The sequence below is a fragment of the Terrapene carolina genome, unplaced genomic scaffold (genome assembly GCF_002925995.2).
Source record: "Terrapene carolina triunguis isolate 2854851 unplaced genomic scaffold, T_m_triunguis-2.0 Scaffold18, whole genome shotgun sequence".
NCBI classification, from domain to species: Eukaryota; Metazoa; Chordata; order Testudines; family Emydidae; genus Terrapene; species Terrapene triunguis.
This window is the reverse complement of record NW_020664369.1, coordinates 1770096-1842184: the sequence shown is the minus strand read 5'-3', so window position 1 is coordinate 1842184 and position 72089 is coordinate 1770096. Positions and strand designations below refer to the sequence as shown.

General features: G+C 42.5%; 1 long non-coding RNA gene across 1 annotated transcript; it reads left to right on the top strand.

The window, feature by feature from the left end:
- The first annotated feature begins 31959 nt into the window (after positions 1 to 31959).
- LOC113406451 lies at positions 31960 to 64655 on the top strand. Its single transcript, XR_003369773.1, has 3 exons — positions 31960 to 32056; positions 45992 to 46135; positions 64352 to 64655. It is a non-coding gene; the product is annotated as an uncharacterized LOC113406451 (long non-coding RNA).
- Positions 64656 to 72089: the final 7434 nt, after the last annotated feature.

Genomic DNA, 72089 nt, shown 5'->3' with positions numbered 1-72089 from the left:
GCTCGTCATGCAGGCACCGATCCTCACACTCGTCTCACCGGTCACCGACCAGGGTCAGTCAGCAGACTCAGGCCTCAACGGCTCCACCCTGGTCACCAGAAGGGCAATGGTCCGAGTCAGACTGGGAGTTCAGCCTTTCACCAAGGAGGGGTGATTTGCTGCGGACCCGCGATACCAGTATGGCAGTGACATAGTACTTCTTTTCCACCTTGGCAATCTTAAGGACCCATGGGTGCCTCTACCCACAAGTCAGGAACCCTGTTCCTCCATGAGACCTGAATCATATGCTGTTGTGGCTCATGGGACCCCCCCTTTTGAACTTCTGGCTTCCTGCTCTCTCCTTCTCCTTTCTTGGAAGGTCACATTCTTGGTTGCAATAACATCTGCTCGCCGGGTCTCTGAGATTAGGGTGCTTACCTCGGAACCGCCCTATATGGTCTTTTACAAAGACAAAGTACAGCTGCGGCCACACCTGGCTTTCCTGCCCAAGGTGGTCTCTGTGTCATACAGGCCAGGACATTTACTTATGCGTCTTTGGAAAAAAGACAGGTAAGTCGGAGGAGGGGACTGTAGGTTGCATTCCCTAGACATGAGGAGGGCACTAGCCTTCTACATTGAAAGGACCAAGCCATTCCGCAAGTCAACGCAGTTGTTCGTCATGGTGGCCGATAGGATGAAAGGTCGTCCAGTGTCCGCTCAAAGAATTTCTTCTTGGATCACTGCCTGCATTCGCTGCTGCTACGATCAGGCAAAGGTGCCCCCTCCGGCGATTGTAACAGCCCACTCAACCAGGGCACAAGCCTCTTTGGCAGCTTTCCTAGCCCAAGTGCCTATCCAGGACATCTGTAGGGGGACCGCCTGGTTGTCCATCCACACGTTCACATCCCATTACGTGCTTACCCTGCAGGCCTGAGACAATGCTGGCTTCAGTAGAGCAGTACTGCAAGCCGCTACACTGTGAACTCCCAGCCCACCTCCAGGGAGTCACCTAGAACGGAATCCACATGAGCACGCACTGAAAAAGAAAAAACGGTTACCTACCTTTTCGTAATTGTTGTTCTTTGAGATGTATTGCTCATGTCCATTCCATTACCCCTCTGTCCTTCCCCTCTGTCGGAGTTTCCGGCAAGAAGGAACTGAGAGGTCATAGGGTCAGCGGCGCCTAATATACCAGCTCATGAGCGCAGCACTCAAGGGGGCGCCACAGCCAACCCTACGGATACCGTTAAGGCAAAAATCTCCAATGACTGTGCACATGAGCGTGCACACCTAGAATGGAATGGACATGAGCAACACATCTCGAAGAACAACAGTTACGAAAAGGTATGTAACCATTTTTATAGAACTGGGATACTCCTTTCAGTTTCATACCATCCCAATTCCCTGTCCCATTTCAGGACCCCTCTTTGAGAAATATGCACATAAAAGAGAGATGAAGGGCAGCTCCGCTGAACTCAGTACACACCTTTTTACTCAGCATTACTCCTTTGTAGGAGCACTGTGTTCTTAGGTTTCTTTTGGCATTTGTCTTAGTCCTTACTTAGACTCCTAGCACCAACCTCCATCACTGCTTGTGAGTCACCATCAGCAGAATGTACATGGGCAAGCACTTGAAGAAGAAACTATTATTTACTTTACAGTAACTGTGGTTCTGCACAATGTGTTATCAAGATACATTCCATGACCCATCCTCCTTCCCTGCTGCTGTGTAGAGTAGGAACTGAGGGGTGGTTGTGGTTGCCCCACCTTTTATACATTCATTCAAGAGCATGAGGACTCTCAAGGTGCAGGCACAGCCCCAGTGGACAATGCTGGCCAAAAGAATCTGAACTTGAGTGCACAGGCTACAAGAACACCATCAGTGGGATGTGCATGAACAACATGTATCTTGAAAAATCCCAGTTACTGTAAGGTAAGTAACTATTTATTGTCTTACTTAAACTTAGCCTTCCTTGCCAGTTGGAGTAGTTCCCACTTGATCTAGACAAAGACTAACTTCATATTATTTCCAGCAAAAGGCCTCAGAACCTCCTAAGAAAAGAACCAGAGAGGGAGAGGTTTGTCTTACTCTACTGGTATTGACTCTCTCAACATTTGGCCTGAGATGGCAAGTTTGACACCATGGTTTAGAGACCTGAATTGATCTACAAGAGACTACATCCTTTCCTTCCACCTTTTGGCAACTGCCCTCTTTTTGGTTGCTTGGACTTGAATAACCATGGACTGCTGGAGCCTCAAAATTACCCACAAAAGCTGTGGGGTCCAATTTCAGTCCTTGCCAACTCCTCATCCTCCAGAGTTGTTCCTCTTCAGAGCCCTGGTCTCAAGAGATAATGCTGACATAAGAGGCAGACTCGTTCTACAGCTTGTTGAAGTGGAGAAGGGACCCCACAAAATTGTCAACGGGGGGGGTTTATTCTCATTACTTCCTTTTCCAAAAAAAGAAAGAAGGATAGTATTCTGATCTAGACCTCTGGCAACTCAACACATTCATCTGTTGCTTCAGATTCCGCATGGTCACTCTAACTTGCATAATTTCCTCCCTAGATCAGTTTGCAACTCATGACTTACAGAATACTTATTTCCACGTGTCCATCTAGCCAGCCCACAGAAAATACTTCTGTTTCATAGTAGCAGACATGCATTATCAGTTCAAGGTACTACCATTCCATCTTTCCACAGCACCATTACCAAATGCCTGTCAACTATGGCAGCTCTTTTGTGAAGACAAGTGATTCTACATTTATCTTCATCTCAGTGATTGGTTGATTCAAGGCAAATCCCCACAACAGGTCACCAACAGAGTGCAAATAGTTCTCCACTGCTTCTCCTTGATAGGTCTCAGAATCAATTAGGACAACTCAAACCCTTGGTGTTCAGACCCCCAGTTCTCCCTTTGGGATGTCTGGGATTGTCCCAGAAAGTAGAAATAGCAAAAACTTACCTGTAGCTTATCTTTTCCTTGCTGAAGTCCAGTCAGCCATTGCATATGAGTGGACTAAGTAGTTTTAATCTTTGCCTTAAGAGTGTGCATTTTTCCAATTGTAAAATCCAGATTTGATACAAACCATATCAGCCCCCATTACACCAGCATTGCCAGGGTGTGCATACATCCAACAAGGAAAACAAAAGGCCTTATCAGCTTTAACAGAGATGGTACTCTCAACCCCGTTACCTGTCAATCTAGTAGTTCCCCATGACTCAGCAGTAGCATCACAGCCCCTAAACAGTCCATCTAAGTTTTCTTCTGGACTCTAGAGTAGCATTCTAGCTCTTATCAGCCCATTCACACACACTCATGCGCTCCAAAAAGAGCTTTCTCCTGTTTGAAAGGAACTCTCTCCTCCTGGTAGGCAGAATCTGGTGGTGATTGTCACAGAAACTCTAGCGCGGAACCCTCTGTTCCCACTTTGCTACTTTGAATACTTTGTCAGCCTTCCAGCAGAGGCCTCTCTGCAGACACTTTCTTACCAGGGTTACGCATCTTTTATTATAGCAGCAACATAATGCAGTTGCTACACTTCACTTAGCTGAAACAGGTCCATAACACATATCCATCCCCAACTGCCTGATAACTACTGGAAATGAGACTACTTTTCTGTGGCTTTAGGACTGCAATCACTCATCTGAGGAAACTCAGACTAAAAAACTGGGGCTGGTGGGGGTGGGACTCAAACACATTTTATTTCTATGGGGGGAGGGGGCACAATTTCCAGGGTAAGCAGTGCCTGCTTATCTCCCCCCCCCCACCCCCCCTTAGCTGTGGGACTGCATAGGACTAAAGGAAACAAAACAGAGATGGAGAGGGGAAGCAGAGATGTTTCCTTCAGCAACATGGCTCAAGAGAACCCTGGCTTTAGCCAGTCTGAACTATCTTAACCTTTGCTTCTCTATGTTAAACTAAGGACTTTCAGATTCTGTATGCCAGGTGATTAATACATTATCTTGTTTTTGAAAAGACGGCTTGGTGTCACTGCAAATGCTTACTGAGACTATTATGCCCTGAAGGGTACAGTACAAGCCTTCTGCAGGAGTCTGTCTTGGCTAGATTTGCAGGGAGCCACAGAGAGAGACAGGGATCACTGGTGCCCGAAGGCCCAATTTTGGAGCTGTGGAGGCGGCAGGCCTATCCTTACGGAACTGTGTGGACCCTTGGGGTTTGACACATTAAAGGATCATTCCTAAGGGACTGGTTACATATTAGGGCATAAACCAGACCTGTGAATCTGTGATGGGGGGCACAAGGGCTCCAATGTGCAGTTACAATCCCAACGAACACTGAGGCCAAAAGAATCCGAACTCTCTCACATTGGGTGCATTTGCACCTATAGTGGAATCCATGTAGGTAAAACATTTTTAAGAACTGCAGTTACTGTAAGTAACTTTTTTCTTGTACTGATGGGTGATGTAGATTTATGTCTAGGAGAATTCTTATCACTAGTGTACTTCAGATAGCAGTATCACAGGCACACAGAAGAAGTTGAAGAACTGGAAAATATACCTTTTGCTCTCGGGCCAGGTCTACACTAAAAACTTTTGCCGGTATCATCAGGGGGGTAATTTTTTGTGTGCGACATTTCTATATTGTCGAAAGCCTATTATAGATGCTGTTACACTGGTATACAAGTACTTTTCCTCATATAACTTATTTTGCTCACTGAACCAATGTAAGTTATACTGGCAAAAGCATTCTTTCACTGGTATAAGCTGCAGCTACACTAGGAGGGTTCGCCAGCATAGCTACTTTTCTAGAGTAGACAAGATGTCAGTATAGTTGTAAAAACAGGAGCCAACCACAGCAGTCAGAGGGTCCCCAACTCTGCCTCCCTCCCTGCTGCCTTGGATCGCTGTTACAAACATTTGGCACAGAGCAGATGCTCCTTGACTCTCAGAAGTAGTAGGAGACTGGGTTCAGAGCAGGGCCGGCTCCAGGCACCAGCTGAGCAAGCAGGTGCTTGGGGCGGACAAGGGGAAGGGGTGGCACGTCGGGCTCTTCGGCGGCAATTCGGCGAAGGGTCCCTGTCCCTCTCGGAGGGAAGGACCTGCCGCCAAATTGCCGCCGAAGAAGAAAGCGGCACGGTGGAGCTGCCGCCGATCGCGCTCGCAGCTTTTTTTTTTTTTGCCGTTTGGGGCGGCAAAAACCCTGGAGCTGGTCCTGGTTCAGAGCACTGTCAAGTTGTCTGAGTGTCCCCATCTGGCCTGATCTAGTTCATGTTATCTGCCCCTCTTAGCATAAGAACTATTGTTTCCTGCTTCTCTTTTCAACAAAAGAAATATCATCTTGTTTCAACCTTAACTATAGCGTATGTGCAATACATGTTATGGAGTGGTGTAAAAGTTTCACTGGTATGAAGCAAAGTTGTGAGAGAATTTTCACAGGGTTATCCCAAATGCCTGTTTAAAAAAACAAACAAACAAACAAACAAAAAAACACCTTCGTATTACACCTAGTCATAATGTATTTTGTTTATCCACAGATTAGAGGGAAATTCATACAAATGCTTTAGAAAAGAGGTGTCAAACACCTGGCCTGCTTGATGTATTAATTCAACCCCTATGATACAGTAAGATCCCACAGAATTTATACTTTCACTTTTAAAAAGTATCTAGCCTGTATGGTTGCAAATAGAATTATTCAAACATTAACAGATGTAGTATTTTCCTGATCCTGGAGGCAGACTGGAATAGTTCTGAGAAGCATAAACTGACTTATTCATCTCAATGACATCTGAAACTTACTGCCAAATGATGTGTCCACATTCTGGCTTTTCCTTGTGGCATGAGTTCATTTTAGCAGAAACAGCTGATGTTACCAGTTTTTGATAGTAGTAGCAGATTTAGTACCTGCAGCAGACTGCACTGCTGCTCTACTGCTCTATGTTTCACTGTCATGGCCTGACCTCTCATTGAGCTCTTGAGAGAGGAAAAGGAAAGGTAACAGTGATCCAGGAAGAGAAACCATCCACCAGTTGGCATTCCTGCCCTTTGCTTCTTGGCCATATGCATAAGATTGAGTAGTAAGAAAAATATATATATCTATATCTATATATATTAGGCCTACATTTGTATAGCACCTTTCAATCAGAAAGAACCTCATGATTTTCTAACTATACATATGGGAATCATTTCATCCTGTGCTGTAATCCCAACTCGGATACTAATTGTTGTTGTAGCCTTTGGGAAGCCACTTAATCTCTGTTTTCTCAATTGGAAAAAGGGATTTAATTAATTTCATGCACTTTTCGGGTGGTGGTGAAGGTTGCTAAAGCACTTCTAAGATGCAAAGCAACATGCAAGTGGCAAATTTAACTGTTTTTAATTTACGCTTTTGTGTAAGTGTTTACAGTACTAAAATCTGAGTCATAAAAAACTGACCTTTTCAATGACAGAGATTGATCAACACCACTGTGTTCAAATCAAACTACTTTCAGCCTTTCAAAAAGAGCTACTATGGATAGAGTCAATTAGTAGGGATTTGTACATACTACTTTTCAATATGCAAATTGAAAACATGAGACTTTTAGGTTGGTAAAGCGTGCAACCTCATGACAGTGGAGAAGGTGAGTCTCTTTACAATAAAATGAGACAAACTGTCCTTTAAATAGCAATGGTAAACCAGTTGGGAAAACCATCACACCTTTAATTTGGCAGCATTTTAATGATCCTCCTACTTGTACTTAACATCTTCAGAAAAACACATTTCAGAAGACTTAAGTATCAGTGAGTCTGTGTTTATTATCAGCATGATGCAGTTGCAGCATCTGTCCAAATGCAATCTTTGATAAAGTATTGCTAATTAAATCCTTGGAGGATTTATCTTCAAATCCTGTGAAATTGAATCATACAAATATAGTCCATTAAATTGTTCCAGATTAGCATATCTGTATCAGGAGTGAAATGTAGTCTTAAAATCTTTGAGTTCTCCCCATATTCTATTAGAAATAAAAAGAAACATAAAGCATCCTTTTCCATTGTACTGAAAAACAATTTTCAGAGCGGTATGAGGAGAAAAAGCACAGCTCAGCTATGTTGCTATGTGTTGGAATGAGTTGCAGTTTAGTGGGGTATTTTAAATGTATGCCTAAACTGCATTCTTATTCTATGCAGTAGTTTTTTAAAACTGTGTGTTTATTACTCTTTCCTTTTTCTAGTCATATTAATTTATACAAAGGTAAAATGATGAAAAGGAGTTAGGGTGCAGATCTGAAGATTTATCAGCACAAGTATTTTTTCAGTACAAGTGATATTGCTCCATGATTTAACAAGCTGCTTTCCACGGAAGGTGCTAGTTTGGAGAGCTGTATCAAGGGCAGCACTAACAAAATGACATTCCACATTTAACCATTTACTTAATTGAGAATACCCTTTTATTACAAACGTAAAACTATATTTCATTTTCCCATTACCGTTTGCCTTTCTTTATACTCCTGCCCATGCCATACTCCCCTCGTTACCAATAAATCTCCAAGTCTTGGGCACTTACAATTGCAGGGTCTTCCATATGAAAGAACCTCTGCTTATATATATATTAATATGACATCCAAAAGGTAGGTACCATTTATTTTTTTTATATAAGAAATTGTTCCTACCTTTTGGATGTCATATTAATGTACTGTAACTATTAGGAAGGCTTTTTAATACATATGATAGTTACTTTTCTAGAAGTGACTTTGTAAATCAGATGGTGCAATGTTAGCATCGGCGTGAGTATGCTAGTATGTGTTTCTGAGCATGCCCAGTATGAACTATATTTTTCCAGAAGCCAGAGCATGTTGAGAGTGAATTGAGTATTTATTTGTGTATTTAGTAAAGTGATGTCTTCTCTCTTGATGAACCCGAGTAGTTATTAAACATGGCACTTCTGGAATGCTTTCTCTTTTTCATTTGACTTTATGTACTGCAGCTAAACCTACACAACACCATAAAATCAGTCACTGTGTAGTCTGTGCCCACAATGAGAGTGGTGTGATTGGTGAGCAGTTACCATAATTGAAACAAGGAGTCTGTCTTTTGTCAAAATGTAGACTGGAGTCTTAGCACTATTTGGTTTTATTATTTTGCTCTTATAATTTAGGAAATGCAGCCATTTTCCATTACATACAGTGCTTCACATTTATAGATGTGCACAGTGTAACTAGTGGAGAAAATTCATATACTGCAATTACTTAAGTGTACAATTTATTAAAATATAGAACTTGGCAAAGTCAAATATAGGGTATGATAAAGGGATTGAAAGGCAGAGGAAAATAGCTTCTCGGGTATTTTTCCCTTCTATTTATACAGTAAAACACAGGATTTATAAGTACAAGGAAATAAGATTTGTGGAGATTGCTTTAGAAGCAGGTGGTTGATCTAAGGAAGGATGCATTCCTTGCATCTAAATTGGTAAAGCAGATTAATTGGTACTATTTCCCTTCTAAAATATCTACATTTTCAAATGTTGGATGCAGGATATTTGTAGCTATGTTGGTCCCAGGATATCAAAGAGACAAGGCGGGTGAGGTATAATATCTTTTATTGGACCTACTTCTGTTGGGAGAGAACTTGGCAAAGCTTCTCTCTCAACAACAGAAGTTGGATCCAATAAAAGATATTACCTCACCTACCTTGTGGGTCTACATTTTCAAATGTCTATCAGATGCTGAAAATGTGGATATGAAGTGGATATAGGGAAGTGTAACTATTCTTTTTTGTTTTCAAAACTGTATGTAAGAAATAAGGTTTTGCCAAATTTAGGCCTTCTCTGCTCATAGTTATTTTACTCCTGGGGGAGTTCTGTGCCAAAAAATTAAAAATTCTGCCCACAATATTTTGAAATTCTGCAAAATTCAGCATATTTTGTGTGTCAAAATAACGCAGTATATTCACGCTGGTTTTAGTTATTTAGCTAAGTTATTCAAACTACAATATGATGGATGGAAAATGGGTGTGGGGAGCTTTGGAGGAAATCCCCAAGCCCCTTTGCCTAATAGTAAGGTAGCTAGGTTTGACCCTTTAATTCTAGTTATTAGTCAACAAATACATGCATCCATATGCTCAGTGTTATATTGGCTACTAACCATCTCCAGAAAGGTCAGTAGCAAACAGTTCATGAAGTAGATTTTGATGGGAAATTTTTTCAGTCCAAAAATTTAGACCAGTTATATTAATTAAAGCACCATAAGGATTTATAAAGCCATACTGTCCTTTACACCACTCTGGCCATGTAAAGGAGCCATAAAACTTTTACACCTGTTTTATGCTTCTGGGGGAATTCACAAAGACAATGGGAACAATTCATTAAGTAGGCAGGCTGCTACGTTCTGCTCTGCCTGCGGGGACAGCCTGTGCCACATCTACTTCCTCGGACACACCCCGAAACCCTGCCCCTCCATGCCGAGCATGCCGCAATAGTGAGCGAGAGGGACAGAGTATTTGTCTGTGTGTGTGTGTGTGTCTCTCTTGCTCTCTCTTGCTCATATGCACAACTGCCCACCCCTTCACACACTCCTGGTGGTGATTTACATCTTTATTGGCTGCTCCGGGTGCCAGAACCGACCTGCCTATGCTGCTGGGGAGGGGCGCCTGACTACTCTTGCAGCTCCCCTGACAAGTCATTTTTCTGCAGGGAAGCAAAGAAATCTGCAGGGGACATTAATTCTGCACACGTGCAGTGATGCACAACTCCCCCAGGAGTATTATTTGGTATAAATGTATAGACGTTTGAAAATAAAATAAATATTCTGTACGATGGATGCAATATAACCTGTGTCCTCTACTTCAGGGTTTCTCAAGCCGTGGGTCTGGACCCAAAATTGGATTGCCAGAATGTTTCAAAGGGTCACATGGCAGCGCCTGTGGCTCCTGTCTCACGGGGCTGGCTTCACTTGCCTCCCTACTCCAGGCAGTGCAACTTCTGGGATCCCAGCGTCACTCAGGTTTAGCTCAGCAGTCATGATGATGTAGGTAGGCCAAATTTGTCTGAGTGGCACTGCAACCCTGTGAGCCAGGTCACAAGTCCACTCACACAAATTTGGAGGTTGCAATGCCTGCAGTAGAAAGCCAACCCCATCCAGCCCCACAGCACAGGAGCTGCCAATGTGGGGTGAGTGCCGGACAGGACATGACAAAACCACCCCAGGGCTTCCACCCTTAGACGATTTACTGGGTTGCAACAGGCCATAAACATTTACAAAAGGGTCCTGAGCCCAAAAGGGTTGAGAACCACTGCTCTACTTAGTATCATTATACTTGTGTTTTCAAAACAAAAATGAGAGGTTATATCTGCTAAAGTCACAAATAAAACTTCCCTTTAGGCTGATAGGAATCTTGTAGTTGTGTTAATTGGACCTATGCATGTAAATCTTCTGCATGTAAATGGCAAATTTTACCCCTCAGGCTTGAGCCATAGTATAAGGTTCCTATTTCCTTGATATTTAAGGGCTGATAATACAGTGTATTTCTCCAGTGCCGTCTAGCCTAAGATCTCAAAGCTATTTACAGTCTTGAATTAATTTAGCCTCACAGCACTCCTCTGAGGAAGGTAAGAGTTATTCTCATGTTACAAATGGGGAAACTGAAGTACCACAGGAGTTAAGTGAGGTCACATGACCTTGATGACCTCCCACTCATCTGTGTGTGTGGTGGGGGGGATTGAAATTAATTAAATCCCTTGTAAATGAATCCAACTTAATTAAACATCAATGTAGTAGTGAGGAGTCGTATATTTCCCATTCAATGTGGCGCTATATAAATATCTGACTGATAAACCTGATTAATGAAAATTATGACATGTCTGGCTGTGCATGAAGTAATTTAGAGTTATGTGGATTATGTGTAGATTGATTTTTGAATCTCCTATTAGTAAAGTATGAAACTGTCCATGCTGAAAAGATTAAAAGGATATACAAAAGTCCATCCAATTACTGCATGCGCAGTCTGTTTAAAAAAAAAAAAAAGTTGGCGTTTGGGACTCATGAGTTCTGATGAAGGAAAAAATGGAAGTAGGACTTGACAGGTGTGCGTGAAAGGTTGCTAGACTGTGGAGAGAGAGAGTGTTCTCTTTCAGACGAAGAAAATCCCATATCTTTGCAGGTGAGGGGGAAAAATCTGGTTAGGTGATGTGGCTTAGATGAAGATGTTGGCAGTTCTTAATGATTTTGTGTTGGCATTAAAAAGAGAAGTGGCACCAGTCCAGGAGAGTTCTATAGTAAAAATCAAAAGGCATACTAAACTAACTGCTGAGTATTCTGACATGACATATGGCAAAGAAGTTCCCACTTAGGACCTGATCCAAAGCCCATTGAAGTAAGTGGAAAGACTCCAGTTTACTGTAGTAGGCATCGGATCAGTCCCTTAATGTCTGTAGAGATTGGCTTTCACTCAGTTGTGTTCATTATCTTGTATGTGATCTCAGATTGTGATTTTTTTTTTTTTAAACCCTTATTTTGCACCTTCTGGTGTAATGCAATACTTCCCCCGTCCTCCTCCCTTTTTCTCCCTGGCCTGTTTCTGCCTTAAAAACAAGAAAGACACTGTTGCTGTTCCTCTCCTGAAACAGAAAAGGAAGGGAAGAAAAACCCATTCTGGAGTGCCGCATTCTATTCTATTGTATATAGGTTCTTAACCATTGAAAAAGAGTATGGGCTTTGCTGTAGGGCAAAAATCTACTCAGTGAGATGGTCACTTACACAAGCTTCACAGCTATACTTTTTCCTTTCAGAAATCATCTTGAGATGAGTGCCCCAGACTCTGTGGCCTCCTTTTAAAAAAAATAAATGGAACCTGGCTTTGGTTTCAAATTTGAATGGGGATGAAAATGTCTCTGAAAATGAGTTCCTTGTGGTCAGAAACTCTCATCAGAACTGAGCTCTCACAAAGACCAAACAATTATCACTCTCCTTATTCCACTATGTGAAGAGAGGCCAGCACCTCTGGATGTAAGAAATCACATTCTCTGCTCAGAAAAATTGAACCTAGCTTTGGCTTCAGGTTTGTACAAAGCTTTTGCTAAGTTTAAAAAAAGAAAGAAGGGAAAAAATAAGGTTGAGGGAAATAAGAGGAAATGTAAAAGTACTTCCAATGTATATCTATATTAAAGAGGGTGGAGGAGCGGGGCTTCAGTGCCTTTAGGATTGATGGTTCTGTAAGAGTCAATTGGCAGAAAAGATGGACTCATTCAACTGTTAGTCCAGACTGCCATAGCTTGGAACCTTTTGGTTTATGACTCTTTCAAAGTAAATAATTCAAAATAGTCTTCTCCACCTGACTCCCAAAGGCCCTCGCTCTGGCAAAATGATCAAGTGGGTGAAGTATTAACTGCTGCTCTTCATGCATCCTCTATCTCAGGGGCTCCTATAGTCTTGTCTTCAGGAGTAATAGAAGTTTTGGCTGGGGCATTTATTAAAGTATAAAAATGTCAGTTTATACGTAGCGTGTCTTGAATTGCATCATTCTTGCTTACAGCCTACTGATGAGAGAAGCTATATTATTTAAATGATGGAATAGTTTTGATCACAAAGTTAAGGGTTATAGTCCTTCCCTTTTAAAGGTCAAAGATTATTTAAAGGTCTAGACACTAGTGCCTAACCTAAATGACTAGAGCTTTTAATTATGTGTTGGAATAATCTGTCTGTCCATTTGGAAATTACTGATGCAGATTTAGATTTTGTTCAGATTTCTTAAGTAATTGTAACCAGTTTCTTAATAAAAGCACATAATAACCCTAGTCCAATCCCCTGTATATCATAAGCCAGTAATTTTAACCCAGTAACAAATTTTTACAAAAGCATTTCTTCCAGAAAGGCACCCAGGCTTGATCTGAAGATCAAAGGATGGAGTATTCCATGGATGGATATTGCAGACATATTATTATGTCTATTTTTATTAGATTTGTATTGTTCCATCACTGTAGTATCTCAATATTCAGTTTAACTTTGTATCATTACTTCTAGATATACAGCCCTGAACTTTCCTAAACATTTCCTCCCTCCTGTTTACACCCTGAAATCCTCAACTGCTTGTTCCTCAGTCATTCTTTAGCCAAGCTGTACATATTTTTCTTTTAATTTCCTGATTACAGAATAATATGCAGTTAAAGAAAATACACACATTCTCTAATATACATTAATAGAAGCAGACTGTGCAATCTGCTCATTGATGGAGTTCAGTTTTTAAAACTGTGATCTAGTCTTGATTGCAGCAAACATCACTCCAATGCCATCTGTCATGAAACGTGAAGCGGGAAAGAGACCATTACAGAAAGGCTTTTATTTCATCAACTATACTATATATATAATATATATTCCATAGCAGAATACCCTGTGTTAAAGCATGTGGCTTTAGCCCACAAAAATCTGTTTTTCCTATTCTGGTGTTTTCTTGCATTATCATGTCCACCAGTTCTTCACTATTCCTCTTCTACTTGAGACCTGGGGATTGTCAATCAAGCTCCTAGTTACAAGCCAGATTGTTCTGCATCCTCTGACAGAGTTTGTCAGAGATGCGACAATAGTAAAATTGTTTCCAAATTTTCTTCAAAAACTTGATTTAAAACATTTATTCTGAAAGTTTTGTCTTTAATTTGGCATTTTTTTGTTCCCTTTTTTTCTGGAAAACTGCTCCTGTGAGCCTGCTTGGTTACTCCTGAGGCTCCATAGTAAGAGAGCAGCTCCTTCCTTCAAAATGCAAGACTTTCCCAGAAAAGCAAGAGCCTAAGCCAACAAAAGCTCTTAATGTGCTGTCTTTCCTGAACCAAATGTAGGAGAGGGTATTGTGTGTGAAATGTTTGTTCTCAAGTTCAGTGATATTCCCTAGTATCTGAGGCAGCTACACCGGGTGAGGTAATGAATTGCCACAAAAAGACAGAGTTCCTGAGCATGTGAAGCAGCAAGGCCCCACCACCATCACCACTCTTTGCATTCAGAGATACAGACCCTGCCTGCAAGAAAGGGCTGGAGGCATAGATATTTGTGTTCCATTTCATTCTTTACTACAGGATGTGAGAATCCTCTGACAGTCTTGCAGAGATGATAAAGTGAGGGGTGGAGGTTTCTCTCCCAGAAAAGTAAGGCTAGCTAACAGGGTTTCTGAAAATTAATGCTACTTTAGTTCATCTTATTGGGGCAATATTTTTGGTAGTACTTGTAAATCAGTCTTCAGTTCTCTTAATTATATTCTCTTAACTATTTCCTTGTATCTGTTCAGATGTCTTTTAAGAGATTTTGCCTACCCATTCTCACTCATAGGTGTCCTCATCTTCTCAAGACTTGGGGACAGAACTTGAAAAATATTAACCCTAACAGGATGAGCCCAGCTCAACAGTTCCACACCAGTGGAGTTCTTCCAAAGCTGTAAAATATTGTGACTGAGACAAAAGTATTTCTTTTCAGTTTTTCTAGAAAAACATTACCTTTCTGTTCAAGCACAGAGTCGTCAATGAATACAAAATAAACTTATTTTGGGTTGATAGAATTGGGAAAAGGAAAGGGACCAAACAGAAGAGCATGATACTTAAGGGAAATTAAACCTTTTATTTTTGATGTGTAGAGGCAGGTGGATATAATATAAAAAATAAATTATTTAAAGGCAGTGTTATTCACAGATTTTAAAGTAAGAAAGGGCCATTATGATCTAGCCCAGAGGTTCTCAAACTTCATTGCCCTGCGACCCCCTTCTGACAACAAAAATTAGTACATGACTCCAGGAAGGGGGACCCAAACCTGAGCCTGCCCGAGCCCCACAACTCTGGGCGGGGGAGGAGGCCACAGACGAAGCCCAAGGGCTTCAGGCCCAGGCAGGGGGCCTGTAACCTGAACCCCACCACCCGGGGCTGAAGCCTTCTGGCTTTGGCCCCGGGCCCCAGCAAGTCTAATGCCAGCCCTGGTTACCCCATTAAAACAGGGTCACAACCCATTTTGGGGTCCTGACCCACAGTTTGAGAACCGCTGATCTAGTCTGACCTGCATAAACACAGGTCATAGAATTTCACCCCGTAGTTCCTGCATCAAGCCAACAACTTCTGGTTGACCTAGAGTACACCTCTACCCCAATATAACACTGTCCTCGGGAGCCAAAAAATCTTACCGCGTTATAGGTGAAACCGCGTTATATCAAACTTGCTTTGACCCGCCGGAGCCCCCCCCCCCCCCCCCCCCAGAGCACTGCTTTACCGCGTTATATACGTTAAGACGCGATATATCGATCCCCGAACGCGCTGACCGTCGCCTCCGGAACTCCACCAGAGCAAGCGGCGGTAGTGCAGTCGACGGGGGAGCTGCGGCCATCAATCCCGCGCCATGTGGACCCCAAGTAATTCGATCCAAGATACTTCGACTTCAGCTACGCTATTCGCGTAGCTGAAGTTGCGTATCTTGGATCGATCCCCCCCCAGTGTAGACCAGCCCTGAGTGATAGAGAATCTACTACATCTCTCGGTAAATTGCTCCAATGGTTAATTACCCTCACTGTTAAAAATTTGCCTCTTATTTCTAATTTGAATTTGTCTAATTTCGGTTTCTAGCTATTGGATCTCATTATGCCTTTGTCTTCTAGATTAAAGAGCCCTGTGCATCAGAAATCTCCTCTACATGTGTAGATCTTTGCAAGAGCAAGCCACCTCGTAGACATTCTTTGGATAAACTAAGTAGATTAAGCTTCTTAAGTCTCTCACTGTAAGACAGATTTTCCATGCCGCAAATAATTATTGTAGCTTTTCTGAACCACTTTCAATATTTCAATCTAATTAATGCTGTGCACAGAGGTACAGTAATAACCACCTCGCTGCTCCTGTACAATATTGACCCAAGGATTGTTAGCCCTTGTAACCCACAGCATTGCACTGGAATCTCAAATTCAGTTGGTTATCCAGTAAGATTCCTGAGTTCCTTTCAGAGTCTGCTTTCCAGAATATAGCCTCTTTCACCCTGTCAACGTGACCTACATCCTTTTCTTCTGAATGTAGGGCCTTGGATTTGGCTCTGTTAAAATGCTTGTTGCTCAAAGGAGCCCAGCATACCAAGTGATCCAGACTGCTGTTGACCTGACCTGTCTGCATTATTTACCGCTCCAACAATTTTGTGTTTTCTGCTGGCTGAACTAGTATGTGTACTATTCAATATGAAGCATCGACTACTTACTTTAAACAAAAATAAAAACATATTTTTTAAAAAAATTATAGCACAAAAGCTCTCCAATCCCAGAAAATGTGCTACCAAATTTTTCAAAGGCCTAAATCTTTTAGAATTTCTAAAATATATACCACCAAGTACATTTCAGTACTGTTTTACCCTTGAGGATATCTGTAATAGTGATATGAGCACATGGAACTGAAAATTGTTGTGATTTTAAATATATATTTTCAGCCCAACTAACCAGTTCCACAGTGTATTATAGTTCTTGTTTGTGTTATTGTATGTCAGATTTGGTCAGAACATATTTTATGGCAAACTAGTGTAATCCCTGAAAAATAACACCAACGTTTTAAAAAAATAAATAAAAGGTTGACAGAACTTGTAACTGTAGCAGTGTGAATGGTGGTGCTGTAATTTGAAAAAAATTACGCATGAAAGGTTTTGAAATATAAAGGTCTTGCAGCATCTTAGAAGCTTATTACTGTATAGGGCTTACTCAAGTAAATTATGTTTTCATGGAGACTGCTTTCACACAGACCTTATGGACAAACCCAATTATACAGCTTCTTATTTGGGAAACAAGACAACGGTTGTGCTTCAGCCATGGTAAAGCCATTAAGTAGTTTTGGGATTTGTCATGCCAGATGAATTCATAATCAAATCTTTTCTTTTTATTTAATAACAGGATAGATATTGTTTCACAAAGCCTGGGTAAAACATGCAGTGAGTCTCATCTTATCTACTAATGAGGCACTCTCTGTGTCTAAAATTCTCTAAGGGGAAAACGGTAGTGTTGAAGAATTCAGATGTATATCATATTCTTTAATAAACCCCACAGGGATCATGCAGAAGTTAGCATGTTGAGCTAGAAACCTATCCTGGCAGTTTTATTACAAACAAAAAGCAGCACATTCCCTTCAGTCTTAAAATTTTATTTTTAAAGTCTTACAATTAAATTTTATATAAATGTACAACTTAATTTAATTATAACTAATACTTAGTTATGGGCTAGTTTGTAGATTGTCTTTTTGACAATACCTTTTTAGGTAATCGGTGGCACTGTATGTTTAACTGAAGAACATATTGTAAAGAGTTTTTCTAATAGATGTAAGTAGAACTGGTAGTTAAAGGTATAGCAAAGACTCGAAGCTAAGTGTTGAGTCATGGCATACAGCACCTGAGGGTATTGTCAGAATGTTGTACTAGAGCTCTTACCCAACATTAAAGATGTGATGCTATGGCTATGACTGTTGCCTTAAGCATTAGCAAGTGAGGCAGCCTTTATTAAGAAAATGAGAACAAAACTTCTTCTCAGTGAGATGGGATGTGATAGCATAGAATGAAATTAAGGTAGAAACTAAACCCAGCAGCAGAATGTTATGAAAATGGCAAACGAATATGATAGGCTGGGATGAACAGTGGCTGAACATATAAACAAAACTAGGTATTGTCTTGGTTTGGCTTGATGGAGGAATAGTGTGCTCTGCAGAGAGGAGATAGAAGCCCTCAAGCAGTTTACTTCTTAGCATGTTTTAGCTTCGGTGCAGGCAGACTCCATAAGGAGTAGAGAGGCAAAGGAAAACCTTGAGCACTCAAGCCAACTGGATTTTCAAGGAAATGTTCCAAGTGGTTCACAGATTGCTGCAAACTAACAAGAGAAATTGCTTATTGTGAATTTTAGCTGCAAGAGCAACAATAATTGACCTAGACTCTAGTCACTTGTAAAGTATCAGGGTGGCATGTGAGGTATTTTGGAAGTGGAGTTCTAGGTATGAATGCTGTTCAAGGCCCAGAGTATGTAGTTAAATGTGGATATTGAAGTGGCTCTGTGAATATAAAGAGAAAGGAGAGTGCTGGGAGTTGCAACTCAGTGGTAATGGGAGTTAAAGAAGAGACCAAGATGGAGCAGGGAATGCCAGAGACTCTCCCAGAGGTGCTTTGTGAGAGACTGGGAGTATTGCTTTCAGAGTCACCTGGTGAGAATGAAACAGATTTAGGTTGAGAGGTCAAGGAGAATTAGCAGAGATGCTGTAGCTGGCCTAATTTTTATTTTGGGAATCTTAAACACCAGATTGACTCTTCCTTTCCTGCTGATCTTTAACTACTCTCTGAACAACTCTGTCAGAAGATTTTGCAAAGCAAAATAACTGAGCTTGTAAACTAACCCTGCTTTACTGTTACCTTAAACCCCAGGCTTTGCAACAGATGCAGCAAAGGGGAGTGAAAGAACTAAGAGCTTTTCTACACTGGATTCTTCCTCCTAAAATTTCTCACCATTGCTACCACCAGCAAAATGTTCCACATTTCTGGTGGATCTGCACCAATGGCAAGAAATTTTAGACTGTCTTCCCTAGATGTTTTTCCAGATCAGTCTCTGCTGTTAATACTCTTGGTAAATAATAAAAGTGATGGATTTTATTATTTGAGGACAATGGAGTTTTTTTCATTTTAATGTAGAAATTATTAATGTTAACAGCTACAAATTTCAATTGCCTTTTCGACAATCTGAGTTCAAATAAGTTCTAACAATGAGATATTTGTATTTATTGTAAAGCAGTCTTGGTACTAGTTTAAACGAGATTTTTTTTTTTTTTTTTTGCGCTTTGTTATGCTGTTATGATTTCCTGAAAAAGGCACCTCGGTATGCAGTGGATTTTCCATCACTTCCGGTCTTTAAATTAGAGCTATATATCTTTCTATGCTATAGCTCAAACAGAAGTTATGAGCTTGATGCATGAATTATTTAAAAGATTTATTTTGGTTTGTTTTTACTTTAGGAAGTCAGGTCTTGTCTACCTTGTCTTTCCTGGAAGTCTTTGGATCATATGAGAACTAGTAGGTTTATGATCTCAAAGCAACTATTCAAGTAAATTCCTATTGAGATAAAAGGTGATTTAGGGCTTGAGCCTGCAAGTTGCTGGGCTCTAAGGGCCCCAATCCAGCAAAGCACTTACATGTGTTTAAGTACATGAATGACTAGTCCCATTGACATCAGTAGGATGTGCTTGAGTGCTTTGCTGGATCGGAATGCAAGTGCTAAGTGTAACCCACACACCTCCAGGGTGTGGTGTTCTGTCCCATCTAGTGGCACCAAGACCACTTTGCGAGAGATAAAATGAGTCTGCTCCACAGCCTTAGCGAACAGCCAGTTGGCTTTTAGCTCATGCAGTAAAGGCTCATGCACTAAGCTCCAGAGGTCCCTGGTTCAATCCCACCTACCAATGATCGGGGCCTGTCGGCGTTACACTAAGCACCTTGCATGATTGAGCCTTTACTTTCATATTGAAAATGTTTAGATTTATTTTGTTTTGTTTTTATCCGCAGTTTAAGCTCTTGGGCACTCTCATCAACTTCAATAGGGCTATTTACATGTTTAAAGTTAGGCATGTGCTAAAATTCCTTGCTGAATTGGGGGCACTAATAGGTAAAGTGAATGCAGTGGATACGATTAGGGCAAGGTAATACCATCCTGGGGTTTTGTCACTTTATTCTGGGATGCTGAAAGCCATGTATTTATACTGATGGCATTCAATCATTACCTGGAATTTAAGCATAAGTTCTGGAACACTAATAAACTCGGACATAAAACTAGGGATTTAGGAGCTCTACTGAATTACCCACATTTTATCAAACGGAACAAAACAAAGCATTGAAAAGAGAATGTTGCATAGTGTTCAACTGTCACTCATTTCACTTCATGTGGTATGTAAAGCAAAAATCTATAGAATTGGAATAATCAGTCATGCCATGGGATGCTTGTTGTCTCAATAACAGACATGAAAACGCCATAGACTCCACTGATTCATCACTCAATCTTGAATATACACAAGATGCCAGCCTACAGAATATACACAAGATACCACCCACATTAGTAGGTGTAATTAACATCATGTAGTCACAGTATGTTTCTTGAAATGCTGGGGTTTCAGCATTAAAAATTAGTTTGAAATCCCACTCCCTGTTTAGAGCATGAAAAATTCAGTCATCCGTTTGGTCTTGGAGAGTCAAATAATCAAGTGACGGCTCTTCTTCCCCCATCTCCTCCCAGCTAGCTCCATCCAATGCCTACTCCCACTCCTCTGTTCTTGTCTTGTGTTAGCATGGGTATTAGGGTGATACTCCAATATGTGAAAGAGACTAAAGAGTTCACCTGTGGAATGAGGCTACAATTAACGAATTTCCATTGTAGATGAAATAATGGCACTGTTCTCCCACCACCAGCAAAGAGCAGGTTGTCAGGAAAGTTATGCACCCCTTTCATAAAGCGGGAGCATATGTAAGAAACAGCAGGGCTCTTTATGCAGCTCCCAGCAACCAAGAGAGAGGTGGGTGGGACCAGAACTGGACTCAGACCAATTAATTTCACATGCAGTAGTCATTGAACAGCTATCCTGTGAAAATGACTAAGTTGCATTAGAACCAGAGGCCTACAATCGAGGTGAAAATGTTTGTGTACCAGTTCTCTAAACCCTCCTGATTAGAGGGACCATTTTTCTTGAATTTAACTAACAGTGTTGTTAATATTCTACCAAGCTTATTTCATCTTTCAGAGAGCTGTTGGCCTATGTTTTAGGATCATGAGTGTTTGAGTGTCTAGTTCCTTACCGAAGACAGATGAATTAAGTTGTGATTTATTTCTGCTTCATCAAATCTCGATCTGCTATTGCAACAACTTTGATTTTTGGAAAATTGTCCTGTTATGTACTTTCTTCCATGATACAACTATGTTAAGGGAGTGGGGGGGTGAGGGGAATTCCATGATACAACTATGTTAAGGGGGGGGGACGGGACTTCTGCCTCCAAGTCGGCCCATGGTGCCAGCTTCCATCACTTGTTAAATCGGAGGTTCTCAAACTGGGGGGCGGGACCCCTCAGGGGGTCGTGAGGTTACTACATGGGGGGGTCGCAAGCTGTCAGCCTCCACCCCAAACCCCACTTTTCCTTCAGCATTTATAATGGTGTTAAATATTTTAAAATGTGTTTTTACTTTATAAGGGGGGTCGCACTCAGAGGCTTGCTATGCGAAAGGGGTCACCAGTACAAAAGTTTGAGAACTACTGTGTTAAATTTTCAAACAGGCACCTTTGTGCTTTCTCCCATGCTGCCCCTCATGTTTGGGTATAGCTCCCTGTAAACATCCACAAAACGAATTCATTATCCTTCAAATCCCTCCTTAAAACTCTCTTCTTGCCACGATGCCTACAAAACAACTTCACTACAGTTAGGCTGCGAGGGTGCTGAGACCATTGCCCATTGTGCTAACCAAGGTCGTCTCATTATTTCCTTGCACTCCTGTGTTAGTCTATGTTCATCAGTTGTCTCATCTTAGACTGTAAGCTTTTAGGGAGGGATTGTCTTTTTGTTCAGTGTTTGTACAGCTGCTAGCACAATGGGGTTTTAGTCCACAACTGAGGCGCCTAGGCACTACAATAATACAAATGATAATAATTCATTATTAACTTTTAGGATTTGATGCCTTTCCATTGTGGCGACTTCTCAACTTTAACATTACATGAAAGATAGTTTATGAAGTAAAAATTTAAAGTTGGAGAGTCCCAATCCCTGATTCAATCTGGTGTATCACAATGCCAATTAATGTACTTGGATCTGATGGGCTCACTCTCTTGTCTATCACCTGTATGTTTCTAGCCAAAACATACAAAAAGATACAATAACAAGAAAGAAAGAGAAAAAGGAAGAAAGACTAACTGGAGAGAGAAATTAACACCAAAGAGAAAACCCTGGTATCAGTATTGTGATTCTTTAAGACCACCAGTTAAAGAAAGAATAGGACCAACGAGGAGAATAGAAGGCAGAGGAGCAAAGATGAGTGAATCACAAGGCAGAGAAACAGTTCCAGGCTAAGGCCCTGACTTCAGAAAACCTCCTTCTTCAGGACAGCATACAACTCTGAGCACAGTCTTAACTGCTTTTCTGAAGTGGGGCCTAAACCAGCACACTTGAAATCACTTACTTCTGGGGCCTGGTAATACTTGTTAAGAAAGCCATACTAAAGCAGTAAGAGTCATTTAAGTTTGGAAAAGATTGAGAAAATTAAAACTATTTGGGTCAAGCAATTCTGTGTCTGAGACACAAACAGTGAGGTGGTATTAAGAAACTAAAGTAATGGTGCGCATGTGCTGGTAACAAAAGGGAAAGAAACACTTCAGACTCGACTGGTCAGTGAAAAAGCAGTTAACAGCAAAGAGGAGTCACAGTGGGAATCAGAATTGAAGGTGATTTATATTGGTCAGTACAAAATAAGTAAAACATTGGTTTGAGGAAGTAGTGGAGTGTATAGAAGGGGAAAAGAGAGAATCATTAACTTTGTTATTACATGATATATCCTAATTGTTGCAGTTGCTGTGAAATTGTGCAGAGGCGTATGTATCTTAGAGGTAATTTATTTGTGAATTATTTAATATTAGAAGAGAACCATGTTGAGTTATTTTAAATTATGAAAGGTTTATATAAGAAATGTCCAAGATTTTATTCTTGGGAGCACTTCAGCCCTTCTTCCACACCCCATTAGGCCTTCAAATGTTGGGTCTCCAGGTCAACTGTCACAAAGGATCAAAGTTTGACCTTAAAGTAACTTAATTGAGAATGGTTTCAGAGTGGTAGCCATGTTAGTCTGTATTAGCAAAAAGAACGAGGAGTACTTGTGGCACCTTAGAGACTAACACATTTATTTGAGCATAAGCTTTTGTGGGCTAGAGCCCACTTCATCAGATGCATACAGTGGAAAATACAGTAAGAAGATAGATATAGATATATAGAGAGCGAGAAGATGGAAAAAATGGGGGTTGCCATACCAACTCTAATGAGACTAATTGATTAAGGTGGGCTATTATCAGCAGGAGAAAAAAAACTTTTGTAGTGATAATCAGGATGGTCCATTTCAAACAGTTGACAAAAAGGTGTGAGTAACAGTAGGGGGAAAATTAGCCTGGAGAAATAGTTTTTAGTTTGTGTAATAACTTAGCCACTCCCAGTCTTTATTAAAGCCTAATTTAATGGTGTCCATTTTGCAAATTAATTCCAGTTCTGTAGTTTCTCGTTGGAGTCTGTTTTTGAAGTTTTTTTGTTGAATAATTGCGACTTTTAGGTCTGTAATTGAGTGACCAGGGAGGTTGAAGTGGTCTCCGACTGGTTTTTGAATGTTGTGTGGTATGGCCCCACAGTATGCCAATGTTTTTATGGCTGACTTAGAACAACGCTTCCTCAGCTCTCGTCCACTAACGCCCCTACTCTACTTGCGCTACATTGATGACATCTTCCTCATCTGGACCCATGGAAAAGAAGCCCTTGAGGAATTCCACCATGATTCCATCCCACCATCAATCTCAGCCTGGACCAGTCCACACAAGAGATCCACTTCCTGGGCACTACAGTGCTAATAAGCAATGGTCACATAAACACCACCTGATACCAGAAATCTACTGACCGCTATACTTACCTACATGCCTCCAGCTTTCATCCAGACCACGCCACATGATCCATTGTCTACAGCCACGCTCTAAGATACAACCGCATTTGCTCCAACCCCTCAGACAGAGACAAACACCTACAAGATCTCTTACAACCTACAAGCGTTCTTACAACTACAATACCCACCTGCTGTAGTGAAGAAACAGAGTGACAGAGCCAGAAGAGTACCCAGAAGTCACCTACTATAGGACAGGCCCAACAAAGAAAGTAACAGAACGCCACTAGCCGTCACCTTCATCCCCCAACTAAAACCTCTCCAGCGCATCATCAAGGATCTACAACCTATCCCGAAGGACGATCCCTCACTCTCACAGATCTTAGGAAACAGGCCAGTCCTCGCTTACAGACAGCCCCCCAACCTGAAGCAAATACTCACCAGCAACCGCACAACAAAAACACTAACCCAGGAACCTATCTTTGCAACAAAGCCCGTTGCCAACTCTGTCCACATATCTATTTAGGGGACACCATATTAGGACCTAATCACATCAGCCACACTATCAGAGGCTCGTTCACCTGCACATCTACCAATGTGATATATGCCATCATGTGCCAGCAATGCCCCTCTGCCATGTACATTGGCCAAACCAGACAGTCTCTACACAAAAGAATAAATGGACACAAATCAGACATCAAGAATTATAACATTCAAAAACAAGTCGGAGAACACTTCAAAACTCGGTCAACGACTGGAACAATATTAGTGTGTTTGTATCTATCATGCTTCTCAGCTGTTTATAATTGCACATTCTGGGGCTTCTGAGCAAAGTGACAGAGCAGCTGGCATCAGAGTACCAGAGAAAAATATTGTGAATTTTATGGACACCCAGTGATTCAAAACATCTGGAGATGTTTGGATGCCATAATTCTTCAGGAGAGTGTGAAGACATAAGAAAACAAAAAATGGGAAAGATGGTCCAGTGGGGCAAGAGGTGGAAGGAGCATGTTGTCAATCATTTTCATAGTGTGGACACATAGTGAAAAGATTATCTCATGGCTCACCATTGCTCCCACTTACAGATGCAGAACGTCTTTGTGGCAAGTGCAGCAATTGCTTACATTAAAGAGTGATTTTTGGAAATTGATATATTTTTAGCTTTCTGTACTGCAGTTCAGCAGCTGGAAACAGGAAGAAAAGTTAGCCCCTATGTTATTAGCTAGCTTTCTGTGGACCACCAGTGGTTCATGGATCACACTTAGGGAACCTTTAGTGTAGAGAGCAGAAGAAACATTGAACTACCACATTGATATTTCTTAGACCTTGGTGGGTGCCAGATACAGTGATTTCAACTGGAGAATTGCTGCCAATGAAAGCTGGTACATCTTGGAAGTGAAGCTTGCCAACATCTGCTCAAACAGGTTGACTTGGCTTGCAAGTTCTATTTGGTAGAATTCTCTCTCATTCTCCATAAAGGCAAGAATTTTCTCAACCTCTCCTTACAAATACTCTGTGTTGGGGGCGGGGGCTTCACATTACATTCATGACTACTTTTCTTTTGCTTAGTATTGAAATGTGGCACTCAAAATGTAACAATTACAGACATATATTTAGTCAAAACAAAGATCCCACAAGGCCTGTCACTCTTTGAAGGCAGCAAACGTACATATTCTGGAAAATACCACTGCTCTAGTGTTAACATAAAAATACTAGACTGCATGGCAACTCTTTTTAAAAAATGTAAATGTAAGAAATTACTATCTTGCTTGTATGCAAAATAGGTTAATTTTTAGAATCTGCACTGAAATGGATAGTAAGAGTTTGTGCATTTTAATGTAATTTTAATTAAAATGCTGAAACATGGAAGTGCTCTTCTTTGGCCTTAAATGGTCTCCAATCCATATCAGGTACTGTGCTTGGGGATCTCTTGATTGCATTCGCTATGGTCAAAATTTCGGACTTATTAAGCAGCAACATTTTTGGCATAACAACCGTAAGGCTATTTCCAGTGTATTATGAGGTGTTCAAACCCATACTTTCAGTTTTATTTTGAAAGTAGTGTTCTTTTATGAAGGTTATATTCATCTGTGCAGAAGATTTAATATTCCATGGCTGTTTTCTACTCAGTGCAGGAGCTGGAGGTGTTGAGAATCCATAGTGAGTATTTCAGTATTGAAATCACATATCAGCATGCAGGGCTTGATCCTGCAAAATGCTAAGTGCCTTTAGTTCCCAGTAACCCTAGAAGAAGGTGGAGGTATTCCGATTGATTTTAATATAACTATGGACAAATATATTTACCTGATAAATGTATTGGAATGGAGAATTGTTGGTAGGAAGGAATGTGCAGCATGGAAAGGCATTGGTTTACATTTGGCCTATTACCACAATAGCAGTGTGATCTAGTGGACTTGAACACAAGGTTAGAAGCAAGGAACCCATGAGTTCTAGTCCTGACTTTGCCACAGACTCAGTATCCAGTCCTGGGCAAGTTATTTAACTTCTTTGACTCTGTTTCCATATGGGGAAACTTCCCTGCATTGTTGTTAGGCATGCACAAGCTAGACATGCGCAAGTCCATGGGTGCTCAGGGAGTTTGCTGATGTGAAGAGCCGTTGGACATTATCTTTGAAAACTCAGACGATTGGAAAAAGGCAAATATAGTGCCCATCCTTAAAAAAGGGAAGAAGGAGAATCCGGGGAACTACAGCCTCACCTCAATCCCTGGAAAAATCATGGAGCAGGTCCTCAAGGAATCCATTTTGAAGAACTTGAAGGAGAGGAAGGTGATCAGGAACAGTCAACATGGATTCACCAACGCCAAGTCATGCCTGACCAACCTGATTGCCTTCTATGCTGAGAAAACTGGCTCTGTGGATATGGGGAAAGCAGTGGACCTGATATATCTTGACTTTAGCAAAACTTTTGATACGGGCTCCCACAGTATTCTTGCCAGCAAGTTAAAAAAGTATGGATTGGATGAATGGACTATAAGGTGGATAGAAAGCTGGCTAGATCATCAGGTAGTGATCAACAGCTCGATGTCTAGTTGGCAGCCGGTATCAAGTGGAGTGCCCCAGGGGTCTATCCTGGGGCTGGTTTTGTTCAACATCTTTATTAATGATCTGGATGATGGGATTAATTTGCACCCTCAGCAAATTTGCAGATGACACTAAGCTGGAGGGAGAGATAGGGTCCAGAGTGACCTAGACAAATTAGAGGATTGGGCCAAAAGAAATCTGAGGTTCAACAAGGACAAGTGCAGAGTCATGCACTTAGGATGGAAGAATCCCATGCACTGCTACAGGCTGGGGACCGACTGGCTAAGTGGCAGTTCTGCAGAAAAGGACCTGGGGATTACAGTGGAGAAGAAGCTGGATATGAGTCAATGGTGTGCCCTTGTTGCCAAGAAGGCTAACGGCATATTGGGCTGCATTTGTAGGAGCATTGCCAGCAGATCGAGGGAAGTGATTATTCTCCTCTATTTGGCACTGGTGAGGCCACATCTGGAATATTGTCCAGTTTTGGACCCGCGACTACAGAAAGGATGTGGACAAATTGGAGAGAGTCCAGCGGAAGGCAACAAAAATGATTAGGGGGATGGGGCACATGGCTTATGAGGAGAGGCTGAGGGAACTGGGCTTATTTAGTCTGCAGAAGAGAAGAGTGAGGGGGGATTTGATAGCAGCCTTCAACTACCTGAAGGGGGGTTCCAAAGAGGATGGAGCTAGGCTGTTCTCAGTGGTGGCAGATGACAGAACAAGGAGCAATGGTCTCAAGTTGCAGTAGGGGAGGTCAAGGTTGGATATTAAGAAAACTATTTCACTAGGAGGGTGGTGAAGCACTGGAATGGGTTACCTAGGGAGGCGGTGGAATCTCCATCCTTAGAGGTTTTTAAAGCCCGGCTTGACAAAGCCCTGGCTGGGATGATTTAGTTGGGTTTGGTCCTGCTTTGAGCAGGGGGTTGGACTAGATGACCTTCTAAGATCTCTTCCAATCCTAATCTTCTATGATCATTATCTAACATCAGTACAGTGCTTTAGAAACTTAAAGAATTAGATGAGTATTTACTAAGTGTTATTAAATTGCTCATGTGGACAATCCTAAAGAGGAGACCGTATCTCAGCATTTGCACGTAGTACACATTGTGCAGTGCTACTGGGGATGTGTTATGGTCAGCAGCACAGGCACAGTGCCCTACTATTGCAAGGGTGCTGTGTGGTTATGTGAAGTGATGATGGGAACAAGAGGGAAATTTAAAATAATGAGAGAGAAAAGTAGAGACACTGAAATGGCCTTGAGGAGGTTGTTCTACTGGACTAAAGGCAGAGCATCTGAATTCAAGCCTAAGCTACAGTCACATAGCACAGAGTAGGCCCATTACTCAACGAGGGGGGAAAGACAATAACAGAAAATGTGGAAATGGCAGAGGTGCTTAATGACTTCTTTGTTTCGGTTTTCACCAAGAAGGTTGGTGGTGATTGGACGTCTAACATAGTGAATGAGGTCTGATCACAGTGAAAATGAGGTAGGATCAGAGTCTAAAATAAGGAAAGAACAAGTCAAAAATTACTTAGACAAGTTAGATGTCTTCAAATCACCAGGACCTGATGAAATGCATCCTGGAATACTCAAGGAGCTGACTGAGGTGATATCTGAGCCATTAGCAATCATCTTTGAAAAGTCATGGAAGACTGGAGACATTCCAGAAGACTGGAAAAGGGCAAATATAGTGCCCATCTATAAAAAGGGAAATAAGGACAACCTGGGAATTACAGACCAGTCAGCTTAACTTCTGTACCCGGAAAGATAATGGAGCAAATAATTAAGCAATCAATTTGCAAAGACTTAGAAGATAAGGTGATAAATAACAGTCAGCATGGATTTGTCAAGAACAAAACGTGTCAAACCAACCTGAGAGCTTTCTTTGACAGGGTGACAAGCCTTGTGGATGGGGGGGAAGTGGTAGATGTGGTATATCTTGACTTTAGTAAGGCTTTTGATACTGTCTCACATGACCTTCTCATAAACAAACTAAGGAAATACAACCTAGATGGAGCTACCATAAGGTGGGTGCATAACTGATTGGAAAACCGTTCCCAGAGAGTAGTTATCAGTGGTTCACAGTCATGCTGGAAGGGCATAACGAGTGGGGTCCTGCAGGGATCGGTTCTGGGTCCAGTTCTGTTCAATATCTTCATCAATGATTTAGATAATGGCATAGAGTACATTTATAAAGTTTGTGGATAATACCAAGGTGGGAGGGATTGCAAGTGCTTTGGAGGATAGAATGAAAATTCAAAATGATCTGGACAAACTGGAGAAATGGTCTGACGTAAATAGGATGAAATTCAATAAGGACAAATGCTAAGTACTCCACTTAGGAAGGAACAGTCAGTTGCACACGTACAAAATGGGAAATGACTGCCTAGGAAGGAGTACTGCGGAAAAGGATCTGGGGGTCATAGTGGATCACAAGCTAAATATGAGACAACAGTGTAACACTGTTGCAAAAAAAGCGAACATCATTCTGGGATGGATTAGCAGGAGTATTGTAAGCAAAACATGAGAAGTAATTCTTCCGCTCTATTCCGGGCTGATTAGGCCTCAACTGGAGTATTGTGTCCGGTTCTGGGCACCATATTTCAGGAAAGTTTTGGACAAACTGGAGAAAGTCCAGAGAAGGACAACAAAAATAATTAAAGGTCTAGAAAACATGAGGTAAGAATGAAAAAATTGGGTTTGTTTAGTCTGGAGAAGAGAAGACTGAGAGGAGACATAAGTTTTCAATTACATAAAAGGTTTTTACAAGGAGGAAGGAGAAAAATTGTTCTTCTTAACCTCTGAGGATAGGACAAGAAGCAATGGGCTTAAATTGCATCAAGGCAGGTTTAGGTTGGACATTAGGAAAATCTTCCTAACTATCAGAGTGGTTAAGCTCTGGAATAAATTGCCTAGGGAGGTTGTGGAATCTCCATCATTGGGGTTTTTTAAGAGCAGGTTGGACCAACACCTGTCAGGGATGGTCTAAATAATAGCCCTGCCTTGAGTGCAGGGGACTGGACTTGATGACCTCTCGAGGTCCATTCCAGTTCTATGATTCTATGATTTCCTGAGAAATGCGAATCTAGCACACTTTGCCTACTTTATCTCTAGAAACCGCTTTTGGCAAAGACAAGGAACAGCACTGAGAGGTTTTGTCAGGAACTGTCTCTTGTCCTCCTTTTCTAGGAGCGTTGCCTAAAAGAGGGGCCTTGGAGGAGACAAGTGAAGCAAGGGAAAAAATCAGGGAGGGGGAAGACTCAAAGACCTATATAGCCAAATGAGAGGAAAAGACTGAGGTGTAAAGAAAAGAGGTAAACACAGTGGGCCAAATTCTGCCCTGAATTACACCGTGTTTAACCTCACTCACTTAAGGGTTACATGAAACTGAGAACAGGGCAGAATTTGGGTCATGATGTCCATTGGGGTTGGGGAGAAGACACACAAATTTACTTTCACTGTTTTACCCTCCTCCAAAAATCAGTCTATTCTCTTGAGAGTGCTTTGGTAACCAAATCAATAACGTGTAACAGTAACTGATTAGACCGGAAGACAAAAGAAACTTTTAAAATAGAAAAATGCTGCTTTCATTTGAAAGAACTGGAGCTGGGAGCAATGGGCAAGAATTAAATTAAACCCTGGGGGAAACTACTCCCAGACAGTTAGAAGAAAAATTGGCTAACGCTTATGTAGTGACGGTGTTTAAACTATATTTTGTTCAGGGTTGGCTTTAATTAGGAATGTTGGCATACTTTACTCGGGTTTAGAGTACAAGGCAGATGTATTTTTAAGACACCCTGAAACTATTAAACAATAACATCTTTACAAAAATCCCAAAGGAAGTGGAATATATATCTCTAGAAGAAAATATGACTGCTAAATTTGAAGGATGATTATTGAACCTCCAGCTGCTGTATATAGTAGATTCTTAACTTATTTTCTTTCTGAAATTCTCTAAAATAAACAGATTGTTTCTGTCAATATAATTAATTTTTATGTTAGAGACAAAAAGAGGAGATTCTGCCATTGTCAATGTAAACTGGAAAAGTCTATGTTGGATTTAATCTTGTATATCTGACACATTGGTTTTCAAATGTAAAATATAGTTTGAAAAGATACAAGTGCATGGATAGGAACAAGAACTAAAGAGATCAGAGAACTTTGACGTTTTTAATCACATAATTTTTTATATTATCTGGTGGTTTATCCGGTGTTGTATTTTGTGTTGCCTTAGTGTCAATGTTTTTTCTTCAGTCCCAGACAGACTTCATTGTTCTCTTACTATTATACAATACTTGGATCATGTATGATTAAAAATTGATATTTGTATCTGTAAAGTGTGCCTTTAGGGGAAAAATACTTCACGGGTTGGAAGGTTTAGTTTTATTTAAGTGCTGACGTCAAGCAGACATTAATTTAAACTTTCTCTGGGGGCAAGTTATCCTATAACTTTCTAGTGCAGGGTTTCTCGCACCTTCCTTTGAAGCAGTTGTTTGTGCCAATGATACTGAACGAGATGGAGGGCTGGGTCTGACCTAGCACAAAAATTCCTTTGTCCTTTTAGTGTGATGGAATTAGCAAAAATTGTGTAAATCTGAACCTTAGACTAGATATTCAAAAATTGATGTACAGTAACTTTGGACTAAGAGAGAGCTTTATGGTCACTTTTGTTGTATATCTTAGCATGTTGACTGAACATATGTTGTTCCAAATTTGGATAACTTTATCCCTGCATTCATGCTTTTACAAGTGACTTGCAAAAAAAATTGTGCTCTTTATTGCTTCTTTATCATGCAAGATGAAGGTCTGAAAAGTCTCTTCTGCATGTTTTTATATTTATCTTTAAAATACTAGGGACATTAAGTCTATTCTTTCCTAGTTTTTGTGGAAGGCTCCTTGGAGGACTGCATAGCTGAAGTGAGTGTTTTCCACAGCCTTCCATTGAATGAACTATAGGTGTGGATTTGAATCTTTAACAAAGAAAACTTTTTCTCTCAAGAGTTTATCATGCTTTTGAGTTAAATTATGTGTTAATAAATCTGAGCATCCCCACTCAATTGCTTTCAATATCTTCTGATGGCTTACTTCCAAAATTTCCTAATAGTCCATAGGGTTCTTGAGCAAAAATAGGATAGACAAGACCTGATTTAAAAAAGAAAAAGATTTATGATTAATTTCAGTGTTATGGTATATTTGCTGTATTGAAAAAAATTAATAAGTATAAATATTAAAAGGGGGAAAAGTGTACAAATACTACTTTTCTTTGCAATTCACCTTTGATTAGAGTTGGTCCATACTTGTTGATTCTTAGAATAAATTCAGTAGTGGTGTGTGTATTGTGAAGTTTTTAATAATTATACTCTTTCTCTATTGAAGGCTGCAGATAGAAGAATCTTCTAAACCTGTAAGACTATCACAGCAATTGGACAAAGCTGTAACAACCAATTATAAACCTGTGGCTAATCATCAGTATAATGTAAGTTACTTTAACCTTTTCCCCTGCTATTCTTAATCACTACAAGTCTCTAAGGAATATAGTTGCTCTATGGAATGACTCCCCTGTAGGTCCAGGCTTTCTGTGGCCTTTTTTCATATCAAAAGTCTTCGCCTTTGAAAATCCCTTTTTTCTATGGTATAAAGATTCTGCATATGTTTTGTTTCCTGGATAACTTCCTTCTCTCTGGAGTCCAGCGCCAATCCAGTGGCTAAGAACTGCTGATTCTAATTCCTCTTTGTTGCATGGCAGAGGCATAGCAGAACTCTCCTTCCTGTTTTTCCTTCCACAACCTCTTTCTGCTGTTTTTATTACCTCTCATCTTTAGTCATGTCTGAAATTCAATTTCATGGCCTTAAGGGCAGAGACACTGTACCATGAGATTGTACATTCCACTTTTGGGTCATGCATAATAACAATAATGTATTCTGCAGATGTAAAAGGCTAAGGAAGTATCTTTAACTTCTAAGCCTTTGCAGCAAGTTTCCTGAATGACGGGAAACAATTGGTAAATCTTTGCATCATTATTCCTTCATAGTACATATTTTCTGTTTCAATTACTCTAATAATATTACATCCACTTTGCAGGTCAGTGTCATCTGGTATGAATACAAGCTATAATGCCCTCCTTCTTAAAAGATCCTTTTTGTGTAATTTGTATGTATGCATCTATAATAAGCAACTTAGATGTTGTATGCGAGGAACATTGTTAAAATTAAATCACACTAAGAATTAGTCACGTATGAGTCATTTGCTCTTTTGTACTTCTGGTTAAGATTTTATTTACATAAAACAAATGACAACATGTATGGTACACAACCATTATTTTAGAATACAATCCAATTTAAGACCTGGTCTACACTTAAAATTTAGATTGATGTAGCCACATCTCTCTGGGTAGGAAAAACTCACTTCCCTTTGTGGCATAGCTATGCCAACCTAACCCCTGGTATAGATGCAGCTAGGTCAACGGAATAATACTTCTATCAACCTATCTACTGCCACTCAGGGAGGTGAACTACCTACAATGATGGAAAACCCCCTTCTGTCACTATAGGCTGCGTCTACACTACGGGATTAGTGCAGCATAGCTATGATGCTGTAGCTATGCCACTGTAGTCCCCATAGTGTAGACAACCTATTCTAACAGGTCACAAAAGAATCATTCCTTTCTCAGAGCACACTGCTTTTGTAGTAGCTATAGTCTAAGGACTGATCTACGCACAGATTTCATACCAGTATTCCAGTTAGGAATGTGACTTTTTACCAAAATAGTTATACTGGTAAACTTTTTAGTGTAGATGCAGTTATACCAGCATGCATGTGCCTTATCCTGGTATAATTTATTCCTCTTCCAATACTGAAATAAGCAACAACAGTAAACTTCTGTCTCACCACACTGGCTAACAAGAAATCAGGTAATCGGTTTCCTTAAATATTCCAGTCCTCGTATCACCCCCCAAAACACTGGATTTAAAGATGAGTGGTTCTTTACAACCAGTCTCATCAAATAAAAGGTTCTTCTGATCCCAAGGACCAGCCACACACCCAGGTCAATATACAACTCAGATCTTACCCAAAAATCACACTGATGCCAAACCTTTAGTATCTAAAATCTAAAGGTTTATTTATAAAAAGAAAGAAAGGTGAAAGTTAAAATTGGTTAAAGGAATCAAATACATACAATAATTGCAAAGATCTGGTTCAGGCTTGTAGCAGCAATGGAATAAACTGCTGGCTTGTTAAGTCTCTGGTTGCTTCCAAATCATTGGAAGAACCTCAGTCCCTTGGTTAGAATGCTCCCAATAGTATAAGTCCATAGTCCAGAGGTTTGAGCATGAAAGAGGCTGGACCAGGAAAGAGGCAAAGTTGAAGGGATTTCCAAGGCCTTTTATAGTTTCTGCCATGTGGAAGGAAACCAATTGTTTCAAACAAAGCCCTCAGCACAGCTAATGGAAAATTACAGGTAAAAGATGGGAGTTTGGAGTCACATGGGTAAGTCACATGTCCATGCCTGATTTCGCTTAGTCATAGCAGGAAGCCATTACCTATACTTCAGATGGAACGTTCACAGGAAAGTCCATTCAGTTTAGATGGTCATCTCCCATGGTCCATTGTGAGTTAAGTATCCTTTTGATGGGCCACTCAGTTTGAATAGTCCCTCCAAGATGCGCTGGCTAACTACCTTGTGGGCGTTATTCCAGAAGCAAACATTTGAAATACAGGTATAGCGTCAGTACTCATAACTTGAAATACAAAAATGATACATGTATACAAATAGTATAATTATATTCAGCAAATCATAACCTTTCCATAGACATCTTACATGCCACATTTCGTACAAGATTTGTTGCAAATATATAACAGTGGTTGCAGCAATGATCTATATGGTCCTATTTTAATCAGAGAACATCGCACCATATTAGGGGGTTATACTACTTTGACTATACCTCTGTAGTTAAAACAGTATAACTTTTGTGTGTAGACAAGCCCTAAAGTTTTAGTCTAGTTATAGACTACAGTCATGATGCTATTGATACTACAACTTTTAACAGTCTTGTAACACAGTTGTCCCCCCAGCCTGTTACTAGATCTCCTAGGGTACGTCTACACGGCAAAGAGAAACCCATGGCTGGCCCGTGCCAGCTGACTTGGGCTCCTGGGGCTTGGGCTGAGGTGCTGTTTCATTGCTATGTAGACTTCTGGGCCCGGGCTGGAGCATGGGCGCCGTGTGAACCACTGTCTGGGGGCGGCTAGCCCCCAGACTCCCACCCCTTCCACCCGAGGTCCAGCCCCTTCCGTGCCCCCGGAACCCAGATCCTCCCCACCGTGGCTGCCGGTCCCTGTCCCATGCTGGCTAGTGCCCGCAGCCTCCTCCAGCCTCGGAGCGCCAGGAGGGATAGCGCACAGCAGCGCCGCTGCAGCCTCCCCAGCGTGCCAGGAGGGAGAGCACGCGGCACTGCCGCAACCCTGGGAAGTGGGGCCCTGGGGTTGCAGTGTGGGCGGGGCCATGCCTGGCTGTTTGGGGAGGCTCTGCCTACCCACCGCCCATAGGCTGGAGCCTGAGCTCTGGAACCCTCCCACCTCACAGGGTCCTAGAGCCCAGGCTCCAGCCCAAGTCCAGACGTCTACCCAGCAATGAAACAGCACTGTAGCCCAAGCCCCATGAGCCCGACTTGGCTTGCCCATGTCTAGTTGCTGTGTAGACGTACCCCTAATGAGAATGTGGTTGTAATATTGGAGTACCCAAATTGTAACATTGTTAGCATTTTGCACAGTTGGTCATGTTGATATAAACATCCAGAAGACATACGGTACGTATCCAGTATGGTTAGTTGTAGAACTTCTGATGGAAAAAGCCTATTAAAATAGATCACTTGCATCATATCATCCCTCCTTCATTCCCCACCAAATGCCAGTGCAGGACTGTTTTCTACTTCTCCAGTCCGTTGAATCTAGATTTAGATGTCCCAAATGGTGAGTCTTCTCCCATTTCTCTTTAAAGATCATTCCACAATCTTTTAAGATCTCTCAGTTAAATTTTTCCTGGCTTTTTCAGTCTGAAATTATTTTGTTAAACTCATCCCATATTCTCAGTTATACCATACTGCTCTAATAAGGGCAGCAGTTACCAGGGGACAGGAAAGAAAAGGAAAAATATGAAGTAATGTGGGAAGGGGGAAGAAGGGCAATCATCTACCATGGAAGAGGGAGACTCCCAGGAAGGGCAAAAATGAAAGGAACAGAACAAATGAAAGGGGTGGAGCTACTGACGGGAAGGTGCATAGTAAGTGGGACATGAGTATAACTCCACCTCTTCGCCCTCTCCCGCCCCATGATGGGAGGTACAAAAGGGAAGGGTCGGAAGAAGAACTGGAGGTGTGCGGGGGGAGTGATATCTGCAATCTCTTTTCTTCATATTTTTTTTAATGACATCCCTCATCCATCAGTATGAGAATGGAAGGGGAGAGATTCTTTCTCTCCCAAAATGAAATTAAACCCTGCCTTCTCACTAGAATATTGTAATTGTAATGTTATTGTAACTGGTAATTGTAACTTAGAGTTTTAGTTCTTTGGGGAAGGGAATTTCTCCTTATATATTTATAAATGCATGCCTGTGGTGTTCTAACAATGTTCTCACGGCTATGAAACTTCTGTTGCTTTACCGTCTTTTATCATACGCTAACAAAGCTCTCTAGGCTCCACCAACTCTGTCTACATCACTTTCAGTTTGTTTGTTTTAACAATGCAAATAAACAGAATATCTGTTGGGTGATAATGCAGTCAATAAGACTTCACCTCTGAGTTAATTTTTTAAAAAGTTATTACTTTAATGTGCAGTGCAAAATAATTAACTTTACCTAATCATCTTCAACCATTTGTACCACAACAAGAGTGATAAACACCTAATATATGGAGGATCGTATTATCAAATCATGGTCATATAGTATTTATTTTCAATTTCCCAAGTCTCTTGAAGTCTTAAATTGAATCTTGCAGATATTGCTGTGTATGGAGCTCACCGTGGCCTTGTTAGCAGTAAGACTTGTATTGTTTGTCAGATGCTTTTGCAGCAATATTGGTCAATAAGTCAAGCCTGAAATCTGACTGACTTTAAGATCAATATTATTTTGCGAGGCCTGAGCCTTAAGAGTGAGATTGTAGCATGTAACTTATTGCCTGCAGTGATGGGGTCCCGAGACATTTGTTTCCCTCATAGAAACAGAATGAAAAGCTCTTGGTTTGGGGCTTAATTTTGTTCATCCCTTAGAAACTATGATGATGGGCACTATATTAAAAACATAGAAAGGGCATTTCAGAGGCATTGTCTCTGATGTTGTAGCATGGGCCGTGGCGGTCCTAGATACATTCTTTCAAAAGGTGCTGCATGCTCTTCCCGCAACAAGAGCCCAATTCGCTCTTATCCCCTCGGGAAAATGTCTTATCCCTTTTCCCCTCTAAATATGCACCCATACAGGGCTAGTCACCATCTAGCTGTAAACATCTTGATGTTGGTTTAATAAATATCACCACTTCCTTGTTGAGAAATTTTCTGAAGTACTCACTATTTATGTAAGCTTCAGACAATATTTTAGGGATTTGTGCTCCATTTAGGTGGTTCTGCAGACTAGCAGACCACATTAATTTCAAGCGCTTATAAACAAAAGTGGGAAAACAGCACTTTACAATACAAAATATAGTGGTAGGGAATTAAATTGTATGTAGAGAACATTAGCAGGAAACAGTGTTGTTTCTTTAAAGGGTATTCATCGATATTATTACCAGTCCCAGACACCTGTCCCACATACGTAGACATCCCCTGGCCTTCAGATACTGAAGAACTTCCAGTCAGGCTGAAAGACTTGAGCCCCCAAAGCCCTTCACCATCTTTCTAAGACGGTTGCTTCCCCTTGTACTGCCATCACTCCCCATTTCCAGCATCCATCACTGTTTACCACTCTCTTCCCTCACCTGTCAGTTCCTTTCCTTTAGTAGCTTCTCTCTCCTCTTTCAAATCAGCTGCAAGCCCTGCCTGTCATTAGCCTCTCTTTCCCTGTGACTGCTCCTATTTACTGCTGCTGTCTCCCGTGGAGACCTCTTTTCTGTCCATTGTTGGCATGGACCTTGCTTTCCCAGTCTCTCTGCACAAAGCCTACCACTTCCGTTTCTCTGCTTATGCATGTCCACAGAACTCCTCCAGGTTGACTCAACCTGATTCATTTTGGCTGCATTTACATTGAGGATGTCTGAAACTCTCCCACCTGTGGTATAGTATTGGTATAACTCCACTGTGCTAACAGTGAGAGTACTAAATATAGGCTGATCTCATAGATTTTTACCACCATGCTATGTAACCCTCCTCACAGCATGGCTAGACTACATGATTGAAACACCAGAAGTTGCAAGTACCATGTCTTACAGTGATGCTCCTACTGTTGCTGAAAGAGTAGAACAATTTTCAGAAAAAGCTTAGGGTGTAGACAAGACCTTACTTCAACACGCAGCATGAAATCTCTTCAGCAAATGCACATTTGGTTGTACTTCAGAATACTGGGCAGACCAAGAAAGCCATTTTGAGTTAGACTGTGAATTTCATTGTTAAATTAATTGCGTTTATTTGTTCGCTAGAGTAGTGTCTTTGCAGGCTGAAATGATAATTGTAGGGGTGTTTCACTGACTACAGAATAGTTCTTTATTTTAAAAAAAGGAGTTTTGAAAATAATACAGAACCTTTTTAAAGCTTCTTTCAAATTTTTTTTTGGAGAAAACTTTTTACTTTCACCTATCACGTCTTTTTCATCGTCTTTGTATTAACCATCTGCTGAAGAAATATAATACGTGTCTGTATTAATGACGCCTTCAAATAGGGAATCTTGGCAACCTTCCAGTAAGATTAGCGACACACTGTGAAGGTAAACAAAGAAAAATTGATCTTGTGTAAAGAATTGCAGGGGATAAAACAGCAACTTCAGTGCTTACCAACCCATCCCAAAACTACACCCCTATGATATCCAAATATATTTTAATATTTTAGCTTTTTAAATTTAAGAAAATATTAATTTAGTTTATACAGTGTATATGTATATCAAGTTACACACACAAACTGTTTTGGTTCTCTTGCACGACGTATCTTGTTACAAAAGATGGATAAAGTTAAAGTGAGGCATTGTAATTTTATATGAACTGTCATGTCAGTCCTCACAACTGTGGAGAGAATGCTACAGCAATACCATTTAAAAAAAAAATAGCAGTATTCACACTGCTTTTGGTGCTCCTACACTGCAGTGGGAGCTGTTGCTGAAGTTTTAAGCTAATTGTGAGCATCGCTAATTAACATGACTGAGATACCGATTGAAAATAACTGAATGTTTCCAACAAAATAATGATGTTTTAACAATACAAGACCTCACTCCTAGAGTGCTCAGCTATGTAATCTTTGCTAAGAATTGAGCAGTGATAATCACTTTTGTATGTGAATTGTTGTATAGATTAATGACTTATGAATTCTAGAGTACTCAAGCTGCATTTTTATAGAGAGCACTCCTCTGTGGCTTAGATAATCAAGAGAATGCAAAATGAAAGCTCCCAATGGAAAGAAATTAATTAGCCTATAAAATTGCAAGATAGCAGAGAAACAGAAATGTTGTCCATTGTCATTTAGCAGATAATAAACTAGTAGTATTTCAGCTCAGTTAAAAAACAAAATGCATACTGTTCCATAACATTTTCCTGGGGGGAAAAATTAGATATTGCAGTATTTGAGAACCTTTGATAAAATAGTCCCATAAAAGGCTAACAGCAGTGGGGATTGTTTTGAGGATCTCCTCATAATAATGTGTTGCAAGATCACTTGCTTTCCTCCTCTGTGTAGAAAGTGTCCATTTTACAGAGTAAGCATTTTTGCTTGACTGCATTAAATTTTAACAGGTTGTTTCTCCAAGTGAAGATAATCAGTCTCTAAACAAGTTTTCTCTAAATCTCACTTGTACAGGTACAAGGATGCTGCAGAATTGTTGAGCATCTTCATAGGTTGTCTTGAGATTGCCATTAGCTTTTCCAGTTATGTTCTGCCTTCCACAGAATGAACAGCAGGAGGATTTAGCTCATATTTTTGCTTCAAAAAATCCCTTAGACTGTTTTTTTCTCTCACTTTAGTTTGACCTTCCACCTCAGGGTGTCGTTTGGTTTGGTTCTTGAGTGATTGATAGGAACAGAAAATTCCTAAAAGGATTAGAGGAAATAAGTCAGTGGTACTCTTCTGGAAAAATCATGCAACCTGCAATGACAGGCTCTCTCCACCTTTCATGCCCAAATTCTCAACAATTATGTTTTTGAGTTATTGAAGTCACCAGACTCAAGAGCAGGCAAAGGATAATGGACTTTTGCCACTGAAGAGACATCAGATTATCATAGAATCATAGAACTGGAAGGGACCTCGAGAGGTCATCTAGTCCAGTCCCCTGCATGCAAGGCAGGACTAAGTATTATCTAGACCATCCCTGACAGGTTTTTGTCCAACCTGCTGTTAAAAATCCCCAATGATGGAGATTCTACGACCTCCCTAGGCGATTTATTCCAGTGTTTAACCACCCTGACAGGAAGATTTTCCTAATGTCCAACCTAAACCTGCCTTGATGCAATTTAAGCCCATTGCTTCTTATCCTATCCTCAGAGGTTAAGAAGACCAATTTTTCTCCCTCCTCCTTGTAACAACCTTTTATGTACTTGAAAACTGTTATCATGTCCCCTCTGTCTTCTCTTCTCCAGACTAAACATACCTCATAGATCATGTTTTCTAGACCTTTAATCATTTTTGTTGCTCTTCTCTGGACTTTTTCCAATTTCTCCACATCTTCCCTGAAATATGGCGCCCAGAACTGGACACAATACTCTAGTTGAGACCTAATCAGCGCAGAGTAGAGCGGAAGAATAAGTTCTCATGTCTTGCTTACAGTACTCCTGCTAATACATCCCAGAATGATGTTTGCTTTTTTTGCAACAGCGTTACACTGTTGACTCATACTTAGCTTGTGGATCCACTGTGACCCCCAGATCCCTTTCCGTAGTACTCCTTCCTAAGCAGTTATTTCCCATTTTGTACGTGTGTAACTGATTGTTCCTTCCGAAGTGGAGTACTTTGCATTTGTCCTTATTGAATTTCATCCTATTTACTTCAGACCATTTCTCCAGTTCGTCCAGTTCATTTTCAATTTTAATCCTATCCTCCAAAGCACTTGCAACTCTTCCCAGCTTGGTATCGTCCGCAAACTTTATAAGTGTACTCTCTATGCCGTTATCTAAATCAGGGATCGGCAACCTTTGGCACGCGGCCCACCTGGGTAAGCACCCTGGCTGGCCAGGCCGATTTGTTTACCTGCCGCGTCTGCAGGTTCGGCCGATCGCGGGTCCCACTGGCCGCGGTCTCCCACTTCAGGCCAATGGGGGCGGCGGGAAGCGGTAGCCAGCACATCCCGCAGCCCCCATTGGCCTGGGACAGCAAACCGCGGCCAGTGGGAGCCGCGATCGGCCGAACCTGTGGGCGCCGGCAGGTAAACAAACCGGCCCGGCCTGCCAGGATGCTTACCCTGGCGGGCGGCGGGCCAAAGGTTGCCGATCCCTGATCTAAATCATTGATGAAGATATTGAACAGAACCGGACCCAGAACTGATCACTGCAGGACCCCACTCGTTATGCCCTTCCAGCATGACTGTGAACCACTGATAACTACTCTCTGGGAATGATTTTCCAACCAGTTATGCACCCACCTTATGGTAGCTCCATCTAGGTTGTATTTCCCTAGTTTGTTTATGAGAAGGTCATGCGAAACAGTATCAAAAGCCTTACTAAAGTCAAGATATTCCACATCTACCGCTTTCCCCCTTCCACAAGACTTGTTACCCTGTCAAAGAAAGCTCTCAGGTTGGTTTGACACATTTTGTTCTTGACAAATCCATGCTGACTGTTATTTATCACCTTATTATCTTCTAGATATTTGCAAATTGATTGCTTAATTATTTGCTCCATTATCTTTCCAGATGCAGAAGTTAAGCTGACTGGTCTGTAATTCCCAGGTTGTCCTTATTTCCCTTTTTATAGATGGGCACTATATTTGCCCTTTTCCAGTCTTCTAGAATGTCTCCAGTCTTCCATGACTTTTCAAAGATAATTGCTAATGGCTCAGATATCGCCTCAGTCAGCTCCTTCAGCTCCTTGAGTATTCCAGGATGCATTTCATCAGGCCCTGGTGATTTGAAGACATCTAACTTGTCTAAGTAATTTTTGACTTGTTCTTTCCCTATTTTAGACTCTGATTCTACCTCATTTTCACTTGTATTCACTATGTTAGACGTCCAATCGCCACCAACCTTCTTGGTGAAAACCGAAACAAAGAAGTCATTAAGCACCTTTGCCATTTCCACATTTTCTGTTATTGTCTTTCCCCCCATTGAGTAACGGGCCTACTCTGTCCTTGGTCTTCCTCTTGCTTCTAATGTATTTGTAGAATGTTTTCTTGTTACCCTTTATGTCCCTAGCTAGTTTGATCTCATTTTGTGCCTTGGCCTTTCTAATTTTGTTCCTACATACTTGTGGTGTTTGTTTATATTCATCCTTTGTAATTTGACCGAGTTTCCACTTTTTGTAGGACTCTTTTTTGAGTTTTAGATCATTGAAGATCTCCTGGTTAAGCTAGGTTGGTCTCTTGCCATATTTCCTATCTTGCCTGTGCAGTGGGATAGTGTGCTCTTGTGCCCTTAATAATGTCTCTTTGAAAAACTGCCAACTGTCTTCAATTGTTTTTCCCCCTTCCACTTGCTTCCCATGGGATTTTACTTACCAAGTCCCGGAGTTTGCTAATGTCTGCCTTCTTGAAATCCATTGTCTTTATTGTGCTGTTCTCCCTCCTACCATTCCTTAGAATCATGAACTCTATGATTTCATGATCACTTTCACCCAAGTTGCTTTCCACTTTCAAATTCTCAACCTGTTCCTCCCTATTTGTCAAAATCAAATCTAGAACAGCCTCCCCCCAGTAGCTTTCTCAACTTTCTGAAATAAAAAATTGTCTCCAATACATTCCAAGAATGTGTTGGATAATCTGTGCCCTGCTGTGTTATTTTTCCAACAGATGTCTGGGTAGTTGAAGTCCCCCATCACCACCAAGTCCTGTGCTTTGGATGATTTTGTTAGTTGTTTAAAAAAAGCCTCATCCACCTCTTCTTCCTGGTTAGGTGGTCTGTAGTAGACCCCCTACCATGACATCACCCTTGTTTTTTACCCCTTTTATCCTTACCCAGAGACTTTCAACAAGTCTGTCTCTTATTTCTATTATGTAGGATCCCAGGATCTTAAAGGAGCCACAATTGGAGCTATCCTCTTCCTTTTTCCTTCCTACTGGACCTGGCCTTTCTAATATCAGAGGCCTTTGTGGCAGCCATAGCATGACCAGATAATCCCTCCCCTGCTCCTGCCAAGCTTTAGGTTCAGAAAGTGCTTACACTTAAAACCTCTTTGGGTCCACCTGTTAAATTTATGTTGTTCCCAGTCCCTGTGTCTCTTCTTATGATATCTTATATATTATGGGTGTATCATCAGTAGCGTAGCTAGCGGGGTTCAGAGGAAGCGGCCGCTTCCCCTGACCCCACATTCCCCAAAAGTGGTGCTTTGGCCGGCCGGCGGAACAGGGCCGCGGGCTGGCCGGTTCCTGGCGCTCCGGCCGGCCGGCGGAACAGGGCCGCAGGCTGGCCGGTTCCTGGCGCTCCGACCGGCCGGCAGAACGGGGCCGCGGGCCGGCCGGCTCCCGGCGCTCCGGCCGGCCGGCGGAACGGGGCTGCGGGCTGACCCGGACAGCGCTCTGGATGGGGAAGCGGGGTGGCCCTGCGCATGCACCGCTCCATATTTCGGCGGCATTTCGGTGCATGCGCAGGGCCGCCGAAATGCCACTGAAGGACTGGCGCCTTTTTTTGCCGCCACTCCTCCTCGGCTGCAACCCTGGCTACGCCCCTGTGTGTCATGTAAAAACTCACTTCAGATATATTTATAGGCTAATGGCCTGGGCCTCTACTACTACTCTGCATTTGTCCCCATTTGCCAAATGCCACATGGACCTGACTTCCCTGAGGACTCCCTTCAAGAGACAGTTCCTTATCAGTTGAAGCATTTTGCTCTTGAAGGACTTTCCTATCTTATGATGGAACATCACTGAATTGCATCCCTCCAAAGAGCTAGAGGTGCTTTTCATACATGTTGAGTTATAATTTAGTGCTGCTATCCCACTGCATCCTGCTGTCAGAAGTTAATTGATTATACCAATTTTCATTTCAGCCTCTTAGTTGATTCCTCCAAGATTAGCAAGGTGCTGTTCGAGAAAGCAAGAAGTGAGCTGCCTTTCACAAAGTTGATTCTGCTGTGGCTACTTTTGCTGGAAAACCCCCTCTCCCAATAGAGGACAGTGCCAGTCCTTGAGTCCCTCAACACAAAGTTATCACTCTCTTATAAAAGAAGTCCCATTCATTTTCCTGTTCTTGCCTAACAGTGTATTTATCAGCTATATGCTAGGAAATAATTACAAGTTATTGACAGGATTAGGAGGTCCCTCTGGGCACTACAGTAATACCAATATTAATGACTGGCCTGGTAAACTTTCACAGCAGCTTTGAGAGGTGATTAATGGCCTTTTTTCCCCACAATGGACAGGGAAGGGTCAGTCATCTAAATTTTTATTTACATTGCAGTAAATAAGGTAAAAGGCAAAAGTGACCAATGACTAACACATTTTTCAGCTCTAGTGTCACTGATCACTAGTGTTTATGTAAGTAAGAGACCATCTAACCTAAAGACTGACCTTGTCCTAAGCAAAACTGTTCATTCAACGTTTTTGTTTTGTTTTGAATTAATGAAGAAGATTCTTGTTGCCCAGAGGGACCAATACTCATTCATCCTTGAGCCCACTTCCTGAATTTCTAAGTGTATAAGCATATTAAACTAATCTTTTGCAGAAAGTATGGCCAGAAGGACATGTTAGATTTCAATAGAGGAGGTTTTTATTCAATGCTGTTTTTAAAGAGTCCCACAGTACAATAGATTCCTGTACTTGAGCATGAAACAGCCAAAGGGAAGGATTCTGGCAGAAACCAAGCTGAGAGACAGCAATTTCCAACAGGAGCTTTATATTATTTGTAGTCCCATAGTAAATTAAACTGATTTTTAAAGATAAAGGTACAGTAGTGTTTCTCTATGGTACAAGTGTAACCTGCAAATCTTATTCAGTTCCATTCTGGTTCCTGCATCACCACAGAAATGTGTGCAGCACAGAGCTGGTTGATTGCGTTGGTGGGGAAGCTGCTTGCAAAATTCGGAGGGAAGGGGAAGCACTAACTCCAAATATTCTGCTCATGATACCCAAGACACAGGTTAAAGGAGTAAACTTGTTACAACAAAACTTCTGTAACTCCACGTTCTTTATCTATGTAACAAGTTTCCATCAAATGAATGGGTCCCTAATTCTGTTTGCTTTATAGTTAAAGGATCCACACTTGGTTCTGTCATTACCTAATTTGAAGATATCTATAATTTTTTTGCAGATGAGTTTGTAGCTGGACTGTGTCTAATCTTATCGTGCTTGCTTTCTTCTGACGCAAAAATCTATTTGTGTGGGACAGTGCTATGGTAGTACTAGACAGAATGAAATTAAATTCACCATGTAGTTTAAGAGGATTATAAGATGTTGGAAAGCCATAATATCTCTTCAGTATTTGCAGGAGGTCCTAGCTCATTGCCTGTTGGATTTTCAGTGGAGTGCTTTGGATACAAATGTCTCAGTGTACTATTTAAAACTAAAACAAAAACAAAAAAGTAGACTGCCTGGATTTTTGTCCACATTCTATAGTTTCTGTGGAGTCCAGCTGTTCTGCTGTAGGTCTTGGCAATCAAGATGGTATTTTATAACCCACTTTATTGACTGGTGCAGTTTGCAAATGTTGCAGACTTGCTGCTATTTTGAAGATTTCTCAAATTTAAGAAACATAGGCTTTCAGAATAATTTATAGTGTAATAAATCACCAAAATGCATCAGAAAATGAAAATAAGTTGACTGTGTCAAGAGATGTACACTGCGAACTTTTGAATTCATATCCCTGTTCTGACCCTGGGATGTGAACTCTCTCTAGCTTTGGACAAGTCACTTAATCTCTCTCTGTCTGTTCCTTTATTTGTGAAGTGGGGTTATTATTTATCTATGTTATAGAGGTACTAAGGATTGATTGATCATTCCACACGTTGATTTTTTGGAGAGGAAAAGCAGGATGTAGCTGCAAAATGTTTTATTCTTATTAAATACTGTAGTACTCTGTTCAGAGAAATACCCAGAGAATGTGTTGCATGTACATCTTTTTTTAAAAAAGATATTTTAATTAACAGATTGAGTATGAAAAAAAGAAAAAAGAAGATGGAAAACGAGCTCGGGCTGATAAGCAGCAAGTGTTGGACATGCTTTTTTCTGCCTTTGAAAAACACCAGTATTACAACATTAAGGACTTGGTGGACATAACCAAACAACCTGTGGTATGTAGGTGTTTATAACAGCCTTCGTAACCTATTTTTCAGTAATGACCACTACAAAATATATTGCTATATTAGGAATGTGCATTTTATACTTACAATACATAGTCTTAAAAATATACCTTTTAAATGTATTTATTGTGTGTTTATAGTAAAGAGAGGTAAGTTGGCACAAAATTTTAAGATACATTTATTCAGAACTAAAGAGATACGAAATATTGTAGAGACTAAATCCTCCCTTGGCAAAGAGATGGGTAAAATAATAGATCTCTTCTATGTTTGGCTTCTGTGTTTTAATGCTAGAAATCAGAATATGTATCTATGTAAATAGGTAGAAAAAAGTCATGTATCGTAATTTCAGGCCCCAAATACATTTAATATTCAATATTCTCATTATTGCCAACATTTAAACTTTTAAAATTCCACTTTTTGGGGGAGATGGGGAAGTTCTGGCTTTTTTCCTACCTCATTTGTGTGTGTGACTGTTTAGGATGAAAATAAAACATGAAAAGAAACACACAAAGACATACTCAAAAATGGGCCTTGGGGGAGTAGCCCTGCCCCTTCTTTCCCTTGATGAAATGACATTCCACGACCTCACTCTGTTCTATATCCCCCAACAGACTCCAGCCCTTGGATTTATTTTCTGCTTCCCTTTCCCATCCTGGCAGATCCCAACTGCGCCTTCTGGCAAGTGCCAGCAGCCCTCTGCAGGGGAGAGGCTGCCTTTTATGCCCTGCTAGTTCTGGCAGGGGAAGTGGAAAAGCAGTTGCACCCACAGGATTTTGCCTCTTTCTCCAGTTCCCTGGGATTTCTGTCTTTATGGATACCCTTAGCAAAGCATCGTGAAGTGCAGAGCTGCTGTTCAGCCTGTCTTAACTCCCTGGTTCTCTCCCTTGTGCACCCCCAGCCCTGCCCCAGAACTGTAAGTAGCCTGCTGAACACAATAGCAATCCCTGGAGACCAGTAGTAGGAACTGCAGCAGCTCTAGCTATGTTCCTGAGCTCCTTCCAGCACTCCGTGTTATATACACAACAGAAATAGTGGCCCAAATTATAACATACAACTTTTAGATCCCTATATTCCTTATTATAATACAGTGAATACACGTCAGTTTTGCTCACTCAATAAGTATCAAATGTGGAGATATGTGAGCAAATAGTTATTTAAAAAATGTAACCAGTTAAATGTTAATATCAGGGTTGGAAGGGACCTCAGGAGATCATCTAGTCCAACCCCCTGCTCAAAGTAGGACCAATCCCCAGACACATTTTTGCCCTAGATCCCTAAATGGCCCCCTCAAGGATTGAACTCACAACCCTGGGTTTAGCAGGCCAATGCTCAAACCACTGAGCTATTCCTCCCCCCATGATGGAATGACCTCCTTGAGCAGAGCCACAAAGCCATGATTCTCTTAGGCCTGGTCTACACTAGGCTTTTATGTCGAATTTAGCGCCGTTATATCGAATTAACCCTGCCCCCGTCCACACCACGAAGCTATTTAGTTCGACATAGAGCTCTCTTTAAATCGATTTCTGTAAACCTCCCCAACGAGAGGAGTAGCGCTAAATTCGACATGGCCATGTCGAATTAGGCTAGGTGTGGATGGAATTCGACGCTAATAGCTCCGGGAGCTATCCCACAGTGCACCACTCTGTTGACGCTCTGGACAGCAGTCCGAGCTCGGATGCTCTGACCAGCCACACCCCGGGAAAATTTGAATTCCTTTTCCTGTCTGGGCAGTTTGAATCGCAGTTTCTGTTTTGACACCGTGGCGAGCTCAGCAGCAGTGGCAACGATGCAGAGCTCTCCAGCAGAGATGGCCGTGCAATCTCAGACTAGAAAGAGGGCCCCAGCATGGACTGATCGGGAAGTCTTGGATCTCATCGCTGTGTGGGGAGATGAGTCCGTGCTTTCCGAGCTGCGCTCCAAAAGACGGAATGCAAAGACCTATGAGAAGATCTCTAAAGCCATGGCAGAGAGAGGCTACAGCCGGGATGCAACGCAGTGCCGCGTGAAAATCAAGGAGCTGAGACAAGGCTACCAGAAGACCAAAGAGGCAAACGGACGCTCCGGATCCCAGCCCCACACATCCCGTTTCTACGAGGCACTGCATTCCATCCTAGGTGCGGCCGCCACCACTACCCCACCCCTGACCGTGGACTCTGAGGATGGGATATTGTCCGGGGCCGGTTCCTCAGCGGACGGGGAAGAGGAGGAAGGAGATGAGGAGGATGAGGCAGTCGACAGCACTTACAACGCTGATTTGCCCGACAGCCAGGAGCTCTTCATCACCCTCACAAAGATCCCCTACCAACCCTCCCCAGCCGTTATCCCAGACACAGATTCAGGGGAAGGATCAAGCAGTAAGTGTTTTAAATATCTAAACATTTATTTATAACATAACTGGCATATTTAAAATATTAACAATAGGTAAAGTGCTTTAAAACATGTAAACATTTATTTACAACAAAACAGGAAGATTTAAAATATTAACAGTGGGTAAAGTGCTTCAAAACATGTAAACAGGAAAGTCCAACAAAACGGGAATCTGTGCAAAGTGTATCATGATTAGTCTGTCTTTGGGCGCTTCAATATATAGTCTATTTTCAAAAAATTTCACAATGTCCGCTTCATGATTATACTGCCCAAAACGCTGCACTCTTTTGTCCCTCCAAGGGCACCTAACCCAAAAACTGGTCAATGTATCCGGGGATAGAGGCGACATCCTCCGGGGAGAACTCCTCATAGGTCTCCTGCAGGTGTTTTTCAAGCCTCATGAGCAGGTTCCTGGGCAGGGAGAGCTTGTTAGGCCCCCCGTGGTATGAGACGTTTCCCTGCCACAACGCCAGCAGGTACTCGGGGATCATGGCCTTGCAGAGCATTGCAGCAAATGGCCCCGGTTTCTGCAGGCTGTCACGAAGCATCCGCTCCTTCTGGCTCTCCGAGACCTTCAGGAGGGTGATGTCTGGCATGACTCCCTGCTGTGAATTAGGTAGGGGAAAGTTAGTATTGGGACTGCTTGCCCGTCCCTTTACAGAACTGCAACCGCCGGTTTACAGCCACGCGGTTTACAGCCGCGAGGGGGTGGGACAGGGCCAGAGTTCATGCTTGCAGGATTGCTGCCAGCAGAGACTCGCATTGCTTTCTATGCGAAAGGAGGCCAGTGCCACTCTTAAAGTTTTAAGCAGCCACAAGTCTACGGCTTACCATGTTTGACAGCTAGACAAAGTCCGGTGTCCTGCCCTGCTCCTCAGCTCGCCACAGCAAGACCGCAGGCACTGTAGGCGAGGGCCGAAAATTCGACCTTGTCCTCAGTGCGCGTGTGATAGGTGCTCTGCATGGTCTTGTTGAAAGACTATGTTCTCTGTTCACAGATACATTGATCTGTCTCAGGAATTCACTCCCTTTTTCCAATTCCCACAGCCACATCTGCCCAGAGGCTAGCGCACATTAGGAGGAGGAAGAAGAGGACACGGGAAGACATGTTTGCTGAACTAATGGGATGCTCCCGAGCACAGGCAGCCCAGCAGACACAGTGGAGGGAGAACTTGTCCCAAATGCACCGGGCAAACATGGAACGGGAGGAGAGGTGGCGACAGGAGGACTGGCAGGCTACTCAAACGCTGCTTGGACTAATGAGGGAGCAAACGGACACGCTCCGCCGCCTTGTGGATGTTCTGCAGGACCGGAGGCAGGAGGAGAGAGCCCCGCTGCAGTCTCTCTCTAACTGCCCTGCCCCGCCACCAAGTCCCATACCCCCCTCACCCAAAGTCCAAACACGGAGGGGCGGAAGGGGCCGTGAAAAATTTTACTCCACCCCTGCGGACTGCTCTACCACTAGAAGGCTCTCATTCCCCAAAATTTGAAAAGTCCTTTCCTACCCGCCTCACACAAGACCCCGTCCAAGTTTCACCCCCCCGTTCCATGTGCGGTTGTTAATAAAAAATACGTTTTTGTTCATTATTGTTTCCATCCTCTTCTTTTAGATGAGAGTCTGTCTGAAGGGGGGGGAAGGGGCTTGGTAATTGGACAGGACAGTCACCTTTAGCAGGGGGCAGGTCCAGCAGCAGGGCACATATACAGTGCAGTGACTAGTTATCCTGGTCAGTCTGGGAGGTGGTTTTCATGTTCTGTGTGGTGGGGGGGGGTGGTGTTGCTCTGTGACTTGGTGGCGGGGGAGGGCAGTTACAGATCTTATGCAGCGGTCCTTACCCTGGATCACAGAGCCGCGCAGCAGGGGATCTGTAACCCTCCTCCCCCTGCAAGACAGTCACATAGCCGACACATACACGCAGTCCCGGCCAGGAGGGCTGGCAGGCTCCGTTGAAACAACCAGTCCACCACCGCGGAGCCTGTCATTCCTGGAGTTTAGAAGCATCATTTGCATCACAACACTAAACCCGCCCCCCGCCACAGTCTGCGTCCCAGGTTTAAAACATTCCCGCGAAAACAGTAATAAAGACAACGGTGTCCATTAACAAAACAGAACAGATTTTATTTTTTGGGAAGGGGGTGAAGGGGGTATGTAACTGGAGAGGATAGTCGACGGCAACTGGGTAAAGAAACGGGGGCAAGTTCAGCTTCTGTGTCCACAAACTGAAAAGTCACTGGGTACCCTGCTCAGCCTTGAAACTGGCTTTCAAAGCCTCCCGGATGCACAGCGCGTCCCGCTGGGCTCTTCTAATCGCCCGGCTGTCTGGCTGGGCGTAATCAGCAGCCAGGCTATTTGCCTCAACCTCCCACCCCGCCATAAAGGTCTCCCCCTTGCTCTCACAGAGATTGTGGAGCACACAGCAAGCTGCAATAACGATGGGGATATTGGTTTCGCTGAGATCACAGCGAGTCAGTAAGCTTCTCCATCTCCCCTTGAGACGGCCAAAAGCACACTCCACCACCATTCTGCACTTGCTCAGCCGGTAGTTGAAGAGTTCTTGTGCAGTGTCCAGGGCCCCAGTATAGGGCTTCATGAGCCAGGGCATTAGCGGGTAGGCTGGGTCCCCGAGGATCACTGTAGGCATCTCCACATCCCCAACAGTTATCTTGTGGTCCGGGAAGTAAATGCCTTCCTGCAGCCGTCTAAACAGACCAGAGTTCCTGAACACGCGAGCGTCATGAACCTTGCCCGGCCATCCGACGTAGATGTTTGTAAACCGTCCCCGATGGTCCACCAGTGCTTGCAGCACCATTGAAAAGTAGCCCTTTCTATTGATGTACTGGCTGGCCTGGTGGCCCGGTCCCAGGATAGGGATGTGAGTCCCATCTATAGCCCCACCGCAGTTTGGGAATCCCATCGCAGCGAAGCCATCTATGATGGCCTGCGCGTTTCCCAGGGTCACTACCTTTGACAGCAGTACCTTGACGATTGCCTTGGCTACTTGCAGGACAACAACCCCCACGGTAGATTTGCCCACGCCAAAGTGGTTCGCGACTGACCGGTAGCTGTCCGGCGTTGCAAGCTTCCAGAGGGCTATGGCCACTCGCTTCTGGACAGTCAGGGCTGCTCGCATGCGGGTGTCCTTGCGCTTCAGGGCAGGGGACAGAAACTCACAAAGTTCGAGGAAAGTCCCCTTCCGCATGCGAAAGTTTCGCAGCCACTGGGATTCATCCCAGACCTGAAGCACTATGCGGTCCCACCAGTCCGTGCTTGTTTCCCGGGCCCAGAATCGCCGTTCAACAAAATCCACATGCCCCATTGCCACAGTGATGTCCTGGGCGCTGGGGCTCGTGGTTTCTGACAGCTCTGTGCTACTCTCCGACTTCAGGCCCTCACGGCGGTGCCGTAGCCTCCTCGCCTGATTTCTCTGCATCTGCCTCAGGGAAAGGTGTATGATAAGCTGCGAGGTGTTGAGAACGGCCACAACTGCAGCGATGGTCACAGCGGGATCCATGATCGCAGTGCTGTGGCGTCCGCGCTGTCACTGATCAAAAAGTGCGCGAACTGATTTCCCGCCGGCGCTTTCAGGGAGGGAGGGAGGGCGGTAGTGACTGACGGATGACGACAGTTACCCAAAAGCACCCTCGCCACATTTTTTTACCCAGAAGGCATTGGTGGATCGACCCAGAATTCCAATGGGCGGCGGGGACTGCGGGAACTGTGGGATAGCTGCCCACAGTGCACTGCTTCCAATGTCGACGCTTTCCCTGGTAGTGTGGACTGACAAAGTCGAATTACTGTCCTTAGTGTAGACACATACGTTCAACTTTCTAATATCGATTGCACATATTCGATTTAACTAAAATCGAACTACTCTCGTAGTGTAGACATACCCTTATTCAGGTACATGAAGGCTCACTTATTCTGCAACACAAAGAAGAAACAAGCTGATTAATTCATCCATTTCTCTTTCATTTATTTATTGTACGAGTAAACTCTTCATCTGTTGGGAGGGGGAGGGTGTAGGGACACAACCTGAGAGTTGGTGTTGGAGGAAGATGAGGGCTGAGTTGTGTGGAGGGAATGGGGAAGGGAATCGTGTGTTCTCAATTAAAAAAAAAAAGATTAAAATGTACCAGTAATGTGTGACCTATCATCATCCTGATTGCTTTGCTTATATGTTGTACCCCTTAGTCACACCTTTTGTCCTCATCTTTTCAGGCTGTTCTTACTGGAAGCAGGGACTTTGTCATCTTCTATATTTGAAAAGCACATAGCACAATCTGGGCTCTACACCAATTTAAATAATATCTGTCACTTTTGTTTTATTCCCATGAAAGAAATTATATTCTGCTCATAGTGTGGTGGATCTACATTAATTAATTACTCTAATCTCAGTGAGCTCTATTGCTTTTAACCATGGAACTCTTAATGATACAATCTACCTAAAATTATATTCTGTTCCAACCCAGTATCACATTTTCCTGTTCCCTTGAGTGGAACCTGCAAGTTTATCTGAAGACTACCAAGATTTTACAGCTGTTAAACCCTTTCCCTCTCAGTATGTTCTGCAGTGTCTGTTCAGAAGAACGTGCTATATAGTTGCCTCTTCCTTTTTACTTTTTTGATGGATGTTTGCCATCTTTGTTTGCTGATTCCCCTACACCCAAATATTAGTGGTGATAGTACAGCTTGTGCTTGGCTGCCTTCTTCTTTGTTCACATGATATCCAGTGTAGTGATAACTTAGAAATGTTCTTTCAATATGCCACCTTCCCCCCACACAAAATTATCATGCTAAGTTTCTAACTGTGTTTCCTTTAAGTACTTCTCTAGTAAGCATTTTCTAAATGGAAACAATTCCATTAGCAGCTATCAGCTATTTGTTTCCTGCCCTTCAGCCTATTTTCATTCCAATGTGCCAATTTTCTCGGTGCCCATAGACATTAATCTCTAGTGTGAAACATTTTTTCCAAAAATATAGTATCTGTTCCTATTACCCACTGTGGCTTCATTGTTGCCATAGCAGCTCTGCTTTGCACGCGCGCGCACACACGCCAACAGGTTGAATAGGTATTTTCTCTTCTTATTTATTGTAAAGAGGTTGGCTGTTAATTAAACTCTGCCTAAGTGTTCGCTGCTTGATTTTCTAAAATAGCTTTTAAGACTTTCTTGGTATGTAATTTTTCCTCTAGGTTTCTAAATGCTGTGGTTATTTTCAGAATTGACTAAAAGGTTTTGCCAATTCTTTTTTCAGCTATGTTAGAATTAATCTATTGATGCTTACTTCACTGGGTGTTAATGTTTAAAATTCACTGAGCAAAACAGTCAAAAACTTAGTTAATCAAATAGCAAATAAATGCCAGTATTTTATGTGTGATTTTAAATAGCATCCTTCTGACACTTTTGAAGAGTACATTGGTATATGTTGGATCCGACATTATATTTATTCTGAAGTCCTATAAACACAGAGCAGGTCTCTTGTGAATTCGAATACATTTTATATTTTTACTTCAAAACAATATAAACACACACAAATTACACTATGATAATAGCCAAATCTACTCTCCTTTACCCTGATCTAAATATAGAGCTCCATTGAAGTTGTTGGAGTTGTTCCAGACTTAAACTGAATAAATAACAAAGAACAGAATTTGTCTGGTGTGTAAACAATAAAATATTGACTAAAGAATAGGACTACTGTGTCTAATTTGAACTGTATTTTTTTATAAATGGCTAATAGTGAGGACTATTTATAATTATTTCTAACACTTAAGCTTAGACCACTTGTTCTCAAGTGTTTTTGCATTCCTCATTAGTTTTGAAAAACATTTTTCAGAGCTTAGATGTTGATGCACTTTGCAGCTTCCCAAGTATGTTTTCACTATAATGCCACACTAACATTTCACTCTCCTTTTAAAAAACTGCATTGAGGCTTCTCAGACCTTAAAAAATGCAGTAGCAGTAAGAGCTTCTTATGCTGTAACTTCAGTCTTTGAAATTTTGGAGACATTTTTCCCAACCAAAAAATTGAAAGACTTTGTGTGTGAATGGTTTACTAGGTGGGCTCCTTTTTTATTGCAGCAATAAAATATTTGAGCAATATTGGTACAGTAATGTCTGATCCCATAGCTCTTAGTGCATGTAATAAATGTCATGGGGTAACATTAAAATAATGGATATTGCTGAAGAACAGAAAACAATGAGCAGTAGCTGGTGATTCAGTTTATTTTGAGTTTTTTCAGCCAGACCACTGGAAGATACTGTGCCAGGACATCAGACTTCCTTACCAATGCAGCCTATGTAATCTTCCTTCTAACCTGAGCAGTGGGAAGTTCAAAAGTGGCTCTAAAATCATATTCTTCTCATTACTGTTTATTTTTCTGTCAATGGGGATTGGTTTATCAAATACTCTGTATTGCTGTAGACTAGAGTTTTCCAGTTTGGCTTTTTAATAGAGTTCCTGTTTGTTTCTGTTGCCTTTTTCAAATTTTGCTGACAGCGGTAGCATTCACTGATAGTAGCATTCTCCCTCCCATACTTTTCAATTGCTCTTAATTTTCTCAATTTAATGTGCCACAAGTTTGAGATAATATTGTATTTGGAGGCTTTAACTTGGTGAAGTTGCACAACTGTGCTGTATTTTATTTTGAGAGAGTTTTCAAATATACACAATGTGCAATGTAGCCAAGTTAACATTGTGTTTAAAAAAAACTTTAAAATTTTGGAATTTCCTGACTTTTTTCTATGCTTGTTTTCCTTCATATTGCATTAATTAACTCTTGCACATAATATTGATTATGCTTGAGTGTTTTATAATCATCTGTAATAGATGGGCAACAAGTTTCTTGGAGAATTTTAATTATATTCTGACCAGAGGCACTTATATGCACGTATCAGGGAAAGAGACTGCTACAACTCCTACTAGTTTCAATGGGTTTAGAGAAGGTTTAATTTCATTATCACTTTCTTCACTTCAAAAAAAGTTTCTTTTATATTAGGGAGCAAGATCTGAAGCAAAGGGCAAGTGTAAAGGGATAAAGAAGGATGGGAAAAGCAAAGAAGGGGGACAAAGAATGGGTGTAATGTGGGGCACTGAGAAAAAACTTACTGTGTGACAGCAAAAAATCAACGTGAAACTGATAATCAGTTGGCCTTAAGAACATTTGAGACAAATGGCAGATGAGGCCATCCAGATATCAGGAGCATTTGCAGGTGCACTTATACTCAAAAAGAAGTCTCTCTAAAAAGAAACCACTCACTTCTGTCCCTGTAGATTTAAAAGTGGACAGAGCCATCAAGCAAAGGCTCAGGAACTAAATCCTGGGCCTGAAGTTGAGAAATGAATTGAAGCTACACAATTCATGCATCTAAGATCATCTGAACACTTTTGCCTTATCTACATATGTACATACATGGGCAGAAAATAATCTAGCATCCCCTTCCACAAAAGTCCGTGAATCCACAACCAGATTCTAAAAATAGAGTTTTAACATCAATTAGGGGTGTGGAATGAAGGTTATCTTTGGTTGAATGATGTAGTTGACTACTTTTTCAGACTCAGCGGTATGATTCAGTAATGTTATCTACTTATTGTTTGTTGCCAAGTAATTTTGTAATGAGTGCTGTGTATTCAGTGAAACACGGCAAGTTAATTAATTGACGTCCTTTATAATGGTTCTGTATCTGCCCAAGGAGACTCTTGCTTTTGTTGTTAATTTCAGCTTCAGCATTTTCAAGGCATTCTCTTCATAAAGGAAGAATATTTATGGAAGTTGCCTTGAATCCCTGATCACTTACAATTTTGCTTCAGACTGCAAAAAAACCCCAGCATAAAACTTACTTGTAGTGATATGGGAATTCTAGATGCAGACTGGTATATTTATTATGCTCATTTGTGTGTTAATACTTAGGCATTCAGTCTAATCTAACAGTGTAATTGTTCCAGTGGAATGTAGCTATTTTGGGAGGTATTGGTCACAGAGGGAGAGGTGATCTTTTAGGGTAGGCTACACAGCAAAAAAAACAAAAAAAACCCTCCATGGCAGCAAGTCTCTGAGCCTGGGCCAACTGACTCAGGCCCATGCTGCAGGGCTACAAATATCAGAGTAGAGGTTCAGGCTCCTGCCCTTTCATCAGGTTTCAGAGCCCAGGTTTCCGCCCAAGCCCAAATGTCTACGCTGCTCTTTTAAGCTCTGCAGTGTGAGACTCATGAGCTTGAGTCAGTTGACCCAGGCTCTGAGACTCAATGCTGTGGATCAGTTTTTTTTTTTTCTTTTCTTCTTCTGTGTAGACATACCCTTAGGCAGCCAGAACCAAAGCCAAGGAGGGTTTTGAATATCAGAACAGAGACCTTGAATTGGACTGTGTAATCAAAGGGGAGCCAAGTGCAGATGGTAGAGAATGGAGTGATGTACTCATGATGATCGGTGTTGGTAAGCAGACAGAAAATGGGAGCATTTTCTTCCAGTTGGAGCTTTTTCAGGGCACATGGTTTCATTCCAAGAGATGAGTTCCACTAATCAGCTTGACGGTCACCAAAGGCATGGATCACTTGGCCAGGAGCAAGTGCAATAGCACAGCCCAGTGCAGTCTCCAGACCACTCACAGATGAAAGTGGGTGGCTTAGTTGCCATGACTATTTGAGCATCCAATAGCACTGAGTAATCCAAAGGATGCTTAGGCTATAATAAGCCAATGCAGGATATTAGTGAGTAGATGAATTCTCTTTAATGACTTCATTGTGCCATCTGGATGCTAATTTCCACTAGGCATTGTGAAAGCTGGGAGATGGAGTTAGGTTAGGTGTAAAGGAGAGAAGGGGGATCAAGTTATAACATGCCTAATCTTGACACTTCAGCCCATGTCATTTCACCCTCTCCAACCATTAATAATAATGTGGAGTCTTGAGTTTTGTCTGACTCTGCAGGAGAGGCCTTTAGAGATGGGGGAACAGTTGCTTGTAATGACCTTCTGGATTCGGACTGAGAAGAAGGACCTGAGCCAATGGGGGATGGGGTTTATTTGTAATTTTAACTAAACTACTTCTCTGCTCAGTATTTTGCTGTTGGAAGAGTTGTTCCAAGAACTTACATTTTCTAGGTAACAGCAGCAGTTTTTGTATAGTAGATCCATTATGATGGAGTGGTGACAGCACCTTAGTTAAGGTTGTGTTACGGAGTTCAGTTTTAACAGAAGCTTTAAACCCTTTATTTTGTAAAAATCTCTTTGAAGTGGCAAAACCCAAAAGATAGAATATAAACTTTGAGCACTGTCTGACTTTTTCATGGTGGTTTGGTGAAAAGTGAATTGATACACTGAGAATAAGAGTTTAAAAAATAGTGTCTTTTGGCAGTTTTCCCCCTATGGGATTGCCTTTTCTTTGCACCCCTTTTGCATTAAATCTAAAAAACTCTGAGACCAGTCCTCTGGCAACATTGTTGTTCCTCATGTGCTGATTCCTAAATATCAGTTATACATTGATAGTGTTTGTCTACAAAATATTTTATAACTTCTTAGCCATAACATAAAATATGTGCCAAGCTGAACCCATCACATTTTAATTTGATGACAAATCTGCCACAGTGTGAATGCCAGAAACTACTGACTGAGGCTAAAAATAAAGAGGTTTGCACATTCTCCCTCCACTTCTCCAAAGAGACCCCATAGCCATGGGGAAATTACTCTGAAATGGGAAAGGACACTAGGGATTCAAATCTCATCTCTTTGGTGCTGTTTTAAATGTCCTTGCTATTTATCATTGATAACAACAATGAATCCCAACCTAGAAGACAGTGAGGGAAGAGCTGCTGACTGTTCATGTAGTCACTGTTAAACATAAAGGGTTGTTCTTGGTGTACTTGCTTTCAGTAACTTTAATGGGCATAAAATGTTATATCGACCCAAGGAATACACTGAGGCATATCACAGTCTCTCTCCCTCTTCCAGAGGGTCAACATACGAACAGCCTGAACATTTTTTCTCTCTGAGTTGTAGAGAGGGGCACCATTTCTTATCCCTGACTCTGGTGAGCTTTTCCACTGAGGTACACCAAAGCTGTGAGGAAAAACTAGGAATTTAGCTAACAAAAACTATTTTGTGATAGCTAAGCCTGTGACAGGACACACCCCATCCGCCCAGAACCTTAAAAGCCTTGAAATAAGCTAAGGGGAAAGACTTGTTTATTCCTTTTCGTCTTCATAGTGCCTGTAACACACTCCGACACTCCTGAAGGCTTCAGCTCCCATCTCCAGCTGATATCTAACATCAATATGTAGCCCAACCTCATCGAGCCTTAACCCTAACAGTAACCTCAGCAATGTTACGGCAAAATGACTTCCCAAAAGCATGCAATGTGTGACAGTCAGATGTGTTGATCTGATAGTATATAAATGATAGGAAAGCATTTGACGTCTCTGTTAAGGATTTGTGCTAGAGTGCAAATTTGATGGAGATTGAAGGAAAATCCAAGTGCTTTTCTTTTAAATGTAGTGTTGGTTTACATTACGGGTAGTTGCGGTCTGTGAGTTTTTGATCAAGGGAGATAATATTGCAGCTCTACTCCCCATTAGTTTCTCTTGACGAGGAAAAAAGGTGGTTTTTAGAATGTGTTAGTTAGAACATTGCTACCTAAAACATTCTTAAAATACACCTTTTTATTCTAATCAAAAGAAACCTTAGAATCAGCGCTCCTATGAAGTGTTTACCATTTACCCTCTGTTCCCAAACTTCCTGCCCTCTCCCCCCAATTGTGGCAAAAGGGAGAGGTTCCCCTACCAGTTATTTTATTCTCTTTATTCTAACTCAGGACTCACTGAAAACAAGGGGAAGTTTCTCAAGCACGGAAGTGAAACAAAAACAAGCTAATGACCTCAGTGTCAGTCCTATTTTGCATTATTCTTGTGAACTTGTTTTTACTGTTCCCACAAGAGAGACTTCCTTTGTTACTTTCTGATATAATTTTGAGTTACACTAAAGAGAGAGACTCTAGGATTGGCAAAGAAATCTCATTTCTACTAATCCCCAAAGTTCCCAGTCCCTGCTCTCCAGTCTTTGGCGCTGGCAGGGAGAAGGGTATGTGTACGGATATGGAGAATGCTTTGTTGTTTTCAAAGGGTTTGGGGATGCAGGGATTTTATCTACCACTCCAGAATCCACCTGCATACAAGGTAAATAAAACAAACTGCCTAGTTCTATGAAGTCTGTTGAGAAATGCTTATAAGTATTGTATTCCTCATGCTATGCTTTCTGTTCCACAGAAGCATTTTGCAGTTGTGTAACCTCTCTTCTAAGCCATAAATTAATCAAATCAATCCAATAACTGCTTAATGTGGTTAGGTGGGTATATAGCTTTTGTTGTGCTTAATTTCCATGGACTTCAGTGGTAGCTGTGCACATATTCAAGGGCAGAATTTGGCCTTGATTCCATAAATAGATCTTAGTCCAGGGGTGGGCAAACTTTTTGGGCCGAGGGCCACATCTGGGTGGGGAAATTGTATGCAGGGCTGGGGCACGGGGTTGGGGTGTAGGAGGAAGTGCAGGGTGTGGAAGGGGGTGCGATATGCAGGAAGGGGCTCAGGACAAGGGATTGGGGCAGAGGAGGGGTGCAGGGCATATGAGGGGGCTCAGGGAAGGGGGTTGGGACGCGGGAGGGATGCGGAGTGCAGGAAGGGGCTCAGAGCAGGGGTGTGGACTGCGGGCTCTGCGTGCGCTGCCCTTGCCGCGCCTCCAGGTAAGCTCCCATTGGCTGCGGTTCCCCATTCCTGGCCAATGGGAGCTGTGGGGGACAGTTTCTGGAGGCAAGAGCAACGTATGTGGAGCCCTCTGCCTCCCCCAACACCCCCCTCCCACGCACACTCCCGGGGGCCACTTCGCCACCAGGGACAATCCCGCGGGCTGGATCCAAAGCCCTGAGGGGCCGGATCCGGCCCACGGGCCATAGTTTGCCCCCCTGTCTTAGTCCCAAGCACTCTCAAGCCATGCTATGAAGTGCAAAGTTACCCATGCACGAGTGCACAAGAGTTGAAAATGAATGCATGCCTAATTCCACGTGTGCGTGCTTCAGTGTACTTGCATGCAGATCCTGTTAATTGTACATACGGCATGCACGTTTTTGAAAATATACTGCATGCTACTAGTATCATTTTAACAAAAAGCTCACATAATTGATCTGCATGGCCTAGAATCATATATGAATACTCACTCAGGCAGCTGAAAAGTCTGTCAAGTTTGTAATACACCTCTACCTCGATATAATGCTGTCCTCGGAAGCCAAAAAATCTTACCACATTATAGGTGAAACCGCGTTAAATCGAATTTGCTTTGATCCGCCGGAGTGTGCAGCCCCGCCCCCCTGGAGCGCTGCTTTACTGCGTTATATCCAAATTCATGTTATATCGGGTTGCATTATATTGGGGTAGAGGTGTATGAAGGCAGCTGTATGTTGTTTGAAGGGAAGCTCATCTGTACTCCGTAATATGCATCTCAGTTTCCTTTAATCCATTGCTGCCACCTGCTGGGGTTAGTGCTCTATGACACTTAAAACTCAGACACTGAAGAGTCATCCATGCGGTACAAAATGAACGCTGTGTTCTTTGTTTGCCATTTGTACCAATGATCATTTGAATTGAAGACCTAAAAAGGATAATGAAAAAGTAGCTTGTTTGTATGTGTGGTCAATTATTAATCCGGGTTTATTTATAATCATTACATAATAAAGGGGAAATTATTTTTAAATATCCTCAGAATGGATTTTAAGAACGATTTTCCTACATAAATCTAATTAGAATAACATTGTTACAGAACTGGTGATAGACTATGCTTTGCTTAGTAAAATTTTGATGTGGGAGAATACTAATGATCAGAATCTGTAAAAGATAGAGAGCACTTTTTTTAAGGTTCTTAAAGCCAAAAAATAAAATTGGCCAAATCTTTCTTGCATATGTTCATCTCAGTCTCTGCTCCAAGTAAAACACGGGATGGAGATAAAATTACTCAAGAATGAGAGGGTAGGCTGGTGTATCAACAAATGTCTGCTTTCCATGGGCTCAGCTGTAAGAGAAGGATTAGGCAGATGTTATCATTTAGTGTCACTAGAGATGTAAAAGCTGTAAAAGTTCTAACAAACACAGATCAATACATTTTGTAGAATGAGTTTGAAAGTGCTCACACTATACCTATGTCAGGATATAAATTTTATGTAGTGATTCTCAAACTGTGGTTGCTATAGTATTCCAGGGTAGGCAGTACCTGAATATCTAATCCTTTATTTAAAAAAAAAAAAAAAAAAAAAAAAAATGAAAAAACAGCAAAACTTTCCAATATACATTATAAAGAAGCAACAGAGACCACAACCCCAATTTTTTTCTTTGTAGTTGATCTTTAGATGTAATAATTGTTAACTATTTCACAGTCAAAAAGATGATTAGCTTTAGGCAGCTTGTAAGCTCTTTGGGGCAGGGACCAATATCTACTTCTGTTTATACAGTGCCAGAATAACAGGGCCATGATCCTGACTGGGGACTCCGGGCACTGCAATAATTTAAATGGTAAATATTTTCATAAAGTCGTGGGTAGATTATTATGGACCAATAACCACAATTAAAAAATATATATATCTGGAACAAATGAAATCCTAACAATCGTACAAGTCTGTTAGTAGGTGGGGCTGGTAAAATTGTAAGTAATGATGAAGGGAAGGCATTTTTCAATACATACATGTTCTTTATTTGGAGGAAAGCAAGATGATATACTCACATCTTAAAGGGATGACTTTTTTTTTATCACAACTATTCTGACAGTAATTAGGTAGGATGTTAAATAACTACTAAAGTTAAACATTTTAAAATCTGCCGGACCATATAATTTTCACCCAAGAGTTTTAAAACAATTGGCTAAGATGCTTTCTGAGGTATTGAATGTTGATATTTAACAAATCCTGTGGAATACTGGCACTAAGTACAAACTTGAGGTGACAAAAGTTTGGATCACTGTAGCAATCTGAAAGAAAAGGTTGCAACCTCTGGCTAAAAGCAGATGGGGAAAAAAGCACTGTTGGTCACTGGTATCATCTGCACATCCAGAAGCAGCTGAGGATCCAGTAAACGAGCAGTACTGCTAATAGGCTGAGTCATAGTCATAGGGTTTAAGGGCAGGAAGGGACCACCAGATCATCAAGTCTGATCGCCTCTATATCACAGGCCACCAACACTAAACCCAACAACTGAAATTAGACCAAAGTATAACAGCCCAAAATAGACTAGACTATTATGTGCCACAGGCAGGGAATAGGAGGGACCAAGGTGCACCTGTGCCTGAGGCCCCTGCCGTGGCAGGGAAATGAGATATACCCAGATAATCCTGGGAAGTGAGCTGCACTGACACACTGCAGAGGAAGGTGGAAAATCTCCAAGGTCACTGCCAGTCTGACCTGGGGGGAAATTCCTTCCCAATCCCACCTATGGTGATCACTTAGACCATGGCCATGTGAGCAAGAACCAGCCAGCCAAGCATCTGAGAGAGGATGTTTGAAGCCACCTTAAGGCCCTGGCCCTCCCCATCCAATGGCCCATCTCCAGCTGTAGCCATCTCTGCTGCTTCAGAGAAAGAAGATTAAGAACAAAAACATCCCAGAATACATGTGTGGCGAGGAGGAAGGAATCCCTTCCTGACCCCCACAGGTGGCTGGCTAAAACATGAGCTTTTAGGAGCATAAGATATAAACCACAAATGAGCTCCAGGGCTGCTAAGCCCGGCCCCTTGCCATCAGAAGCAACACGGTCATGCAGTTGCACGCATAAATTTGTCCTGCTCTCTCAAGCTAATTAAAGTGTTTTCCACAACTTGTATTGGGAGGCTGTTCCAGAGCTTCATCTGTTTGATGGTTAGGAACCTTCTAATTTCCAGCCTAAATCTGTTCGCAGCCAGTTTTATACTCATTTGTTCTTGTGCCAACAGTGTCCTTTAGCTGAAATAGCTCTTCACCCTCTCAGGTATTTACTCCCCTAATGTATCAATAGAGGTGATTGGGACAACGTACAGTCACCTCCTGAAACTCCTACTCTCAAAAGCTCACCATCAGAACACGTGACCTCCTGCCATATTTCTGGGCCTTTGAAGTTGAAGGCACTTCGTCACTCGGACTCCTTTGTAGCGTTGTAGTATTGTCCAATAGAAAGATAAATAAAATGGTTCACACTGAATTTTGGTGTTCACCAAATTTGTAAAGCATATGGTATCTTCGGCATCTTGCAGCCTTTTGATTTTTCTAATCTCCCAACAAATCAGTATGCTGTGGGATCCTTCTTGCCTCCCGACCTCTGGGTATTAATGCTTTGCATTTACATGTGCTCTATAGATATTCTATAATCCTCCTTCCTGGGATGTTAAGAATACTGCGTCTGTGACACTCCAAGCACCTGCTGCCCCAACCTCTGACCCTGAGTTCAGCTCGCTAAAGGTGCTGCACTTCTAAACTAAACAATGAGGCCAACCGAAGAACTGTCATAGTTGTGACTCAGTTGTTCCTTCTCCAGTTCCAAGGATGCATTCTTGACTATTAAATCTACTTCTGTTTTAATATGTATTGTAGTCAAGGGATTTAAAACCTGTCAGACATTCATTCAAAATGCAATTATTGCACAACTAATCGCACAGAGTGTCAGAAGTTAGTTCCATTATACTATTAAACCTTATAAAGAAATTGTTATTGGTAATTGTCAGATTATTTCATTATCATTTTTATTAACAGTGTAAATGTGGGTTGGCAGATCATGTGCGTTGTTTTCAATTAGAACTACAGTAATTGCCTGTCTTTGTAATGTAAATGTTTTTGTTTCTTTTCAGATATACTTGAAAGAAATTTTAAGAGAAATAGGCATCTACAATGTTAAGGGGACCCACAAAAACACATGGGAGCTGAAGCCAGAATACAGACATTATCAAGGAGAAGAGAAGAGTGATTAATGCAACTGTTAATGAAGCAAACTCAGAGGCTATAGAATAATGGGACTGTGCTGAGGGAACACTGCAGTTAAACAGACTGTACTGAGCACAATTCAGTACCAAGAGATCTTAAAAAGAGTAATACTTTGTAATTTGCCTGGCTTCATTTTTAAAAACAAATTTCTTGGACGTTTCTATACATTTGTCTTGTTTTTTGACAAAAAAAATTACAGAATAAACTTGTATTAGATTTATCTTTATTAGAAACCTTTTGAGTTTTGGCTTTATTTTTTAAGTAGTTTTGAGTTTTGTTAAATATTGATAACTTTAAAGTAAAACATACTTTAGAGGGACCTGTAACTTTGTGTTTTGCATCCCAGCAGTACTGAGTTTTTTTATGTCCTATTCTACTGTGTTCCTTAGGGGCCTGATCCTGAGAGCGCTGATCATCCATAGTTAATACTGATTGGGAGTTTAAGGGCACTGTGTGCTTTTCAGGATCAGTCTTCAGTCATGACACTCATGGTGATCCTAAGTCTTCCTGAGAACAAATAAAGCTCAGTTTAAAAAAAGCTCTCTGCTAAACTGGTTAATGGGGGAGAGGGGAAACCACTACAGCACATCACTGAGGAAAAACTACTCTGGCCCCATAAGTACAGTGAGGAACGAATAGATCTTTAGTATGTTTGTTTTTTTAAAATGTGATCATGTTTTGTGTGTAAGCATATCAATAAAGAGAGCATTTAATTTGTAGCAAATAAAATTATGTATATTATTGAGTGAATATTAGAGCTCGGATCAATTGAATTATATAGATATGAAAGGCCATTTTTAGACATAGTTTCTATCCCTGAGTTTGCCACTGGATCTCCCTGCAACATTGAGAAAGTCACTTAACCATTCTGTGCCTCGCTTTCCCCATTTTTAAAATGGAGCTAAATGCCCACGTTTGTAAAGCATTCAGCTGACATGTACTGTTGTAAGTGTAAAGTAGTCTCCTTTTATTTATTTTTTTAAAGAATTGTTATATTTTGGCATCCCAAAATTTCAGGAATAATTGTGGATGCATATGAATTAACTCAGTTATAGCAGTAGTTTCAGATTGGGTGGGGGGGAGGGGGTTAAAGGCATTTTGTTTTTAAACAGGGTCAATTTAACTTAATCTATGCCTTGGATATTTTTTCCCTCATCACATTTTCCTACATCACTAAAATCTGTGTCTCACTTGTATACAGATATCAATGAAATTGGAAAGATCTACTTTAAAAAAAAAAAATTAAATTGTTAAGAGTAAATACCAATGTTTTTATTAGAGAGACAAGGTGGGTGAAGTAATATTTTTTATTGGAAGAACTTCTGTTGGTGAGAGAGACAAGCTTTCAAGCTTACACAGAGCTCTGTTTCAGAATGTCACAGCTAAACACAAGGTGGAACAGATGTTTTTATTGTTATTATCATGTTGATTAAGGAAGAAATGCTTTATCAGAGAGGAGAGTCTTTCAGAATTGCCTGAGGGTGATGAGATTCTGTATTGTTCTGATCCTCACTGGAATTTTGCTCCACAGCTGAGCTCCTTCAGCCAAGAATGCTTTATCTCCAGCTCTGCGGTACTTTTTTCTGGACTTTCTGCGCTGCATTAGCCACGGATGAGTGTGGATGAGCCCATGGATACAAATGATGACACTGATGTAGCAGTGTCCTAGGCCACTAAAGGCTTTGACGGTCAAGGTGAAGGCAAAGGAACTGGAGTAGGAGCCAAAGGAAGGATGGTAGCTCAGAGGCAATGTTTCACAGTGGTATATCCAGTTGAGGTAAAAAAAAATATTTATTTGGGGTGAATGGAGAGAAGAGAACTGTATACAGTTTACCCTGCTTACTTACCAATTGCTTAAGAAAGAAAAAGCCTGATTAATTTTTCCAACTTAAGTACTTTCTATTGATTGTCTTCATGTGATTGAACTCAGTTCTCCCTTACTGTTATTTTTGGAAATATCCTGATTTCTAAAGTCACATTCCTAGTTATTATTTGTTTGTTGTACTGTAGTGCCTCGGACTGTCATCAAAAGAATGCCATTTGCTAGGAGCTGTACAAACAGAACAGAAATACATGTCTCTATTGCAAAAAGCCTACAATCTTGTTCTTCTATTTGTAACTTGCCAATATTGATATAGAAATTAAGTCCAGCCATAGGCGTAAAATGCTCTTGATGGCAGTCCTGTGTGATTCGCCAAACAAGAACGTATTTTTGATTTTGATGCATGTTAATTTACTGTTTCATAAAATGTCTTCAGCTGCTCAATGGTTTTGCAAAATATTGTAGTTCTAGTGAGATGAACTGATCAGTCACAGTACTACGAAAGGTCGGTAGAATTAAAGAAATTCAGTTTTTAGTGATATGTAGAGTGCCTGTTGCTATAGGAACTAGGCACTGTTTACAGAATTTAAAAGCATATATGAGATAAATATGTACTATAGAAACCTGTTCAGAATGGGTAACATGAAGATGCTAATGCTGCCAGAAATAAATTAATATCCATATCCTTGCCAGTTGATCCACCCACGAGCCGGGCCACTGTGTTGTTCACAGGCTGAAACTTGCAGGTGATCTTCAGGCATTGACCTAGAGACTGAAAAGACTTTGAACAGCTAGTGCATCCCTCTCCCTGGTTTCAGGGTTCTTCCGTATAGTGTAACACACGGTGCTAAGGACCTCAAGTTTGTCTGAATTAGGGATGGGATGAATAATCCCTTCATGTGCCTACTATTCTGAGCAAAAATAGTGTTAGGTTTCTAGTTTTTACTAGCTTTTTCTTCAGGGAGCTCCATCAACAGAAGGGGGAGAGGAGAGCCACTTGCCCAAGCAGTCTGATGGGAATAGCCTGGCTTTAGGCAGTCTGGTCTGATGCCCTGGTCTCCCTGACTACTTATTTATTCATTTAACCGGAGAGTTTCAGCAACGTTGAATATGCTGATTGTTCCTGACTGCCTTTTCCTGCGTGATGGTGATGCCTACAATAAGACTGCATTCTTCTCTAGTGCCGAGGTTCCCGAACTGTGGTTCGCAAAACACGTGCTTGGTCATCCCTGGAGAACTGGCCGGTCACATGGTGCTGGTTCTCCTTGTATCTGCCTGCTAAATTTCATTAAATAAACAGATGGATTTTTAGGTTTATCGGTTTCCCAATGTCACTTTGTGCTGGCAAGTTCTTTAGCTGCCACAGAGATATTACGTACTCCTGAATAGAGGGAATATGGTGGCCCTATTCAGTGGCCTGTGCAATTGTGAATGAGAAGTGAGATGGTCCATGAGATCATTTTTAAGATATGATTCACACACTGAAAAATTGGGAACTCACCCTGTAGTTCATGCCATGACTTATGTTTTAGGCGGTGTAATAGACTAAGGATCATGTGCACGTGAAGTAAAATAAACATCAACTGGAAAATGTCTGTAACTGCACTTTTTGCATTTAGTTGCTAAAAACAACCTCTGAATATTTCAGAAAATAAATGTTGAAATCCATAGCCCTAATTCCAATCCCAACATTATTTGTCACGTGTCAGCAGTGTGCTTGGTACTTTAAAATAAGACAACCCAGTCTCTGTCCCAAGGAGCTTACCCTAAAGATGACAGACAAATTGGATGCAAAGAGCTAGTCATCAGCGTTAGGGATGTTGCACCAATTCAGCTGCACTGGTATAAATCCTGAGGGTAAACTCAGAGCAGCAGCTTCAAGCCAGAGCAAATCACATTGGTGCAGTTCTTCAAGTGCTTGTTCACGTCCATTCCACATTAGGTGTATGCGCGCCATGTGCACACACATCGGAAACTTTTTCCCTTAGTGGCTCCAGTCGGGACGGCGGGGGAGCCCGCCGGGACAGCACCTCCACGCCGGTGCATATATACCCCTGCCGACCCGACCCCCCTTCAGTTCCTGCTTACCGTCCGTGGCAGCGTTGGAACAACTCTTCTCTCACTTGCGAGTGATCCCTTAGCACAGTTGTAATAGTTATCTGTAGTTAATAGTTATCTGTAGTTAGCACTTCTTAATAGTAGATAGTTACGCTTCCTTTGTTTTAGGTGTCTGGAAGTTGTTTCCAGCACCAGCCCTGGGCTGCGGGGGCATGCTGCAGGCCCAAGGGTTTAAGGTTTGTGCCACGTGCCACAAGCCTATGCCGATCAGTGATCCCCACGACTCGTCTCCGTTGTTTGGGGTGCACCAGACTGAGCACTGCAAGATCTGTAAGGCCTTTAAGCCAAGAACTAAGAAAGAGAGAGACTTTTGCCTCAAGCAGTTGCTCATGGAGGCCACGCTACAACCTGCGGCCTCGGACCAACTGGCTTCGGGGCCGGCGTCCTCGGTGCGGAGTGCCCCGGCATCAGTCCGTGATCCGGCGCCGGTGGGGCACCGCAAGCATGCGGCACCAAAACAACAGGACAAGCCCCAGCACCGCTCGACTTCTCCAGTACGGTCAAAGGGGCAGCCGAAAGGCGATAGAGGGTGCTCCCCCATAAGAAGGCAGCGCCTCCCAAGGGACTGAACACTCAAAAGGGCAGTGTGGCCCCAGGACATACACCGGCACCAGTGGCTCCGGCGCTGCAGGGCCCGTTGAGCCCTGGGCTAAGTGGGTCGAGCACAGAAGAAGGGCTGGAGGACATCCTAGAACAGCTCTCCACGCCACACACCTTTGAGGCAGCAAAAGACCTCATTGAGCTGTTGGCGGCAAGCCCCCACCCTGGCAAGGAGCAGCTTCCGGCGCCATCACCAAGGGTGCCATCCAGAGGCAAGGCGGCAATGGTGCGCCACTCAAGGTCACCTCCCTGGCACCGCTCCCGGTTGAGCTCAGCCTCAGTGGACTCCCAGCTACCTTTGACTCAGCAGGACTCGATGGCACCGGAACCGAGCCAGCGCACGGCACCAGCACACCACTCCCTGGCACCGCCACTAAGCCGGCACCAAGGGGACATAAGGCCGCACTCCCTGGCCCCGGATAGAAGGCAGCGATCCCGGTCCCGAGAGCATCGGTACTGATCCCAGTCCTGGTCGGGGAGAAGCCACTCTCCAGCCCCCCAATAGCACTGTGCCACTGCACCACCTTGGCCTTCAAGATCGGCCTCCTCGGAATCCGAGGTCGACTCAGGCTGCTCCAGTTACACCTGCAGAGCAGCGCCCCAGATCGCGTGGCATCCCTAATGGGGACCGCCGGGACAATGGCCCTTTTGGACACCCTGGGCCTATCAGCAGCAGCAGCAAGGGACCTCCTCCAAAACTTCGAGGTCCGGCTATTTGGTGCACCAGTCCTAGTCCCCACGCAGACACCCCTCCGCACCCAAGGATGCTACGGTATCCAGGCCGTCAGATGCTTCTCCGGAACACCGGTGAGCGGAAGCAGCACCAAGCCCGGGGCCGTCCCGGGGACAACCAACCAGGCAGGACTCGTACGTGCCCCCGGCCTATGATGAAGGGCAGGAAGAACAAACGGAGGAGGTTGTGGTGGGCACGGCAGTGTCTGGGCCTCCCCCAATCGACCAGAGGGCACATCAGGAGCTGCTCCGCAGGGTCGCCCAAAATGTGGGCCTACAGGCGGAGGAAATGGTGGAGCAGGAGGATCCTATGGTGGACATACTAAGCTCTGAAGGTCCCTCCAGAATTGCGCTCCCACTCATAAAGACCATCCAGTCTAACTACAAGACGGTCTGGCAAACGCCAGCCTCCAGCGCACCGACGGCAAGGGGGGTGGAGAGGAAGTACTTTGCCCCTTCCAAGGGATACAACTTCCTTTTTTCTCATCCAACCCCCTGTTCACTGGTCATCTCAGCCATGAATGAACGGGAGCGTCATGGCCAGCAAGTCCTGGCCCCCAAGGCCAAGGAGGCTAAACGTTTGGACCTCTTTGGCAGGAAGGTCTACTCCTCTGTGGGTCTCCAATTACGGATTGCGAACCAGCAGGCAATCCTAAAGACGCACAATTTTAATTCCTGGGCAGCAGTTTCCAAATTTAAAGACTCATTGTCCCAGGGCTCTCAGCCTGAGTTCACGGCCCTTGTAGAAGAGGGAAAAGCAGTCGCCAAGACCTCTTTACAAGCCTCTCTGGACTCGGCAGACGCAGCAGCCAGAACAATCACCTCAGGTGTGGTGATGGGGCGTTCGGCGTGGCTTCAGGCTTCGGGCCTTCCACCAGAGGTCCAGAACACCATCCAGGACCTCCCCTTCAAAGGGTCTGGCCTCTTTTCTGACCAGACGGATGCCAGGCTGCATAGCCTTAAAGACTCTCGGGCAACCCTCAAGCCATTAGGTATGCACACCCTGGCTACTCAGAGGAAGCCATTCAAGCCCCAACCGTCACAACAACAGCAGTACCAGCCCCGCCCTAGGCAGGAGCCTTACCGCAGGAGGGGCAGAGACAACAGGCGCAGGTGGAATAACACGCCTAGTCAAGGCCAGGGCCAGGGCAAGCCCCAGCCTGGCAGCAAGCAGGGGTTTTGAAGGTGCGCTCAAGGACAGTGTACCAACCCAGCTCCTGGATCCTTCCCCACGTTTCTCGGACCGCTTGTCCCACTTCTACCAGGCGTGGTCCCGTATAACGTTGGACCGTTGGATCTTACACATGGTACAAGTGGGTTACACTCTGCAGTTCTCTTCCTTCCCTCCTACCCACCCCCTTCCCCATCCCTCTTCAGGGACCCTTCTCACGAGCAACTCCTTATGCAGGAGATACAGTTGCTCCTAGAGGCAGGGGCGGTGGAGGAAGTCTCTCAGGAACTAAGGGGAAAGGGGTTTTATTCCCGCTACTTTCTCATCCCAAAGGCAAAGGGGGGCCTTCGGCCCATTTTAGACCTTCGCGGGCTCAACAAGTTCTTAGTCAAGGTCCGCTTCCGTATGGTCTCCCTAGGCACTATTATCCCATCCCTGCATCCGGGGGATTGGTACGCTGCCCTCGATATGAAAGATGCCTACTTTCACATCACTGTTCACCCCACTCACCGGCAGTTCCTACGATTCGCTATAAACCAGCACTATTATCAGTTCACAGTCCTCCCGTTCGGCCTGGCGGTAGCCCCCCACATCTTCACAAAGTGCATGTCAGTAGTGGCAGCCTTCCTGCGAAAGAGGAGAATACGGGTATACCCGTACCTAGACGATTGGCTCCTCGCGGGTCGGTCTGAAGAGGAGGTCTGCTCCCATGTGACGGTGGCCCTAGATGCATTCTGCAAGCTGGGCCTTCTAGTCAACTTGCCCAAGTCTTCCCTGATACCAACCCAAAGACTGGAGTTCATCGGGGCAGTGCTGGACTCGGTGCAGGCGCAAGCGAGCCTTCTGGAATCCAGGTTCCTGGCCATCCAGCAGCTCACAGACTTGATGCTAAGGTTCCCCACTACCATGGCCAGATGCTGCCTCCAACTCCTAGGGCACATGGCAGCGTGCACCCATGTAGTAAAATACGCTCGACTCCGGCTCAGGACTTTACAAGCGTGGCTTGCCTGATTGTATTGCCCGGGCAGAGATCCCCTAGACCTTGTCGTGACGGTTCCGGCCCAGGTGTTGGACTCCCTGTGCTGGTGGCTCAATCGGCCGGTGGTATGCGAGGGTATCCCCTTCGCCGCACTGCAGCCTGCTCTGACACTGGTGACAGACG